Source organism: Candoia aspera, chromosome 1 (assembly GCF_035149785.1).
Source record: "Candoia aspera isolate rCanAsp1 chromosome 1, rCanAsp1.hap2, whole genome shotgun sequence".
NCBI classification, from domain to species: domain Eukaryota; kingdom Metazoa; phylum Chordata; class Lepidosauria; order Squamata; family Boidae; genus Candoia; species Candoia aspera.
The window spans coordinates 320272286-320333822 of NC_086153.1; the positions used below are offsets into that span (position 1 = coordinate 320272286).

At 37.9% G+C, this 61537-nt stretch overlaps 1 protein-coding gene across 2 annotated transcripts; it reads right to left on the reverse strand.

Moving 5' to 3' along the window:
• Positions 1 to 23286: 23286 nt before the first annotated feature.
• PPM1A (protein phosphatase, Mg2+/Mn2+ dependent 1A) lies at positions 23287 to 60245 on the reverse strand. 2 transcript variants are annotated; one of them, XM_063290457.1, is made up of 6 exons: positions 59886 to 60243; positions 40034 to 40887; positions 38596 to 38713; positions 32064 to 32172; positions 30868 to 30925; positions 23287 to 26240 (listed from the first exon to the last, which is right to left on the reverse strand). In XM_063290457.1, the coding sequence occupies exons 2-6, from the start codon at positions 40865 to 40867 to the stop codon at positions 26211 to 26213; spliced, it is 1149 nt and encodes a 382-aa protein (XP_063146527.1). In that variant the 5' UTR covers positions 40868 to 40887; positions 59886 to 60243; the 3' UTR covers positions 23287 to 26210. The 2 variants fall into 2 exon arrangements, with proteins under 2 accessions (XP_063146527.1, XP_063146526.1); XM_063290456.1 differs by having other exon boundaries at positions 26222 to 26312; positions 59886 to 60245.
• Between the last annotated feature and the right edge of the window lie 1292 nt (positions 60246 to 61537).

Sequence of the window (61537 nt, forward strand, 5' to 3'; positions counted from 1 at the left end):
ACACCACTCACGATGCCACCCGTGGGTCTGGTCCACAACACAGTGGCTAGAAATAGGGGCTCTTACTGACAGTGCCCCAATTACAGAAATTCCTGGGAACTGTTTGGCTGTCCCCACCCCGTCTTCTTCCAGAAAACAATTGAAGCCATGTATGTTCACCCAGGCACTGAAGGGGCAACAACTAACTCAAGATCAGAGTGCCTTTAAGCTTCGCTCTTATTTATCTTGCTTTTCTGTTTTTTCTGTTTTTGTGTTCATTTTCTTTCATCACTATTGGTTTTATTAAGAGCCCCCACCCACCTTCAGTAATAAACTGCTCTGGGCTGTCCTGGAGAAAGAATGATATAAAAATAAAACACATAGTAAAAAAGCTGGTGCTTCCGAATTTTCTTTGTTGCTATTTCTATTGTTCATACATTTCATTTTACATTGTTTTATTGCAATTGGTTTAACAATGATGGTTAGATACTCTGGGACAGAAGTCACATTTCTGGGACAGAAGGACAAATTCAGTTTTGCTTATTTAGGATTAAGGGACAAGATAATACACAATAAAACCACTGCAGAGGTACATGTATAAACACAAGACTTCTAGCTACAATTCATTCAGTGTAGCTACACTGATTCCCAGTTTAAGAGATTGCTGGCTTCCTAGATCTCTTTAAAAAGTAAAAAAAAATTAATCAGATAAAAACTATTACTTCTTTCTTGATCCCCAACTAGTTCCTCTGCCAGGGAGGTTTAGCTGACATTCATTTTTCGCCAGTTTCGCTAAAAAGGTTAATAGATCAGGGAGTGAAGTTACAGCAAACAGAATTTCCCATTGCTAATCCTCTGTCTTGAAAAGCGAGGGCTTTTGTGTTGACAACTGAGTGGGATGTAATGAGACTCTAGTACATTCTTAAAGCTTGTTTCATTCACTCCCCTGTGAATGCAGCCAAGTAAAATTATAACCTTTAGCAGTTTTCCATGGCTCTCTCATAAGTAGGCTTCCTGACACCAATTAGAAAGATTATGTCATCAGCTGAAAAGAAAAGCCGTAACTTTTGTGTGATAGTTGTGATTAATCAAGACACAGTCACAGAACCCAACACAATACTGGGTGACTTTGGCAAAATTAAGCTCAGAGCTCAATTCCTAATTAACTGTTTTCAGTGAAAGGTATGAGTAATTTCAGGCAATGGGTCACAACATTAATGTTTTCCAAGAAGCTGGATAAAAGTGAGTAAGCAAAATGTTAGTCTTTCATATAATGCTTAAAAAGGTGGATTCCAGATTAGTGTTTGCAATCAAAGCCCAGTGCAAAGATGGTAGGGAAACAAGGGGAGGGAAGTCACAGCAAATGCAACTGAATTGTGGAAGTCTCTACTGCCACTTGATCTGGTTCCAAAATGAATTAAACTATTTCCCTGAGATCAGAGTTCACTGTCCAAACATACAACTTTGCACATGTAAGGTCCCAGATTCATTCCCAAAGGCATTCCATAAGAGTGATGGGGAAACATCAAGGAGAGCTACCACCAGTTTCTGTGAAAAACATTGGGCTGCATAAATCAATGGTCTGATACCGTACCATACAAAGCCACTTCACTTGTTTAACGGGACTGAAAACCAAGAAAAGTTTAGAAAACTAAAACTTTAGGGAAAGTAAAATGTTATGGTGAATCCAGTGAATTGATCATGGGGAATTCTATACCTCTTCCACCCTTTTATGCAGGATGGTCCATCAAACCTTGCATGAAGAATTCTGTAATTTTGTGTAGTTGTTTAGCCCCTGTTTGCTTGTCAGGATCCACTTAAACCTGCCCTTTCACACCAAATCATTGGAAGGGGTTGATTCCAGGAAATTTCTGTTCATTAATATAGAGCACTCCTTCAACTGAAGTTGGTGGGAAAAGCTTTACTGTTGGTGGAGATCTTTTCAGGGCCATATTATACAGTGGAATTATGAAAAAAAGATGTCAGTTTTTAAATTTGTATGGGAAGGAAGGCAGGCAGGCCAGACATTGTATATTCAGAAGCAGAGTTTCATCAATGTCAAAATTTTTATCGTAAAGAACACCAGAGATGAACTTTTCAAGAATTTTTCATTGCAAAACTCAGCAATTATATTTTCATATGATGCTTTTTGCAGAAGCTCATTCTCCACAGAGAGTATGGGTAAGGCACTAAATGTTTTTATAATTTAACTTAAAACAGCAATCAAGGAATCTTAGTCCTTGCCATCTCAGTTATACTTTTCTTTTGTATGCAATGATTATTGCAAAAACATACATATGTAACTGTATTAAATTGTCTTCATTTTTATTTCTAGAAACAAAAGAGAAGAACATTACAGTCAACACAGTGATCAAATCATCTCTTAAATCCTGTTACATACTGTAATATTTGGTCATTACACATCTGAACTGGATGAAAAATTGTCTTTATTCCATGTGCTCCTAAAACATCTAAATTAATTATTCTGATGTAACATGGATTATCCATTCTGGAAATGACAGCTGGTGATATCTGCAGTGGGGTGGGTTAAAAAGTCAAGATGGCAGTCATGCCACTGTGATTGCAGACCTGCTCCTCTTGGACATACATTGATATCACATGCATACACAACAAAGGAGTGGGCTTTGCACTGCTCGGATCACCATCGTGACTTTTTTCACACAGACATCTCCCATGGACACTGCTGATGGCTGCACATGCTAGTGACCAATAGATCAGAACATACTTTGACAAATGTATCATAGCATCTCATATAATGTTTTAGTATCCAAAAATTATTCAAGATCAATTTGATCATCCATCTATCCATAGACATGGATATAACTATAAAGCTGCATCCACCAAAAGCCCTAGAGATGAGAAGCGTTTAGGCCCTCCAAGGACTTTAATCTGGCCCTGGGTTCTTTCAAGTCCATTGGTAATGCTGGATGGTGGTATATGCTGAGGAAACAGTTCTACCAATGAATCCTGCAACTCCTTAAAATTACAGCCAAATCAAGGCTTAGAGGATCTGAAACAGGGAGAAAGAGCTGGAGGTAGCAGGCTGTTGGAGCAGATAACAAAAATTCTTTCTTGGCTGAGAAGCAAGGGCAGACATCTTACTGCCCAAGAGTTTCCACAGGCTCTCACCTGATCTTAAAAACTGTTGCTCATTTAGGCACTCATTAACTAATTCTGCATCATTCCCCCAAATAAGGATAAAATATTATACTGGTTTGCACAAGATTTGCACATGCTGATTTGTATGGAGGGAAGCACCCTTAGAAAGCATTACTTTTCTTTTCTAAAGATGAGCTAATTGTTTAAAATTTTTATTGCTTTAATATACAGAAAGAAATGAGGGAGATATAAAACCAAAGGAAAAGGACAAAAGGGACAACCAAATCAAAATACATGTAAAAACATCTCATTTTTTATACACAGAATTAAGCCTTGAGCACACAGAATCAGTCTTCCCATTGCATTAGCAAAGAGACAGACAATAAGCAAAGAGCAAACATATATAATCAATCCAAGATTGTAAATCTGAAGCTGGCAGTGCTTTCTCTTTGGCAAAGAATAATCTTTTTTTGCTGTATCCCATGCCTGAAATTCCATAGTTCTTTATATATTGAAAAATTCAAAGTTCAGGGTATGTAATTCAAAGTCACATGTATATCTTAAACCCACATTTTTCTGAAAACCATATTAAGAAGCATATGGATATTAAAGCAAAATAGGATAGTAATAGAGGAACTCATATCATATCTACTGTATGTGTCCCTCTCCTTCATTTTATACTTCCAGCATACTGGAGTTGACAACCAACTCTTTTTAAACATCCTCTGGAGTGTCTGATAAATATGAACAAAAACCCTTTGTTGAATTAGTCTCATTTTAAGATCACAAGAAACAAACTTAAGACCCTTAACCACTGATTTGTTGATGTGGGTTAAGGGGCAATCTGCAGCCTATGGAGTTCCTGTGACATCATTGCTGAAGACCAATGGCCCAGCTTCTCTCCATCTTGAGATGGGAACAGTGATGTCCATGCAGGTGGGTCAAAAAAGTCAAGATGGTGGCTGTGACAGCCATCAAAGCCTCACCCCTTTCTTACATGTGTCTCATAACAGCTGTAAAAAGTCTGGCTGGGGGAATTCTGGGAGTTGAAGTCTACACATCTAAAAGTTGCTGAGATTGAGAAACGCTACCATATACAAAAAATGGTCAACCTTTAGCTGTTATGAATTCAATTGCCATCTGCCCCAGCCCTGACAGGCAACAGTCAGGGATGATAGGAGCTGGAGTCCAGGCTGAAAGTTTGTTACTCTTTGCCAGAGCATTTGAGATTTCTGTTTATAAAGGAAATGACTTGGAACATAAGGATTTGATACAAACCACAATAATAAAAAATGATGAAATAAATGTGGCATCACAATGTCCAATGTCAATGCAAGTATCTAAATCATGGGTGTTGCTTTGCAAGGTCACAATATGTATTTTATCATCTGCCTCCCTTGCCCTGCTGTTGTTGTTGTTCAGTTGTTCAGTCGTGTCCAACCCTTCGTAACCCCATGGACCATAGCACACCAGGCCTTCCTGTCCTCCACTGTCTCCCGGAGTTTACTCAAGTTCATGCTAATTGCATTGGTGATGCTATCTAACCATCTCATCCTCTGCCGTCCCCTTCTCCTTCTGCCTTCAGTCTTTCCTAGCATCAGGGTCTTTTCCAGTAAGTCCTCTCTTCACCTTAGGTGGCCAAAGTATTTGAGCTTCAGCTTCAGTATGTGTCCTTCCAATGAGCAGTCAGGGTTGATTTCCTGTAGGATTGACTGATTTGACCTCCCTGCAGTCCAAGGGACTCTCAAGAGTCTTCTCTAGCACCACACTTTGAAAGCATCAATTCTTCGGCTCTCAGCCTTCCTTATGGTCCAACTCTCACAGCCATACATCACTACTGGGAAAACCATAGCTTTGATTAGACGGACCTTTGTTGGCAAGGTGATGTCTCTGCTTTTTCATATCCTGTCTAGGTTTGCCATAGCTTTCCTCCCAAGGAGCAGGCGCCTTTTAATTTCATGGCTGCAGTCACTGTCTGCAGTGACCTTGGAGCCCAAGAAAATAAAATCTGTCACTGCTTCCATTTCTTCCCCTTCTATTTGCCAGGAAGTGATGAGGCCAAATGCCATGATCTTAGTTTTTTTAATGTTGAGTTTCAAGCCAGCTTTTGCACTCTGCTCTTTCACCCTCATCAAGAGGCTCTTTAGTTCCTCTTCACTTTCTGCCATTAGGGTGGTATTGTCTGCATATCTGAGGTTGTTGACATTTCTTCCGGCAATCTTAATTCCGGCTTGTGATTCATCCAGCCCAGCATTTCTCATGATGTACTCTGCATATAAGTTAAATAAGCAGGGTGACAATATACAGCCTTGTTGTACTCCTTTCCCAATTTTGAAGATGTCTATAAATCAGAAAGGAGAAGGGATAGGTGGGCAAATAACAAAGTTTTTAAAAACTTTAAAATAACCAACCTCTAAATGAACAGTTTGGAAAAAGTGGAAAAGGGATTTCTTTTTTCTTCATATAACACTGGAATTGACTGTTACCCAGTAAAACTGTGGGTAAAGCCAACACTTATTTACATAAAGTGTTTTGGGATCATTATCACATGTGCTTGTTTAGATGATTTTAAAAAATAGAATTAAAAAGTATTTTTCAAAATGCTTATAATAGGATCATTTATTGGCTGATTCTGCAGTTAAACTAGTTGATCCTAAGAAAATGAACTACATCAAGAGCAATCTATTCTGAAATTTGGGAGATTCTCTAGTTATAAGCAATGTAGAAAAACAAATGCAGTGTCTGTGAACAAATAAAACCTGCTACTTGCATTGTTTGCTTTTTAAAACAAGGAAATGGGTGAGGGAGAAGGATGGAGAGGAGTGACTGATAAGTATATATTTAATCCAACCTTCCCTAATTTGCTGCGTTCCCAATGCCTTTACATTACAATGCTCCTAGAATTCCCACCTATCAAGACCACATTGTGTAACTGTATTGTGTACTAAGGGAAGCTTTCACTTTACCATCAAGGTCGGCCCCACATATAGGGTATTGCACTCCTTCTCCTTCTCCTGTTTTGTATTTAGGGGGGTTGGGGCAATTTAAGGAGGGTGCCTTATGCTTGCAGAGGCTTAAGGCAGCTGTTCCAGTCCTTGACACTCAGATGCCACCAAGAAAAGAGCCAGATGTCACTAGTATTTGGTAACACATTGTTCCAAGTTCTGATTTTCAGAGGTTGGTTATGGATGTGTAAGTAGCACCTCTATATACAAGGGCAATATTTTTCTTCTTAAAAACAATTTTAGAAATGAGAGAGAGAGAGAGAATCCTAACATTAAGTACATCAAATTTTCCAACCTGGTGCTCTCCAGGGGGGTACATTTCAACTTGCCATAATGGACACACTGATTGAGGCATACAAAAATTGAAATTCAATACAGATGGAGAGTGCTGGATTGGAGCAGGCTGCTATATATCTTTGTAGCTAATCAAAAAGTCCCAGGAATTTTGCTGGATTGACATCTCAGACTTGCCCTAGACTTGTCCGTATCTCTGGTTGCAAGGTTTGTCTATTTGTTTCTGTAAGGGAAATATTTTCAACCTGCAGCTTCATTTGACCCTCAGACGAGGTACTGGAGCCTCCTAGTGTTCAGTTGCAAATCTGTTTGTCAGTATAACCAGTTGTAGGAGATCATTGTATTTGTCTGCAGAATAGGGAAATCCACCACTCTGACCCTACAGAAAAATGCATCCCTCAAGAGGGTACAAATGAGGGCAATCTCAGTACATATATAGAATACAGCATATACTGGGAGAACATTATATGTAGGAGAAGGGAGGAAGATCACATCTGTTATTCCAAGCATGGAAAAAAACAGCAAAAGTTATTGCAAGTTGAACCGGTCTGATTGTCTGATCTTCAGCCACAGTAACTTTCCCAACCTCATTTCTTCAGATCTTCAGATGACCTGACTTTCAACTGAGATAATTCCTGGTGGCTGAGAATCAAGGAGATGAAGTAAGGGGAGAGTCAATCAGAGGCATTTCAAGATTGCACCACATAAAAAGACAGTGGTGGCTGCAATATAGTAAAAAAAAAAAAAATCAAGTTGGTGGCCATGATGGTGTGATCAAAGCTCCACCCATTTTTACAAGACACCACTGTAGAAAGGAGAGCCTAGCAGATCTTTTGCAGTAGATGAAGCATTCCCAAAGGTTCCCATGTTTCTTGAGGCTTGCAAAGTTGGGAACCTCTGCAGTTCCAAAGGAGGTTTTCAGGATTGAACTATGTGGAAAAACAATGCTTCGAAGCATGGAGTGAAAGTGTCAAGAGGCTCTATAAAAGAGTATTCTACCTAAACTGACATGTATAAAATAATCTATGATTACTTTCAATTTCCATGCATATTTACACCTCCCAATGTTCAATTTTTTAAGAAAAACGCTCAAGATTAAAAAAAAAGTTTTTCTATTCAGTGACTAACTTCCTGAACAGTGCCAATAAATGCTCTCTTCGTTCCTTAGATCAGACTCATCACAAGTTTTGTAACTGCATTAGAGATAGAAGCCACATCTTTCTTGTTGGAACAAACATGTAAGCAAACAAGATCTTCTCCTTGGACCTCTCACCATCCAGCTTGGACAGATGTCAAACAGCATTTTACTATCTTCAGCCCAAGGACATCTATGGGGTGTGGGAGGGTAGGAATAAAAAAAAAAGTCCAGAGAGCTACTTCACATATTAAAAACAGATCAGGGCTTCTATTATGTAGTCATGGCTGCCATCTTGACTTTTTTGACACCCCCTCGAAGGATCCTGCTTCAGCTCATAAATCCATGGGGTTACTTCCCCTGAGTGACTTTCACAAGGGTTGAAAGTGGGAAAATCTTGCCCAGTGCTGCATCATCTAATTAAAAATACTAAGCACCTTCTGTTACTAGGAGTTCCTTCTCATCATAAAGTGTTCCAGAGTACAAAACAGTCTAGAGGTATAAAATGATCAGAATTACAGCTTTGCTTCCATCTTCTTCCTGCACTGAATTATGAGGTGGTAAGGACAAAAGAAGCTGCCTATATCTTGTCTGCCTCGCCCACTCCTGTTTGGATTGGCAGCAACACTCTTGGACTTGAGCTTTTCAAATTATCAATGGATGGGATTTTGTCTACCTAAAGCAGTGTTTTTCAGCCTTGGCAACTTTAAGATGCGTGGACTTCAACTCCCAGAATTCCCCAGCCAGTATGCTGGCTGGGGAATTCTGGAAGTTGAAGTCCACGCATCTTAAAGTTATCAAGGCTGAACAACGCTGGCTCAGGGTTTCCTCTCCTCCTTCATGCTTACACCATGGCCTTCAAGCAGGCATCTTAAAGTTGCCAAGTTTGAAAACCTCTGATCTAAACCTTATTTATTTATTTATTTATTTATTTATATTTTGAATTTCTGTCACCGCCCATCTCCCCGAAAGGGGGACTCTGGGCAGTTTACAACAAAATAAACAAAACCATAAAACATAAATTACAATACAAACCATCATTATAAATAGATAAATATAAGATCCTTGTGGCGAAAAGCTCTCATTCAATGGGGAGGGCACTATGGCACCAGCCACCCCCAGGAAGAACTGTTGCCCTTCCCATCTCAAGTAAGGCGGCAGAACCAGGTTTTCAAATTCTTCTGGAAGGCTGGGAACGAGGGGGCTTGCCTCCTAGACCCCGCTAGATGGAATTCCCTCGCTGACAGGGCCCATAGCATGCCCTCTCTGCATTACCGGGTGAGACGGGACAATGTAATGGGGATGAGATGGTCCCTCAGGTACCCTGGCCCCATGCCACGTAGGGCTTTAAAGGTTAAAGGACACCTTGAATCGGACCCAGAAGCAAACCGGCACCCAAGGCAACTTGCGGAGTGGTGTCACGCCAATCTTGAGGCACCAATAACTACCTGCGCGGCCGCATTCTGGACCAGTTGAAGCTTCTGGATACTTTTCAAGGGTAGCCGTATGCTTCATTTCTACAACTATATTGCTGCATAGTCAACTACGCAAATAGAAGATGTAACTTTTACTGCCTCAGCTGCCAAAACTCCTCAGATGACAGGCAACAAAATGTGTCAGGCTCAACCTCTACAATGGAACAGCTGAGATGGAAATAATCACTGTTGATGGTGCCTCCCTGTGAGTCAGAATCCCTGATTACACAAGAAACAGCCACTGTTTGCATGAATGATGCCAAAGTCAAAGCTATGGAAAGGGGAGAGCAGAAACATCATAATGACTGAATATTCCAGCGGTTATTTCTTGTTCTGAATAAAAAGGTGCCTTATATATAATTGTTGAATTACCTTCATGGTTGCTGTTCTATTTACCAAGGTGCAATGGCTTTTATTTGCACATGGTGTCATTTTTGAGAAGCTTACACTTTACAGTACATTTCCATTGACCTTAGAAAATAATCCTGAATCATGTGTTAACAATATGTATCTATTAGATGCAGCCTTTGAACAAAAATATTTCCAGTTGAGCTCCTGCCTTAAATAAAACACAGCAATTGTTAACAAGAGAGCCTATTCAGGGTGGAAGGTTATTGGGTAACTAACTACTAATGCACAAGGGGCAGAGATATACCCCCCAAAATATAGAATGGCCTCTTTCTAGATGTAATATTCACTGCTGCTTGAAGGACTATCATGAATTATAGCAAAAGCTTAATTAAACTGTGTTGGAAAACCTTTCCCCAAATTATTCCAAAAAAAGGAAAAGGAGACAACTGAACACATAAAATACCCAAGTCATCATATCAAAACACTAGTTAGGCCAGCATCCATCACTCACTTTTTGCATTGACATCAACATCAGTTGCTATACTTCTTCGTTTGCCCAGAGAAGCTTCTGCCTCTGAGGGCAGAAAACTATTCAGAAAACAACCCACAATATAGGATTAATTGGAACTTTAGCTAGAGTTTTACTTATTTCGATTTTAACCATTAGTGCTCTGAGTGCACCATGAATAGAAATTTGGTGCATTAAGTGGAGATAGATGTAGAACTGAGTCATACTCGCTCCAGGTGCAAAAAGTCATAGGACTATTTTGATGTTTTTCTAAGAGTCATGGGTTTGCAAGTATAGTGAAATTGCTCAACTTCCTTTCTGGTGGTGATCTATTCATTTAAAAACTGTATCACTTCCCATTAAAAAAAATCTCAAGGACACCATGTTATTAACCCTTTTAATTGGCTCTGCCTTTATTTCTGGAAAAGGAAAGCTTATTGCTCTACCAGATGACTTAAACATTATTGCTATTGTGAGTAGGAATCCAGTCCTGTCCCAAACCGAGGTAATATATTATTCCTGAACTGAAATCATTGCATGGTTCCTTCCTTGCTTTGTCTAGAATCTAGAATCCTCTCTATGAGGCATAGGTCTGAATGTAAAGGCTGGTCTCCAGATCTATACTTTGCATATATGGATTTCCCAGGATTTGCTAAAATCTTAAATATAGGTAGAGTAATCTGGAGAATATCCTTGGATCACGCAAGTTGTTGTTGTTGTTTATTCGTTTAGTCGCTTCCGACTCTTCGTGACTTCATGGACCAGCCCACGCCAGAGCTTCCTGTCGGTCGTCAACACCCCCAGCTCCCCCAGGGACGAGTCCGTCACCTCTAGAATATCATCCATCCATCTTGCCCTTGGTCGGCCCCTCTTCCTTTTGCCTTCCACTCTCCCTAGCATCAGCATCTTCTCCAGGGTGTCCTGTCTTCTCATGATGTGGCCAAAGTATTTCAGTTTTGCCTTTAATATCATTCCCTCAAGTGAGCAGTCTGGCTTGATTTCCTGGAGGATGGACTGGTTGGATCTTCTTGCAGTCCAAGGCACTCTCAGAATTTTCCTCCAACACCACAGTTCAAAAGCATTGATCTTCCTTCGCTCAGCCTTCCTTATGGTCCAGCTCTCGCAGCCATATGTTACTACGGGGAACACCATTGCTTTAACTATGCGGGCCTTTGTTGTCAGTGTGATGTCTCTGCTCTTAACTATTTTATCGAGATTTGTCATTGCTCTTCTTCCAAGGATTAAGCGTCTTCTGATTTCCTGACTGCAGTCAGCATCTGCAGTAATCTTTGCACCTAGGAATACAAAGTCTTTCACTGCTTCTACATTTTCTCCCTCTATTTGCCAGTTATCAATCAAGCTGGTTGCCATAATCTTGGTTTTTTTTGAGGTTTAGCTGCAAACCAGCTTTTGCACTTTCTTCTTTCACCTTCATCATAAGGCTCCTCAGTTCCTCTTCACTTTCAGCCATCAAAGTGGTATCATCTGCATATCTGAGATTGTTAATGTTTCTTCCAGAGATTTTAACTCCAGCCTTGGATTCCTCAAGGCCAGCTTGTCGCATGATGTGTTCTGCATACAAGTTGAATAGGTAGGGTGAGAGTATACAGCCCTGCCGTACTCCTTTCCCAATCTTAAACCAGTCTGTTGTTCCGTGGTCTGTTCTTACTGTTGCTACTTGGTCGTTATACAGATTCTTCAGGAGGCATACAAGATGACTTGGTATCCCCATACCACTAAGAACTTGCCACAATTTGTTATGGTCCACACAGTCAAAGGCTTTAGAATAGTCAATAAAACAGAAATAGATGTTTTTCTGAAACTCCCTGGCTTTTTCCATTATCCAGCGGATATTGGCAATTTGGTCTCTAGTTCCTCTGCCTTTTCTAAACCCAGCTTGTACATCTGGCAATTCTCGCTCCATGAACTGCTGAAGTCTACCTTGCAGGATCTTGAGCATTACCTTACTGGCATGTGAAATGAGTGCCACTGTTCGATAGTTTGAACATTCTTTCGTGTTTCCCTTTTTTGGTATGGGGATATAAGTTGATTTTTTCCAGTCTGATGGCCATTCTTGTGTTTTCCAAATTTGCTGGCATATAGCATGCATTACCTTGACAGCATCATCTTGCAAGATTTTGAACAGTTCAGCTGGGATGCCGTCGTCTCCTGTTGCCTTGTTATTAGCAATGCTTCTTAAGGCCCACTCAACCTCACTCTTCAGGATGTCTGGCTCTAGCTCACCGACCACACTGTCAAAGCTATCCCCGATATTGTTATCCTTCCTATACAGGTTTTCTGTATATTCTTGCCACCTTTTCTTGATCTCTTCTTCTTCTGTTAGGTCCTTGCCATCTTTGTTTTTGATCATACCCATTTTGGCCTGGAATTTACCTCCAATGTTTCTAATTTTCTGGAAGAGGTCTCTTGTCCTTCCTATTCTATTGTCTTCTTCCACTTCCGCGCATTGCTTGTTTAAAAATAATTCCTTATCTCTTCTGGCTAACCTCTGGAATTTTGCATTTAATTGGGCATATCTCCCCCTATCACTGTTGCCTTTTGCTTTCCTTCTTTCTTGGGCTACTTCTAGTGTCTCAGCAGACAGCCATTTTGCCTTCTTGGTTTTCTCTTTCTTTGGGATGTATTTTGTTGCCGCCTCCTGAACAATGCTGCCAACTTCTGTCCAGAGTTCTTCCGGGACCCTATCTACTAAGTCCAGTCCCTTAAATCGATTCTTCACCTCCACTGCATATTCCTTAGGAATATTAGTGAGCTCATATCTAGCTGATCTGTGGGTCTTCCCTAATCTCTTTAGTCTGATCCTAAATTGTGCAAGAAGAAGTTCGTGATCTGAACTACAGTCAGCTCCAGGCCTTGTTTTTACCGACTGTACAGATGTCCGCCACCTTTGGCTGCAAAGGATGTAATCAATCTGATTTCGGTGTTGTCCATCTGGTGAAGTCCATGTATAAAGCCGTCTCTTAGGTTGTTGGAAGAGAGTGTTTGTTATGCAGAGTGAATTGTCTTGGCAAAATTCTATCAGCCTGTGTCCTGCTTCGTTTTGTTCTCCCAGGCCATACTTACCTGTAATTCGAGGTGTCATTTGACTGCCCACCTTAGCATTCCAGTCTCCTGTGATGAAAATAACATCTCTTTTAGGCGTGTTGTCCAGTAGGTGCTGCAGATCCTCATAGAACTGCTCTACTTCAGCTTCTTCAGCATTTGTGGTTGGGGCGTATATTTGGATCACTGTGATGTTAGATGGCTTGCCCTGAATTCACGCAAGACTTTTTACATATTCCAAAGGACAAAGTATAGCATGATACACTGAAGACAGTGAAATGCAACTTGTAATATGCAGCCCAAGGACATAATCTGAAGCTACTGATGGATCCCAGCTGAACCAACTCCAGGAAGTCAACATCATCAGACACCTGCATAGCCAACAATTCAGGGAAGGGACATCTGCTGAACCCCTGAGGGCCCTGCTCCTCCTCAGAGGTATAAATTGGCTCTCTCCAAGTATAGAATCAGTGGCAAGTAAGGAAAGTAGTCAGACCTCTGTTTGCTCCCATCTTTCCTTTTGATCTTCTTAGGCCAATGTAAAAAACACCTGCTTTAAATTCAACAGTCTTAGGATAGGCTTGGAAAACATCTTTCTATGAAACCCTGAAACACTGTGGCTAATCAGTGCAGACAGTCTTGAATTAGCTGTATCAGTGGTCTGATTGAGTAGACTAGACTAAACCAGGGAGAGGGTGAAAGTGCATGGGCAGCAGAGGACACCTTGTCCAAAAGTAACCGAGCTGGATGATGCATTCTATTATACATTCCAGTTAGGACCAAATTTGGTGAATGTCATGTTAGTAGTACAACTCTTTTCCTGTCTCCCTACTAATATGAATTGCATAGATATCAATTCCTCTTCCCCCTCAGGTCTAACAAGAAGTCATCATACAATGATCTTTCAGTTTGGTTTATTGTTAAGGCTTTAAGACACAGGTGAAGCTACATTGAGTTTAACAGGAATGTCTGAAGGCAGAAACCACTCACTTCTGCATTACGTTGCTTTTAGGATGGCCATGCTGCGTAACAGAGTTGTCTTTCCTTTTCAGTAGCTCTGCATGTGCACTGGCATTTAGTCACATTGGCATTATTTGAGGGGATATATGGAGCAGAGGACCTCCCAGGCACATTAGGAAAACAAGCACGTATTAGTAATACAATATAACGAACACAGGCAATCCTATTCCATTATTTTTAAATGGATACTGAAAATATGAGGTTCTTTAATTTGTTTTCCTGATGGCTGTTTAAAAAATCAGCAGTTCCTGACCTCGACAAGGATGCCTTGGAGGGTTAGCAACAATCCATTCCATATCAATGCACGTACTAAAAACTTCATAGGGACTGAGCAACACTCAGTGCTTCTGATAGCAGGCAGCTTGGCTTTTGTTGACAACCCTCCAAGTAAAAATATTTAATGCATCCCTCTGAATGTGAATAGGATTGTGCCCTACTGACATTAGATCCCTTTGCCTCCAGGAGAACAAAGCTGGATGCTGTGTGTTTGTGTTAGTGTCACCTTAATGACTACACAGAGTAATTGAGCATGACAAGAACTAAATAATAATATGGAGGGAGAGGGGAGGGGAGGGAATAGAAGGTCGGCAAAACATGCTGGCATCTCTTTTTGCCCATGTTAAATATTGAAAAACAGCAAAACTGAAAAGCTTTTTGTGAGCTTTCTTTCTTTTTATTATTAGAAAGTTCTATGCTTTCAAAGATTCAGAGATGGACAGAAGAGGAGATAGAAGTAGGAAATAGCTGAAGAAATTTGCTGAGCCAGAGATCTTCAGCACAGGATTTATCTGGCAAAATCTGGCAAATTCCAATCAACATGTTGAGTTGTGCTTTTTAATTAGGTTGACCATATGTCCTGTTTTGAACGGGACAGTCCTGTTTTTCTACATTTCCAGACCATCCTGTTTTCTTAAAAACCTTACTTAAAAATTTGAAAGTTCCCGTGAACCTGTCAGAATGCAGTCTGTCTTTGAGTGGAAGGATGGGGAGCTCAGCAGAAATGGCGCGAAAAAAGCCGCAGAGCTCAACCCGGCGGGAAACCTAAAAAGAAAAAAACAGGATCAGCTGATAGGCGGTGATCAAAGTGCGAGCCGATTGGCTCCTGCCTTGAAACAGTGGGAAGAAAAGAACGTAAAAGCACAGCCAAAGGAGGAATGGCTTGTCGGGGACAACCATTCACTAGACTCTCCAGCCCAGCCTTGCCTCTCGCAAATGAAAGAATCTGAAGATTCCCAGCCCGAGAAAACTGGAGAAGTTCCTGCCTGCCAATTCAGCCCATCACCCAGCCCTGCCCTGTTTTGCCATCCCAATGTCCTGTTTTTAACCCCATCCGGTTTTGCCATCCCAATGTCCCATTTTTGTCTCAAGGAAATATGGTCAGCCTCTTTTTAATTCCTCTTCAGTTGGCTGGCTTCCACCTCCTGGAGTACTCCCCCTGATCCTGGTGCCCTTCAGATGTGCTGGAATACAACTCCAGAATTCCAGGCTGCAATGATGGCTGAGAACTCTGGAAGCTGCATTGCAACATGCCTGGAGGGTCCCAAGCTGGAAGGGTTTGCCATTGTCCCAATTCATTTTGTTTGAAAGGCAAATTCTTGAGTTGCTGACTTACTTCTTCCAAGCAGGAAAGCAAATGTGAGATTTGTCTCTGAACCATTTCCTTCTTGTTCCCATCTTCCCCTGAGCACTTTAACTTGTCTTTTCCTTGGACACTTGTTCCACCCAATGAACTAGACTTGACTGTTCACAGATACGTAGCAGAGCCTTTTATGCATCATAGTCTGTCTAATACAAGGTGGCTGCAGTAATAAAGACATTTTGGATTTCCAAAACAACTGCCTAAGCTACTTCACAAGATGTTTTTCAGATAGGGCACTGTAGATTTTTCGCTGAACATCCTACTATGAACAGAGCACATGTAGGGATTGTGTTATTTTGATATAAATAACTTTTTGCACTCATTTATAGTTCCCCAAAATAGTTATACTTACTGATTTCCCAATTACTATTTTTACTCATCTCATTAACAGATTATAAATTACATGAAGCAATTAACTTGCAGGTTGGTGATAGAAAACCATGCAGTTGAGAACTTTTTCTCAAGGCTGGGAAACTTTTCTCATCTGCTGTCAATGACATCACTGTGGATAATAACTATTATGTCACCCATCCTCAGATCCAGTCCTGGATCCTTCTAATAAGAGAGTTATTTTTAATATTTAAGATCTGTATTTCCTGTTCTACAATTTAGTTATTAAGTTTTCAAATCCAGACCTGCATTTTAGCTTGAACATTTACTTCCATTTGAAATTTGAGTATTTTAGACACGGGAGCCTCCAAATTGAACTGTCAGCAATCAAAACTTGTCCAGTAGTATTAAATTTATCAGATGCCAAAACCTGCAAATGGCATTTATACACAATCAACTTTGCAAGTTTATTTAGGCCAACCTATAATATTAAACACTGCATGTATTAGAAATTGAATACATGAACACTTGGCAGATTCTGTCAATCGCTGCATGTCATAGGATGCTTAAATATCAATCCTTGACAACTATTCAAGAATTCAGTCCACATATTGAAAATGTTCGACATGAATGTTTAAAAAAGAATCTGAAAAAGAAAATACTAAATTCAGTTCAGTTCTCAGTTGTAGAATATAGATAAAAATAGCTGTCTAGAAAAAAATGAACACTTTAGTTACCAAAAGAAAGCAAAATCTCTAAGGCAGTGCTTCTCAACCTTGGCAGGTTTCAGATGTGTGGACTTCCAACTCCCAGAATTCTCCAGCCAGCATGGCTGGCTGGGGAATTCTGGGAGTTGAAGTCCACACATCTGAAGCCTGCCGAGGTTGAGAAACACAGTGCTCTAAGGTGTTGTGTTTTTAAAATCTTTAACTATATTTTTAAAAAAAGTCTGTAAAAATCAAGAAAAGAGATTTTGCAGGAAAGAATGAGAAGGAAAAGCAAAGGTGGCAAGTTGTGGGGAATTCCGGCTCCTAGGATAGCATCTTTGTTCTGGCTACATCAGATGTCACCACACTGCATTCCCACATAATCACCTGGCCTTTTGTCTATTTTTTTTAAAACTGATTTTCCCCTCCTTCCTACCAACTCTTTCAAACATGCAATTAACAACACCAGGTGCAACAGTCCCATTCAACTTGTGCCAGATCTATGTAACCAGGACTCATCCTTACCAGTTCTTTGTGGAAATCTCCAGATGCTCGCTGTCACATTACCTCTGCCAGAAATCAGGCACAAAGGGAAGGCAAATGGAATGTGGCCAGCCCACAACGGATTCACTCTCCCCTGCCTCAATCCCATCCCCCTTACTTCCCCAGGTGACTCTAACTAATCAATGACTGACTAGATAGATAGATAGATAGCAAATGGTGACAACAGTTGCAATGGAGAGAAACCTTACAGAAAGCCAGGTCCAATTCAAGTGGTTTGCCCGAGCATGCACTTAACTGCTGAAATTCACTCTGCCTAACCTGATACAAAAAGATCAGATGGTGATAGGTACCAGCACATGATTTAGCTTCTGCCTACTCTTTGGACTTTCTCCTATGGATAAGGGTATAGATTAGCTCATCTTTTCATGCCAAACCCTCACTGAACATGAATAGAACCTGACTTCCGGCAGAAATAGCTTCTTTACTGTTAGGAGGGAGAGCTCTGGGTGTGCTGCACAAGTACATGCTGTGCTTACGAGATACAGGGCGCCCAGTGTTGGTCCCTGTGAGCTAGAAGGCAAGGGCATTCAGTTAGGGTGGCCATGGGTGTCTTTATAAGGTAGGAAGTGAGTGAGGGCAAATACAACTGAAGAGTCTGAAAGTATGTGTGGTATGGAAGAAAGGGATGGGGCACCATTTCTTGTCTCTCACCTAAATTCTGGACTTCAGAGTCATTCAGTGAAACTGCCTGGTACAAAAATGTTGCCTTTTCCTAAGTAATATCCCAAAACAACTCTTTTGTTAGCCTGATCCTAGATTTCTATTTCTGGCCAAGGAGGAACCTGAAGGGAAGAGACAGAGTTCATCTGTGTCGCCTTTCCCTGAGCTGGAAGTTCAAGGAGTTGCAGTCCCAAAGCCTCTGGATGGGCCAGATTGGGGAAGGCTGATCTGTGCAATAAGGACAACTATCCATGTATAAAAAGATGAGTAATAGCCCACATTCCTCCTCCTTCCTTTGCTGAAGATTGCTCATAAACCTGTCAGTAATGGCTATTTGTTTATTTAGCATATTTATGTAGCTGTCCATCTCACAAACACATGATACTGGGTGGTGTACAACACAACAACAGTTAAAAACCCGTAACAATCTAAAAACAATCAAAAATAAATAAGATAAAATAGATAAAATCCAAGAAAGCGGGAGAAACACCATCACTTCATCTCCTGCAGCCACCTTGCGGGCTCTCCCTGGGGTCCCCAAGCCTGGTAAAAAAAGATTTTAAGGGCCTTCTGGAGGGCTGAGTCCCTGGGGCACTTTAGCCTCAGCTCTTCCCACCTACACTTTCTGTCTTGCATGTGCACACAGCTAGAACATGGGATTTTCCAGCCTTTAAAATAAAGAATGGTCTGTCTAAACTGACAAACTATTACAATTTTTTCTTCACCCTCCAACTATCTACTGTTTCCTTCATCTCTCTTTGATAATTTCCAAAATGGCATGAATTGGGTCTAGAAATAACATGCTCAGTAGCTGCTCTGTGGGCAGATGCACAGAAATGTGATCCCACTTCTTCCTACCGCCTGCTCTGTTCCCTAGTTTTTAAGTTGTGATCCATATTGTTTCTCTTAATGTTAATTATTAAGAATATACATCCCTTTCTATCTGTGACTTGACATGTGACTATAGTTCTCTACTGTATACTCAGTTCTTACTCAACCAGGAAGTGGACCATTTTACCAAAGGGCTACTTAATTTAATTAATCAGTATATTCAGGACAATTATTGTTTCTTTAGTACTCTAGATCTTATTCCAGCAGAATATACAAAATTAATTAACAACAGGGCAGTGGAATGTAAAGGTCTAAGTACAATAGACCAGAGTTTCTTATATTTCTCAAGATCATGGAACATCAATTTAATGAGGAACATCTATGATTAAATTCTTTCAACTAGAATCAAATTAAGGGACAAAAGTAAATATAATATTGAAATAAAACATATTTCAATAATTTTATTTCCACTTACACCTAATATATTGATTATACTACATTTTCATGGGATGGTGAGCTTGCATATGACAGCATATTTCATCAGTGTCTGGAGCAGCCTTTCTCAACCTTCTGACCCTGGAGGAACCCTTGAAATATTTTTTGGGCCTCAGGGAACCGCTGCATATTCAGGCTCAAATATAGGCCAGAAGTTATAAAATTATGATGTTCGTTTCCTGTGTAGGCCTATCTATATGCATTAACAGTGTTCTTAAACTAAAAAGAAAAAAACTTACCTCTTTAATGTGAAGTTGCCCAAATTTGAAATAATTTTTTAAATAAACCTTGATCTCAAAGGGAATCTCTAGTGACCTCTCATGGAACCCTAGGGTTCCATGGAACCCTGGTTGAAAAACCTTGGTCTGGAGTGAGATTTGTTGAAGAAAGTCTTTGAATTAGCATAGGATTCAGCCTATTTCATTACTTCATCTTAGTTGCAGGGAATGCTGAAAATCCACATTTGAAAGATACACTAATGTTCAAACACTTGGGAGGTGCTTATGGAACACATTCAAGTCATCCAAGAATAGTTTAACAACCAGTGCAACAGACAAAACAGTTATATTTATTTTGCTAATATGTGAGATTGAGTAGTATGCTTTGTTGAATATAATCTCAGTTCTGAGTAGAAAATCTTCAGAAAGCAAATCCTACTTTTGCTTCATTGAAATATCAAGCCAAATTGGTGTCTTGAGCCTATTTGTGAGTGTTGGAAGTTTTATTTGGCACAAAACCATTTTACAGAGAGGTCTTTTACATGGCTTAAAAGACCTAACCCTCAAGACAGGCCACTGATTGAGCTGCAGGAAGCCAGCTAAGTCTCATACAGTCCATTACACAAAGATGAGAGATCCAGGTACAAATTTCCATTGAATCCCACACTTCCTTTGATCCTCCAGTTATAGCAATGCCTTCATTAAGTGCCCTGTCTAATAGAGAATCAGTTTTGAGTCTAGACTTGGCATGCGGAACCAGAGGCAAAATTGGGATTCTCTTGGTGTAGCCCATGTGTTTCCTAGCAGTCATTCTGCATCAGCTAAAAGAAATGGCTTCAAGCATTTTGAGGACCTCAAAGTTGGTAGTTTAAGATTTAACATAGGAAACTGCCTGGAGCAGCTTAGGGTTTCATGGCAATCATAGGCCTTTTTTATATAGTATTCAGCCCATTATATATGACAAGACACTTTAGATCAAATTTTGTGTACTGGATTGAAAAAAATGATTTGGGAGTAGAACTAGCAATAATTCTGTTAACACAAACTACCTGAACACGTTTGATCTTTAGGCTGCTTGTAACCTAATAAATAAATTGAGTTTGCCATGACAATTAAATAGGTACACAGCTCGCTCAAAAATCATAGTGTTTTTCCATGGTCTCTCATCGAACTGAAGTATTGAGCGGGGTACTGCTCAATATTTAATTAATCCCTAATTCCATTTCCTGTACATCTTTTTAATTCTCAGTGAGCTTGCTATTCTTCCAGAGCATTTTAGATTTTATACTATAACATCTTAATATTTATATTTACTTACAGGTGTTTTCATGTTTTATTATCATACTTATCTTCTGGAGTTACTGTTTTAACATTATCATTTTATGGCATTGTATTTTATACTCTAAGCTGCTTGGAAGGGCATTTTGCCGTAATACTCACGACAGAAATATTTCAAATAAATAAGGAAATTAATTAGAACATTATGTTTCTCCTGCTTGTCAGCTATGCCAACCGTTTTATACTTATTGGCTAGAATAATAAAAAAATATAAAGATTACTACTTGCTCAGCAATTGAGTAAACTAATGCCTTAGTATTCACTTGTACATCCTCTTATAAATGGTGGGTATGTTTTTAAATTAAGGTTGAAAATTAAGAATAGTAACAACAGGGTCATTGGTCCCCCTAGCATTATTGCACAAGGGTAGGAAGGTTCTGTCTACCAGAACACCCCTCCACAAATTTTCTTAGAAGCACTTTGGGCGAAAGCTTCATGGAATTATGCCTTGCAAGGATTATTCTTCCCCCATTCCTTAACTATTTGCCCATCATTCAGGGGTCACCTATCTTCCATATAATGCACCATTTCATACCATGGCTGAAACTGGCTAATAAAGAAATGAACCCATTTGATTTTAAAACTCTAAGGCTCTTCATGGCAGAAGTGGTGCTTCTTTGTGGGACCGCCTCTAATTATCTCTGCCCTCCCTCTAAGATTAGAGAGGTTGGGTATGTTCCAGGTCCTTTCAATTAAGCAATGTCATCTGATGGAATCCAGGAAGCATGCCTTCTCTGTTGCACTGCCTGCCCTATGGAAGCCTGTACCACCCAAGATTAGGATGGTCCTAATGCTGTTTTTCACAGAACAGCAAAGACCTGGCTCTTCCCATGGGTCAGGATATTTGGTGAGACCATCTCATGTATCTTCCATTAAATTGTTATTGCCTGGGTGTATGTTTCTTCTTTTTAATCTATTTTTTTACATGATTGTGAGTCATACATGAGTGGGTGCCAAATTAATTTAATGAATGAATAAACTACCAGATAAACTACTGTAAGTGTCCCACTGACTACAGCACACTGCAAGCCAGCTTCTATATGCAACATACATGTGTCTTCCATGACAGATCAGCACACAGAAAACAATACTATACCAAATTGCAAAACTTTTTTTTAAATGGCTTAAGGTAATTTTTCTTGTTGCCCCAACTTTATTATAAACTCCACAAAGATCCTCACATTTAAGATTTTTTTTCTTTTTACTGTTTGAGGATATTGGCCGCTTAAGTACCCTTTAAAGTTAATACTATGTAGTCCTAGTACTTTGGTTGCTGCCAGAGGTTCTGTGACTTGTATGCACATTGATCCTAGAATCCACTGGATTCTGGAACAACCATAATACATCAATCTGCATTTCCACTAGCCTACCTATATACCACAGAAGTTTAGGCCTAATATAAACCAAGAGAAATCAAAGTAACAAGACAATGTGATGTAGAAGAATAGGAAAAGAAAGATTCAAATCCCTATTTATCTTTGGACTAGTCACTATCTTTTAGCCTAGGCTACCACATACAGGGCTATTTGTGAAAATTAATCAAGAACATATGAATATGCTGCTTAAAGCTCTTCAAGGAAGTACAAGATAAAAATATTAAAGCAAATATTCATACAGTAGAGATTGAATGAAATGTTACAAAAACATCTGGACAATCACCATAGTTCCACCTCAAGTTCCAATATATGAATATTATATTTGAACCTAATACACAAATACTATATAACACATTATCATCACTTTGAAGGACAAATTATTCATGGAAAAAACCCTCTGGATCTAGGAGATTCTTTGTTTAACATAAATTGATCGCAGAACCACATGGCTGTTTTCAAATCACCATATGATGTCATTCCAAGTCAGAGAGATGATGCCAGATTTATGGAGATAGTAGTTTATTGTGTTTCTTGTCCTTATGGCTTCTGTATCCCTTGACATGACAAGGCATATGATCTGCTTTCCTTGCATGCTTTTTGCCAGGAATATGCACCAGGCTGATAACAAACCACAAGTTTTCTTTTTTCCATACCTCTGCTTGAAAAAGAAACCACTCAATTTATTACACTTTCCCCCCCATTTACGGATAGTGGGCCACCTCAGTAGAGTGCTGGCACCTGTTGAAATAACCAGAAATACTGAGTTAAGCAAAAGACTGCACCCCCAATCCTTATTTCATTTGAGGGCAGTCATGGAAAACTAGGGAACTTTGCAATTGACCCATGGCCTCCATGGTGGCTGTTTCCCTGGAATATGCTGAGAGAAAGAGAAACTTGGGGATATATATATATATGAATAGCCACCAAAGTTTTCATAAACCACAAAATGTGGAACCAAATCATACTTAGTTTAATAACGATGATTTATGTAAAACACACACACACACCCCAACATAAGGAATGAGGGAGTATCAATGTTTAAGGCTACTTAATACAGGATTACCTTAAATGTAGTAGTTCTCAAGTCTCCATTCAATTTAAACTATAATAGAAATTTAATGCAATCAAAAATTAAGAAAAATATAGAGAACAACATGCATATAAAGAAAAGGCAAAAGTTGGGACCATCATTTTATTTTATTTCATCAGCAGACAGGCATCCACTCCTTCACCTCTGGCTAGGGAAATAAATAGCACACAATTCTTTAAACTAGGCAGGACTGCCCCTGAAGTGTTCAGACATTTCCAGCATTTAAAAAAGTTGCAAAAATGAAAAAAATGTTTTATTTTTTGCAGATTGATAAACAAGAATAAGCATCCTTACTATAATTTGTAATTCATTATTTGAATTTAATCACATTTTGATTAATGCATAAAATTGCCATGTATTAAGAAAGCCTAGTAACACAGTGCCTTGAGCACATTAAGGGGCCAAACATAGGTAGACCAATCTGCAACCACTGTGCCTCTTTATTCCCCAACTCTTACTTTTCAGAGCAACAGCAAGCAACAGCAGAACTGTCCTCATGTTTAAGATGGTACACCTGTACCAAATTTTAAACATCTGCTATGTCATTACATTTGATATTTTATTCTATTCTATTTAATTAATTAATTAATTTTTATCCACCTTTATTACTTTTATAAATAACTCAGGGTGGCAAACATACCTAATACTCCTTCCTCCTCCTCCTTTCCCCAGAACAACTACCTTGTGAGGTGAGCTGGGCTGAGAGAGAGGGACTGGCCCAAGGTCACCCAGCGGGCTTTCATGCCTAAGGCGGGACTAGAACTCTCAGTCTCCCGGTTTCTAGCCTATTGCCTTAACCACTAGACCAAACTGGCTCTCCAAGACCAGTCAAGGTTAGCAGTGGGGTGGAACCTAGAAGGGTTAGTGAAACTAACAGTAATAATTTCTGGTAACCCACTACTTTCGGCTTTCCATTTGAGAATTTGAATTTCCATTTGAGAATTTTAAAAACTTGTTTCTGGTCTGAGATTTTGCCACCTTTATATATGTGTATATTTCAATATACACCAAAAATAATGATCTGAGTTCTGTTTCTAAAACCAATCCAATCTTTTTAATTGAGTAGTACTTCAAATATAGTCTCTTAATTAGGTGTATACAAAGTTATACCTGACATTTTTATTGTCTGAACTCAACAAAATTGTATTTTAAGCATTTAATTTTAGGTAGGGTGAGGGACTGCTTCTTTACCTAAAGCTGCTCTAAATTTATAAATACAAATAGTGCTTATGTTTTCTTCATTCATGCTTCAGAAGGGTAGAAACTGAATACAGTGATATTAAACAACCAAACAAGAGAAATAAAATATTTGTGGTTACAATAATAATAATAATAATCCTTAGACATTACTTTTTCAACATTTCCTAACTCTGCAATAGTTTTAAGGCTCTATATACAAACAAATGCATATCTGAAAATTAGGGAAAGAGAGATATAGAAATGTGAGTTGTACATTGCTTCCTATAAAAAGGCATGTTTTACACCTTTTAAAAAATGCTAGCTACATTGCTACTATCTATTTATATATTTAGTTGATTTTCCTTTGAAGGGGCATCAGTTGACTGAAAGATTAAAGAAATATACATAATGATCATACAATACCCTCAACTGAAAAAAACAAAAAGAAAATACAAGGTGCATAAAACAGTAGTTCTGCAAACACATAATCAATTTATCGTGTTTTCAGTAGGAGAAAATTCAAGTCAAATTAGTTTTATTACTTTCATCTTTTTAAAAAAAAAAAAGCAAATTAAATTCAACAATTAAATATTCTGAATCTATGTACTTCAAATCACACCTACTGTTAAGTCAATGGGTGATAAAAAACACACACCATAAAAGTAAGATTGTCAGGCTCTGACAAATTAATTTTCATTAACAAGAAGCAGGTATATCCTCATATAATGCTATCACATTAAAATCTTGAAATAAAACTCATGTAACAAGATCATTCTGTTTCTCAAAGCATATTATGCCCACTAACTAAAAAATAACTCCATTTGTGCCTTGGGCACAATCAAGAGTTCTTCCCATTTCATAAATGGGGAATTGTTTAATAAAAATATTTATCAACATGACATCTTATTTATGAACATTTCAGAAGACAAAAGGAAAGAGAAAGAGTTACACATTTATTGTTAAATTTCTTGTTAAATCAAGCTTTATTGATAAAATGGAATTAAAAGTATTTTTTACTTGGAACAGCAGCCAATCCAGCCAACCAGGCTAATAACATGGTGCATGCTCCTACTAAATATAGAAAGATACCATCTCTTACATAACTGATAGTTAATTGAATGTAAAGATTTTCTCTAAAAAAGGTGCAATTTATCGAAGTATTTTAGCTCCCATGATCTATTTTAATAGCCATCTTGTAAAGTTGATGAACTTTTCTTCTTTTGCTGAAATCTTCCACATATTTCAGTGGGACTTTTAGATCCACCATGATTTTAAGCTCAAGAAACAATTAAAGTCTGAAGGAAAATGAACTGTATTTCAGTTATTTTCCATGTTACAGTTACAATAATCTGCCTTTATATCAAATTTCCTTTACAAAATTTTCATGCACCTCCTGAGTATTCTTGCTGGCTAGGTTGCTACTCCCAGCGATCCAGAACCACAAATACAAATAGAAAGAGCTAGATTACTGCTGCATTAAACAGCAAACCATGCCTTTCATTTATGCTTAAGTGATGTAAAACAGCTCATTATGAAATAAGCATTCTGGACAACCACAACTGCACTTTACAAAACAAAATCATACAACATAAAATTGCTTGGAGTCCAATTTACAGCATTATAGTTTCAGTATCACTTTGCAGAAGTTTGCTTCACAAAAAAAAAAGGGAGGCCATTCCTGGGCTAAGGGTTGAACTGCTGCTTTCTGACGTATTCACTATCACCAACATCACTTCCCTTCAAGCAAGTCTGAAGCTGATGCTAAGAAGGATCATTGTTGGTTGAGTTTTCCATTAGGAGAATAGGTGCTAATTCCACAGCTTAGACAGCATTTTACCACATATCATCAGTTGATGCAGAGTCCTTAAAGAAAAGAGAAGGAACCCTTTAAAGTCTGGAGCGCCCAAAATTACAGCAATTTCTGGATAATCCAGACTGAAAAGGGTAGATATGTCCATAATTTTAGGATTTTGATTTCTTTTCTGTACTCTGGGACAAATTATATATTTAGCAAGACATATGAGAGAAAGTTGTTGAGAACAAATGTCACCCTTAAATTATTAACTTCAAAGCAAATAATTTTTTGTTGTCAGTGAATTATAGCTGGTCATTTAACCCAAAAGTGATTGGGTCCTAAAAGATGTTTCAGTTTAGAACTTTATTAAGCATAGGCACAGTGAAAAGAATGTTTTGGTAAAATTAATGGAATATATATTCACATTTAAGATCCAACTATGATCTATGCTCACATCATTTTCCTTATTTTCTAACCTACTTAAAAAAGAACAGATATTTTCCTATTGTCACTCAAGTACTGCAAGATTACATAAGAACATGAAGAGGTATTCTGCATCTAAGAGGTTCAAAGGGAGAAGGAAGAGGACTGGAGGGCAAATCTGTAAAAATTGCATTTCCTCCCCTAAGGAGCATTACTGGTGGGAAAAATAAGTTCTGTGTTGGTTTCCTGAAATAGGCCAAATTTAAATCATGCATTGCTTGAACAAATCATGATTAAGCATAGCTTAAATCATAAGCCATTTAATTACATTGGGGGGGGCATGCTAGATTAGCAGTGAGGGAGCACACAAACCCAAACCTTGATGCAGTAGCCTTTGTAACAGTTAACCAACCAAAGCCATGGCATAGTGCAATTTCTATGGGCCCAGTCCATGACAACAGTGGCATATGAAAGGTCGCAACTTGGTTTGTAAAAGGAGTAAATGGCAAAGTGCATGAATTAACAATGAAATAAAAAAGAAAACTAGGTATGTTCCATGTTAGAAGCTAAGAGAAAGGGAAACAATGTAACAGATCTGAATGAAGGCCACCTCATTTTGTGGACAGTGTGAAATTGACGAATGGAAATAAATGTGTAGGTTTAATTATGAATTAAAGGGCTAAGAAGTGTATCAGAGAGTATGAACTAGAGTAAACTAGATTGTGGGGGGGATGCACATGAAAATAGGAATACATAGGATAATAACCACTGCAGGTTATGTTCCAGTGAAAGGTAGTAATGTAAGAAACAAGTATGAGTTTTTGGAAAAATTGTAACATCCTTAATGAATGCCATCTGAGGAAAAATTTATTCTGTTAGCAGACATGAAGGAATGGATGAGAATGAGACAACAGAGTACATAAAAAGTAAATTAGCCATTTATTGACCAAGGAATAAATGAGAATGGCAATAGGTGATTATCTGTTTAAAAAAGATGTTTGTTTCAAATATGTGGTTTATGCATGTGTTTATGTGTATACATGGAAAAGGAAAGAAACTAAGTTTGAGAGGGAAGAAGAAGTCCTGAATCTGGGACAAATTATTTTTTGACAATGAGAAGAGTAGTTCTTAGGAGCAGAGGCATTCACAGAATTACATATTTGCACATGACATCATAACGCACGTACAAAAGGGACAGAGTTCATATTGTCACGTTTCATCATTTCGCTTCTTCGCCGTCTCTCCTGCAGATGCCTATGCCTCGATTCATTGACAAAAAGAAACAAAGACGTGAAAGTGGAAGGTAAGCCAAGAAGAGAAAGTAAAAGTGCTGGATGACAAAATATTAGAACCTTAATTAATTTCCCAACAGAATGAATGGAAAGTAGACACATAAGAAAGATAATGTGGAAGCTGCTTGTGACAAAGTAAAAAGATGTTACAAAGTGCCACAGAAGTATGTGGAGTTATGAAAAAGGATATGTGGTGAAATACTGAAGTAAAAGAGGCTGCAGATGAGAAAAAAATGTGTATAAGAAATGATTACTGCAAAAATTAAGGGGAGCTAGATATTGTACAATATATACAAAAACAAAAAGATAAGAATGTAGCTGAAGACAGCAAGGAACAGTTAAAATTAAAAGAGAAACTATAGATATTTTGATGGAAATTAAAAAAAAAGTTTAGAACTGGCTGGAAAGGGCTTAAACTATAGGTTTGGGCTGCTTATAGAATGATTATGCAACTTGTTTAATGTGTGTAGGAAGATTGCATCTGTGCCTGATGATAAGGCTGCCATTATTGTTCCTTTAAAAAAGGGAAAGATAACAAAAGTGAATGCAAAAACTTTAAGTAAATTTGCTTAAGTACGGCTAGGAAAACATTTGCAGAATTCTAACTCAAAGGGGAGAAGACGTGACAATTGGCAACATTCAGGTAGCACAGTACAGCTTTTCACTGGGCAGGGGATGTGCAAGAAATGTTTGAATTTGAGAAAGGAAGTTTATTGCTTGCTTGTTGGTTTAGAAAAAGTATATAATTAAATTAATAGGGTTGAATTATGTAATGTTTTGCCCAACTTGACATTGTAGGTTGGTTGTAGCATGTGTTAAGAACAGAATGTAATGGAAATAAATGGAATGCTTAGCTAATAATTCAACATTGGACAGGACATAAAAGACAAGGATTATTTATCTATTTATTTATATTCAGAGACCAAAATCATTCAAAGTAGCAATGAATGTAAAGAACAGCAATTAAAAGATACAATAAGTAAGGTTAATTAAGGATGTGTGCTGTTTCTTGATTATTTAATGTATTTATGGCTAAATGTACAAGGAAAGCATAAAGTAACTTTACAAATGTGTTGGGTGGGACTTCAATGTTCTTTTTTATATGCAGACAATGCCAACTTCTTGGATAGAAACCCATGTCATTTGCAACAAATGTTAGATAGGTTACCAGATGCAGTATGGATCTGAAAGTTATATGGTAAACACTGAAGACAGTTGTCTTTGACAGTAAAGATGGAGTAAATGATTGCATGTTAAACGAAATGGGGAAAAACAATTAGATGAATTTGTTAAACCTTATGTTTGATAAAAATGGGGAGAGGGAGAAATGTTAATATATGCAAAGACAAGCAGAAAGGTGGTGGCTGGTACACAGCCATTTACGTTGTTTGTCAAATGAGAACTCGCTATATCAGGAAAACTGTAAAATTTTAATGCAGGTAAAGCAAAAGCAAGTAAAGAATAATGAAAGAACATGGACTGAATTTAAAACTGAGTGACCAATGCAAAAGAAATATATTGAGGCGATTTGATCATGCAGAGAGAGCAGAAGAGGATCAAATTGTGAAATAAACATATGAAGGAAATGAGCAAGTCAAGGGCAAAGTCAAGAAATTTGCAGTTGGCTGTAGTTAGATTCTTAAAAAGAGCAATGTGAGAGACTTAAAAACAAAAGGTAATATATGAAGAGACATATGGAAGAAAGGATGATTTGCAAAGATAGAAATGTACGGAGAAATATAGGGAATGTGTTGTGGTAGACTAATTTCTCCTATCTGTAATTTCTTTTGCTCACTGCTTCTCACCCTGTTTCATTTTGTATAATGCTCCTTGCCCAAAAGGGAATAACTCGATGAGTATGTGGGTACATATGTATATATGTATAGTTCACCACTGCAAGCTAACTCCCTATGAAAATGAATACTTTCAGCCTAACAATTCCTAGTATTATATAGCAATTTTGATGTTGAGTTCAACTTCATAATACTGAATTACAATAATTATACAGACAACGGTTTGAACTTTGTAACAATTACAATAACAGTAATGTTGGATAAAATTACCCACATGAAACATAACTCGTTATTTATGATAAACAAAATGACCTTAAAGTTCATTTTTTAAATTCACATTCTTTACCATTTATTCCTCCTATTTTTCAAGTCACAATCTTCCATGTGCCACAGTGATCACCAGGTGGACCCACAGATAATTCTGATTATGGTTTTGGTCAATTAAGGCTTTCAGATAATACTTTTCCATAAAGAAGGTATAGGGTAGGTTACCAGTTTTAACTGTACTCATGCTTCATGCAACATTCTTTGCTTTATTTTCACTCTCTGTGGTTATTTTTTTGTTCTGATACTTAGTTATTTATTATCAGTTTTTGCTTGATGTTATATGCTATCAGAATCCTCTGGATTTGGGGCAGGCTATAAGCACTGCAAAGTAAGCAAGTAAATAAGTAAATAAAAATTTTGCCAGTATACTACAAGGTAACCAAAGATGATTTTTACTTACACATGCTCATGATATACTATGTAGATTCTCTAATCTAGAGACTACTTTGCATGCCAAAATACTATTACCTGGATCTTATTTTTATTTTTAAGCTTGTAGGGCACCTGACTCCCAACAACTCTGGGCAGTCAGGAGGTACATATATGCAGTATAAATACACATATACTGTACATACTTAGGAGTAATGCTGTAACAAGATATTACAGATTCTAATTCCACAACCAGCACCTAAAGATATGGTGATCGCATACACTAAAGTGTTGCTTTCTATTAATATATTTATAGCTGTGAATTCAAATTAAAAACTATTTATATTCATAACAAATACTCACATCAAGAATAAAATCTGGATATTATTTATACTAATGAATTAAAATTAAAGACTGACAAGTAATCTTTCAACCAGATTTGGTAAAATGGATTAATAAGGAAAAGCTGGCTAGATAGTGCCAATACTCACAGTTTCATCATTCTGGTAAGGATTCAGTCTGTTATAAATAGCTTCAATCACACTCCGTCTAAACCAGGTAAAGAAAAAAAAGCACACATACAATTTTAAAGAGCAGCAATTCTTAGAAGTCAACCATGATTTTAAAAACAGTTTTTAAATAGAAATACTGTAAAAGATGCAGTTGATCATTATTACTAATAATGTCTACAAGTTTATTACCAAAATTATACATATTTGAGCCAAAGGAATTCAAGGTGGCATCCAAAATTTGATAATACTAGCATAAAAGAACATGCCCTTAAGAAACAAACAAAAAACAAACAAACAAACTGTGGAGCTATTTGCTAACCTAAAACAGTAATAGGACCAAGTAAACTAGCTTAAGCTAGAAGAAATAAATTGTCTTCATGCCACACACTAAATGAGCTCAGAAATAAACTGGTAAACAAGTCAGATAATATAACGCCAAAGGTTCTACTAATTGCCTTGTAGGAAAAATTTTAACTTCATACCACGTTTTGATGTAAACGTCACAAGAAGCAGAAAGTATTTTATCTTTTAAAATAATGTTCCCTAGACAATATAATCTTGAAAGCCATTAATCCATTTTATTTTGAATAAGACCATTTATAAATTAAAATTTAACAATCTTAAACATTAATATTTAATTTACGTTAGGATGCCTCCCTAAAAATCAATCTTTCTTCAGCTGGCACAGGTACCTTTTATTTTTAGCACTTAGTATGCAACAGAGCAGGAAAGTATACAATGTTTTGAATTCAATCCATTTTAAGTCAACACAACCTATTTCAGGTTCAAATCCACATTTCAAGTAAAAAGACCAGATCATTTTGAGCTTTGGGAAGATGCTTCAACCTTGAAAGAGTTCTGCCTCAAGTTAGAAATACATTGTTTCAAGCTGGAAACACACCCCAAATACCTGAAACTCTCTGGCTCATACTCAAAACAGTTGTTCCATACTCATTTCAAACTCAAAAGGGAGCATTTTGAATATGAAACATTTTGCACACCTTTATATTAGTTTTGCATTTGTTCCCATTTCATCATTTTTAATAAAATTTGAGAGAGATAAGACAGTGTGACGACTGATTGTTTTTGAAAATACTTTATCGCCCTTAAGACAGGTTTTATGAAAGGTATACCTTATTTAAATTCAAAAGCATATTTATATGGTGCAAACTCACTTGCTTGCCAGTTCACCCCCTGGTGGAAGATTTGGGATGCTCTCTGTTTGCAATGTACGCACGACGTGGACTAAGTCTGGTACTACTTCGCCCTGCTCCTTTATGATCTCTGGGAATCAGAAGTATCTTCTTTGTAAATTCAGTTCAATTACAATTGGAAAACATTGCAACATTTAGTTTAATCAAAGAAAGTTTAAGATTTCAAAAGTATTGCCTTTTCATGACTTTTTTATCCTAGCAAATTGGAGCAGAAATGAAACTGTTAGATGTTCTATCTTTTCAGAACATCCCTGCTTTGACTTATCTTTCATACAGAAGCAGATGGAAGCTTATATTTATTAGATCATTATCTAAAAATATCAGTACTCTAGTGCCCCTGAATACCAAGGAGATGATGTTCAGAATTACCAGAGGAAAAGGAAGAACGTTACCTATACTCAATTAGTATCTTTAGTCAATGAAATTCAAATTCCAGCAGTGATTGGAAACTGTTTTATGAACTAAAGACTTTTTTTTAATAAACTAAAATATAAAAAGACCATTTAATACAGTTCAATGCATACCAACTTGAAAAAAAAGAATTATGAAATAATGAAATTTATGTAGATAAAAATCTCAAATGCATACAAATGCTTAGTTTCATTGCATAAAATGTACAAACAAGCAAGAAACTGATTTTAACTACAACACTTTCAATACAGTTTGAACAGTATTTGAACATGTATCTAAGACCCATAACACTTTCAACCTATTTTTCATCAGTAACCGAGAAACTGCGTATTTCTTGTCCTCTACGATTTTAGCTCATGGTGTTTCCCAGATTACCCATTAGAGATTCTTTAACTGGATACACCCACACACACCTCTCCAGTTAAGGAAAATATACAATAGAATTCATTTTCACCTCTCACACACCAAATCTGTTCTAGAGGTTTCCTTGAATCTTGAGAGCGGATTTGGGGAACCTTAAACCTGCAGTTCTGTTGGCAGCTCTATTTATTCTGGCTGAAGGACAATAATTGATACAAACCATCAAAAGGATTGCAATTTTCAGTTGCAAAGATTTTACTTTGCTGTGTGATATAAGTGCATTTAAGTTTCTGCAGATATGAATGTGTATGTACTATTCATGTCCAATTATTCACAAAGTAAGAAAAAAGTAAGTGGCAAGTGCAGAAGTTTGGACACCCTTTCCATCAGTACTTCGTTGCACCACCTTTGGCAGAAATAACCACTTCTAAACATTTTCTGTAGCCAGCACTCAACAAAATTCCCAGGTCTCCTTGCACATACTGCATGTTTGAGATCTCCCCCAAATTTTCAATAATATTCAAGTCTGGGGACAGTGAAGGCCATGCCAAAGCCTTTAGTATTCTTTCCTGAAGTACTTTCATGGTGGATTTGGAGGTATATTTTGGATTGTTTTGCTGACATATCCAACCTCTTTTCAGCATCAATTTGTTTACTAACCGTAGGACATTTTTTTCTAGCACGTTGCTTTTTTCTTGAACCCATTGTTCCTTCCACTTGCATAGTATTTCCTGTGCCACTTGTATATCCGCACGATGTAAAAGCATAATAAAGCCATTCCCATGCTCAGTGGCTGGCAAGGTGTTCTCCCCCCCCCAAAATGCTTTTTTCTCCAAATGCATCACTGTGGTTGTGGCAGAACAATTGTGTTTTTGTTTCATCAGTCCAAAGAACTTTGCTGAAAAACATTTCATGCTGATCTTTTGCATACTTTGGACTATAACTTTTGTGATGTGGTCAGAGAAAATGTTTTCACCTGACAACTCTCCCCTGCAGATCAATTAGCAACACTGTTCAGTGGACCTGTGGACAACTACTCCAATGACAGTTTCACTTTTCAGCAGTTGTTTGCAGGGTCTGTGGATTCTGTTTTGTAGATCTTACCAGTTTTGAAGATTTGGTTTGGTTTTTCAGATCTTGCCTTCACTTCAACAGTTCCATGCAACTTGTTTCTTAACAATGTTTCTGACAGTTGAAACGGCTAGCTAGAAGCATTTAGAGCAGTGTTTCTTAAACTTGGCAACTTTAAGATGTGTGGACTTCAACTCTCAGAATTAACCAGCCATTTTAACAAAAACAAGTTTGAGAAACACTGATTTAGAGGGGTTTTTTTATAACCTTCCTCTATTTTTTAAGAGTAAATTATCTTCATTTTCAAATGCTCAAATACTGAAAGTAGAAAGAACAATCACGTCCTGAGAGGTTATAAGGTCAAATGGAATTATCTTCACCTGGCTAACTGTCCTAATGAGTCAAGCACCTTTATGGGCCTTATTAACAATTTTACAATAAAGAAATCTAGAAGTGAATCAATTGTGTGTCCAAATCTCTGCACTTGCCATAATCACTTTTCTTATTACTTATTTTGAATCTGTAAACATCTGTACATAAGTAGTACCTATACACTCAAATTTGTAAAAAAAAAAGTTATTTTTAACACAGGAAGTCACAGAAACATACAATCAGAGGAGGGGTGCTTATGCCTTTGTGTGTAACTATAGATAATCAATAATATCAAATTGAATTTTATTAGTAATAATGGAATGGCTTTAAATCAACATACTTTAGCCAAGAAATAGTATATTAAGATTTTATGGAAATTTCTGTGGTTACCAAACATATCAACATTTCACTCAAAATAAAACAAGAAATATGTTATTTACAACTTTGATCTATATAAAAACAATTTGAAACAAGAACACAACTGGTGAAATAATTCCAGAGTGTATGACAGTAACTTTTTAAAAACAGTCTAGCCCCATCTGTAGGCTAATATATATCAGCAAATAGAAAACACACTAGGAAGTTTAAGTAGTTGTTTAACTCTACAACAATCCTCCCCAGTCCAAAATTGTATTTCATAATGGCCAAGACCTGGGTGGCCATTATGGGTTGGGTGGCCACCTGAGTAGGGTGGGGGAATCTAATTAAATTTCTTGTCCTGGACAGTATCCTGATGCAAATGCTGGACTTCTTTGAGACTGAATATATTTTAAAGGTGAAATATTAGGGCCAGAATTTGTATTTCATCAACTATTTAAAGCAAAGATTTCTACTACTGAACACCAAATAAAGAACAAAGATCCCAAAATTGTTTTATAAAACATTTTTATTGTGAATTGTGAACATCTGGTATTGGCTACACCATTCTAATGCTATGTTATCTTTTGTACAAAAATAAAGGGATTTCAATTTACCTAAACTACACAATTCTATAGCCTAAAGCTGTAGTACATTTGAAATACATTCTCCATTAAAATACATTTGTACTAAATAGAGATATATGCAAAATCACAAATAATTTATGGCATAAACGTAACCAATTTATTGGCCTTCATGTTATAGTAACCTGTAGCTGCTTTTAATTAACTTAAAATACTTTCTCAAATATGGCACAGGAAGATCACTGAAGGACAGATGAAGCTTGGAAGCGTAGTTCACACTACCATAACTAAAAGGGCATTGCTGTTTTAAAAGGTTTGGGAAATACTTTTATAAATGTGAGAGAACAAGAACTTTCTGATATCAAGAAATCTTGCTTATTCTTTTTCCTTGGTAAGAGGAAATCTATATATCTAAATATTTGTTTTTTACTGAAGATGGGTACTACAGCATACTTAAGTCAATAAACTTCAGTGAAATACATATGTTTGAATAGTAAAATTACTTAATGTTATATGCATTGCCAAATGTATTTCAAAACATGGCTTTCTGGTGTAACCCCTGACGTACTGCATCTGAGAATCCTACTAAACTGAATGAAATTTGCACTGGGAAAAGAAGCTGGAGGACTGCAATCTCAGTTATGTTTGAGAGACTTCATTCTGCTAGGCTAGTCCTACTAACTGTAATATCAGAAGAATGTTTCTGAAATATAATTTCAAGGATCCACACTTCGTACTGAAGTGTGAGTGGCATAAATTTTCTTTGTTACATAACTACAGTTAAATGTATTCAATGTAAATATAAAATTGACCAGAACACAGGATAAAGGCATAATATTCTGTATATTATAGCAGTCTAACCCAACCAACAAAGCAGCCTTTTCACAAAAAATAAACAAATATAAATCCTAAAATTAACTTTTTTTTAAAGTTTGGTCATCCTGAAAAAAATACATCTAATCTTATTGCTCATTTTCCTGTTATTAAACATCTATTTTGAATTACTTTAAAAGCTTCAATTTTATTTCAATCTGAGCACTATAGTATTGCATATATATTTGTGTTAAACATGGTAATTTTAAATCTTAATGTCCACCTTTTAAAGTTGTACTCCTGGCATCTTAATAGAAATAGTATATTAAGCACATAACTGGATGATTCAGCAGCTACATCATTTCTTGTACCAAACAGTTTTTTTTCCCCAAGAATTGTGCAAAAGAGAACATAGCTATTAACCAGAATAATTATTTCTTTAATAGACCATGAGGGGCAGATACACCAGTTCAGTGCATATTTGAAATTTTAACAGTTTCCAGTTCCAATATAATCTAAATTGCCCTTCAATGACTCCTGAAGTTAAAAAGCAGGAAATACTGCCTGTAATTCACAAACAGTTTTCTTTGGCACGGTTACCCCTTTCCAAATCCACCAAACTACTTTTGACTCAGAACAATTTCAAAGAGTAATTGGATGTTTTGTGGAAGACTAAACCGGAAGCTTCAAAACACTGTGAAATGCTCATGTTGCCCTTTGGATCACAGTGTGTGTGTGAGAGAGAAAGAGAGAGAGAGTCTGTGTGTGTGTGTGTGTGTGTGTGTGTGTGTGTGTGTGAGTGAGAGGGAGGGAGGGAGGGAGGGAGGGAGAGAGAGAGATCTAACTCAGGGTTTTTCAACTATGTTCCATGGAAGTCAAGGGTTCCACAAGAACTTGATGGGATTCTGTGAGAGACGAAGGGCAAAGCAAACAAACAAAAAACGTTCATCCAAACATACCCAAACGCAGTTCTCTAGCTGAGTCATAAGTAAGTCCTATTGTTTTAAGTACGTGCGTACTTAACACTCTAAACTTTAGAAGCAACCTTTTAGAAAGAATTAGGTCTTCACTGGAAGGATGTTTAGACAATGTATAACTCTTAGATCCCAGACACTGAATGTATTTTTATCTCAAGGTAAAGAAAACTGCCCAGTGTCTGCTTATCTCCCATTATCCAGATAAGATATAAAGAAGCTTCACCAGGTTGCCACCATATAATGCTTTTTAATTACTGTTATCAATTACATTAACTTAGTATGTTTGTAATATATCTTATAAGCACTCTATCAACAGAAAAAATGAAGCTTTAGCACCCACTATCTGAATTTCCTCCAGTGTAAAGCAGATGTGCTTTAAATATTACATTTATTTATTTATCAAATTTATTGCCACCCATCTCTCCCACAAGGAGGGACTCTGGGCGGTTAATACTAGCATACAGTGTTTTCAAGAGTTGATGTAATTGTTATGTCAGGTATGTCAGTATTATGTTCCCCTCTTGACAACAGGAGGGAGAAATTCAAGAAAGTGTGTTTTGCCTGAGCCATCTAGTGAGGTAATGATAAGGATGAGACTAGAACCAGAGGCTTCCTGATTTCTATCTTAGTCTCCTAGCCATCGCAGCACACTGACTTGTTGGTCCTTCACTGAAGGAGAATTTTAGGATGACAAACGTTAATGGATAGGCTTATGACTGACACGAGTTAGCTTTTGTAACATAAAAAGGTGCATGAGATGTTTAACTCAAATGTTAATACAGCAGACAAAATCTCCTCTTAGTCATATTCATAACTCCATGGCCTCAAGGTATAATTAAATCACCTTCAATTTACATTCATAATACAATTTCGTCATTACATCTATTTTAAAGGTCTGATGAATTCTGACTAATCGTTTTCATTTTTTGAGAAATGCACATTTGTCCATGTTAGTGTTGCTTACAACTTGTAGTCTGAATAAAAGCTTATGAACATATTTAACATCCATGTATATAAGCACAGGATTGCACTGCACATATTCAAAGGCACTATATAAAAGAGACTGGCATGCACCTTTTAATGCATGATTTAAACCAAAATAGGTTTTGGTCTCTATTGTACAAAATTATATAAATATCAAGTTACAAGACTATGACTATACTGTCTTGAAATTATTACACAGCTGTAACAGATATTGACACATATATTTAATGGATATTCTGTTAAACGTAATTCTACTAAGATGGCTAAATCTTCTTCAGCAACATCAACTAGAAATTATTTGGAATTTAAATTTATTGCTGATAATGGTTCTGACATAAATGTTGTATCTGTGTTTTCTATATAATAAGCAGAACAGTCAAGGACATATATTTTGATAGGATATACTTACACACGTACCAAAAGGCAACAAAGGTACCTTTAAGTGATACGTGTCATAAATATCCCATGGCACTTAAAGATTTAATTAAAAAACCAAACATTTAGAACTTGGCTGTTCAGGTTTTGTTTAAAATTAAATTACTTATTTTTTTCTTAAAGAGCCACCTTCTACTCTGCTTTCCAGGAACTTGTCCAGCTCTGTCTCTCTCTTCACTGCATCTGGTAATACCTTTGGTGCATTTGGAAAACAGATCAGTATCACACTCATGTTGTCTCGGCTACCCTGAAAAGGGAAGGAAGAAGAAATTTCAGATATTTTTGAACATTTTTGAGCACGCTATTTGTAAGTCAGTCAATTTTATCTTCATACTTTTAACTTTATATGTAAGTTGGGGGAGGGGGAAGCAATCTGCTTATATCACACTTCTAGAGTTCTGATTCCACATACATTAGTTTAAAACATAAACTAATTTGTTAAAAAATAAAACTTAAGGGACTCAGCTTGGAAGAAATGGGTGGTTTGATTAAGCTATTAAAGAGAACACTGTTCTACAGTATTTGATTGCACATAAAAACTCATTTAGACTTAACTTACAGTTAGGAGAAGTTATATATATCTTTCTCTTTGATTTGTAGTCCCTGGTGGTTATTAAGATAATTTACTGATTTGTTTCTAATTGGCTTAATAATTAGAAGAAGCCTAGTTTAAGCCTAGATCAATCCTTTTCCCTGAATTGATCTTAAAGCAGGCTTCTTCTAATTATAAAGCTAATATTTCCACTCAAACTCTCCGTCTTACATCATGTAGATGAGGGTTTTTTTAAGTCCTAGAAATTATAACTATTTTACTTTTTGTGAAATAATAAAGCAAATGGTGAAAGATCTATAACATTTGGTAGAAATTCAGTAAAACATAGAGGTTAAATATCTTTGCAACTACCAGCAATCCTCCACCTAAATCTGTAGCTTCCCAAGGCTGTTAGATTTAAAAAAACAACAGTAAATTGACTGAACTGGTTCAGAATCCTAATGATCTATCAAAGGCAAGACCTTTGCATCCCTATCCTTTAAAAAAAAAGTGCTGTAAAATATTACAAAATAAAATGAAAGGTAATCTTTATTTTTACCTCTATTTATATTATTTTTTACTGTATTTTACTCTTTGTATTTATGGTGATGGTTTTAATCGATGGTTGTAAACCACCCAGAGTCCTCTGACGGGAGGAAATGGGCAGGGATAAATTAGATAGATAAATAGATAGATAGATAAATACATAAATGTTCAAATTGGCTCTATAAATCAGCTATCCATATTTTTTTACATTGTAAAAAGTATACAAAATACAATGCAAATTCAGCAATATAGCAGCAAAATAAGTGCATTTTATATATACGCATTATCAACATTGTATAGTCTTAATCAGTAACATAGAATAAAAGCAATCAGACCAATTATTAGCAGGCAAAATGTTCTTTTCTACATTCTACATGAGTTACAAAGGAACTCTTTCCAAGACTAATTTATAAAGCATATATATATCTCTACCCCCATGTAAAACTCCTAATGTAACAAAAGTGTATTTCTTTCGGAATTTCTGGCTACCTTGTACAAGCAGGTGTCAACTATCTCATTACAAACTCTTTCAAGATCATCAGTGACTTCAAGCCTTGATCTGACAAATTCACACAGCTCTTCATTTCCCATAACATCCCAGATGCCATCACAAGCCAATATGATGAACTGATCCTCTTCTTCTGATCTCTCAATTTCATACACTTCAGGTTCTGGAGAGACAAGTTGCTCTGTGGGGCCTTTACCATGAACACATTTGTAATCAAAGTCCCCAAGTGCTCTAGATACAGCCAGAGATCCATTCACACGCTGAATCATTACTGAACCACCTGCATTCTGTATACGTTCCTTCTCCAGTGGATTATTTGGTTTATGATCCTGTGTAAAGAAATAAACCTTTGTGTTCCTACAAAGTAAACCTCTAGAGTCTCCACAGTTGATAAAATAAGTGTGCTGGGGAGAAATCAAGACTCCCACAGCTGTTGACCCGCTTCTGTCTGCACCATGTTTCTTTTCTGAGAGTAGCCTCATTTGTTCATCAATTTGCAGAAAACCTGTTCTGATTCCAGTCTTTACACTTTCCACAGATGGCGAAGCACCACATCCTTTAAAATCATGATTGCTTGTGATGTGATCTAATAAATGCTCACAGCAGTATTTGGCAACTTGGGATCCAGCATGTCCATCATACACAGCAAAAAAAGACCACCCATCAAGTCCATTTGGCAGGCCAATCACAGCTGTATGTGCATCTTCCATCTCAACTCGCCAACCTTGCATGCTACTTAACCCATAACGTAGTCCATTGCCCTGCCCTTGGGCATTGTGCTTCTCCATCTTTGGCTTGTCTAAAAAAGCTCCCATGATGTATTGTTCTTTCAAATCTATGGAGACAAAAATATCTGCTGTTAAACTGTCATTAAGAGAGAATTAATAATTTAGCCATAGGTTGGATATATTGATCAAAGAAAAGGATCCTCAAAATGAAACTGTAGTTTTATACAAGTATGTTGATTCATACAATGTCAGCTTTAACCTAGAGCTCAACTATTTAGCTTTATAGACTTCTGTCTTAGGCACACTTTGTATATTTTTACAAATATTTAAACGGTTACTAGGTAAGGGTTTATATTTTATTTATGTGTCTCTTAACACAATATCTGCAGTTAATATAAATAAAGCAAACAACTGTTCAAACTATTCAGATATAAACAATGGTCCTTGAATCCTTTGTTGCATTGTACAATAATATTTTCAGATATTTATTCGTATACTAAAAAACAAATCCAGATTTAACTAGATCAAATATGGTATCCACATAGCAAGTAGACCTTATGGATCTTTAATATGCCTGAATATTCACAGCTGGAAAGAAAAATCAACTTAACTGATTTATATTAGGATTAGCACAGACTTGAAAGAGCCTCAGTGATCTAATTCAGTCTTCCTTGGTATTCTGTGTCAGACTCCACAGTCAAATGATTTCTGAATCATCTGATCGTGTTCATCTGCACAGATGAGCCAAGGCATGTCAAGGAGGAAGATGGGAGGGGGGAATTGCAAGGAGTGTGAATCACTGTTTGGGCTGCCAAGGGGAGTCAAGGTCATATTGCCAGAGACATCTGCAGCTGGTATGGCTGACCGTTAGAGGTTGGATAAGAAAGGAGCAGGAGGGGGTACTGGAAAGTTTTAGTGAGTGAGTTTAGGCGGGAATCTTTTAATAGCAGCTTTATGTAAGTACTGACACTATCAGTCCCAATATTGACCCAACTCATGCACAATTGAAATACACGGGGTGCATACAGTTTAAGGGTGGACTATACTTGGGATCTGGGGGGAACGGAGGAACCTCAGAAGTGGGACTTTTAGCTGCTGTGTCTGCAGAACACAGGCCACCTGAGGCCCCCAAGGAGGAATTGGTCCAGGAACCCTACGGTGAGTTGAGGGAGGTGTTTGGGGAAGCTGAATGTGATCAATTACCGCCTCACTGTAAAACTGACTGTACTATTGAAATTGAACCGGGAGTGAAGCTTCCTAAACCTAAATTGTATTCTATGTCATTGAAGGAGCAGGAAGTGCTGAGAGAGTTCATAGACAAAAATTTGGCGCAAGGCTTCATTCAACCCAATTCTCCAGTGGCTGCCCCAGTGCTGTTTAAAACCAAAAAGGATGGTTCATTACAGTTGTGCACGGACTATAGGGGTTTGAATGCAATTTGTACTACCAATCAGTATCCCTTGCCATTAATGAAGGACATGTTAGCCCACCCTTCGAAGGGGAACATTTTCACAAAATTGGACTTGAGAGAAGCTTATTTCAGAGTATGCATCTGTGAGGGGGATGAATGGAAAACTGCTTTTAACTGTCCTCTTAGATGTTATGAATACCTTGTTTTACCTTTTGGATTGAAGGGTGGAGCGTTTAGGCAATTAATGAAGTTTACATGAACATCTGTACCAAGGAGTGTTAGTCTATCTCGATACCTTAATTTACTCCAAAAATGAAAGAGAGCATGTACAGCTGGTTCGCAAGGTGTTAACCAAACTCAGAGTCGCCAAACTGTATGCCAAACTGTCTAAGTGTGAATTTCACAAGGAAAAGTTAGATTACTTAGGTTGCTGGATGTCAAGCCGTGGCATTGAGATATATTCGGGAAAGGTGCAAGATGTTGTGGCGTGGGAGCCTCCTAGGACCAGGAGGCAGTTACAGAGTTTCCTGGGGTTTGCAAATTTCTATAGGCAGTTCATCCTGAATTTTGCCCAAATAGCCCTCCCTCTAATGGACTTGTTAAAAACAAAGGGGGAATCAAAGAAAGCCAAGAGCCCCAGGGCAGCACTAAATTGGACTGCTGATTCCCAGATGGCTTTTGATAATTTAAAGTGGCTTTTCATGGCAGAGCCCATTTTAAAGTATCCTGACCACGCAGAGCAGGTCAGTATTGGGACTGATGGTGTCAGTTCTTACATTCTGGTCTATAATTCCAAGCAGCCCCTACCAGCACAGACAATGAGAAGAGATATAGTACAAAACACTGGGAGAATGCTAGACTGGGGAAGACAATCTATTCTAATACCATGCCAATAGTAATAAACTATGATTTTTACAGCCCTTCTCTGTAACACTTTTTGCTGAAAGGTCCCTAATAAAAAACAATGTGATTATCTTTCATAGCAATCTCTTTAAAGAGCTTGTACCATTAGAAATTTCCTCCTAAAATTTAGTCAAACTCTTTTTTCCTTATAATTCTGAAAACAATTATGGTCCCAGCCTTTTTAGATGACAAATCTTCAAATAGTTGAATGTTATTTCTTAATTACGGTTTACCTAGTTTTCTCAATCTTTCCTTATAGGTTTTGATCTGCAAGCCTCTCATTGCCTTATGTTATCTCTTCTGAACACATTCCAGGTATCTACATTCTAAACTGTCGATACACAGACAGTGCTACAGGTGAGATCTTAGTAAAGCAGAATAGGAGTTCTCTTATTTCTTGTAAGCAGAACTTACCTTCCCTCATTTTATCTCCTTAACACCCATTCTTTGAGATAGCCTGGCCTGAGAAATACTGACTGATTCCAGGATGGAATGAATGGAACCCAGGTCTCCCTGGTCCTATTCCAATACATTATTTATTACATCTTTATGAGACTGAAGAAAATGTTCCAGACCAGTGAATGTCTGTTCCTATAGAATTTCAGAGAAAAACTCCTGAAAGAGATGCAAATGTGAGTTCCTATAGAAAGGTTTTTTGAACCAGAAATTCATATTAATGTCACAGAAACAGATTAAAGCAAAACACTTCCCTTCCCAAAGCCTAGCAATTGGCATTATCCAGCTTAGCAGGCTATGTAGGGGTTTTAATCTGGCCCACAGACCAGATTCACTTCTACACTTCTACTCTAGTCTAGATATTCTGGTAGATGGCACTGGAGGCTGGGGAGCCAATGTGACACAGCAGTGATGGTTCAGCAGCTAAGACGCTGGGGTCAAGGATCTGAGAAGGTCCCTCAGTGACTCTGGGATGTCACTCATTGATAGCTCAAGCTACCTCATAGGCTGGTTGTTCTAGAAAAAAGCTTGAGTATGTAACATTGCCTATTTGCTGTAGTGACTCTAGGTGACTAACATCAGGGGAAAAAAAAGATTTCCAAGGACTGAAATGTTATCTGCTCCAAAATCATAAGTTATCGCTAAAAATATTAATTAGAAGGAAAATAATCCTATACTGAGTCATATAATCATTAACCAACCACAAGAGATGGTTTGGAAGCTTAGCAAGTGTTCCTGCTATGTGTAGCAGGGCATTCATCACTTAACTATTTTATGATTAACATACTCTGGCAAATACATCCAACAATACATACTGCATGTTATGATTTCATTAACAATTAAAAACTCTGTCAATTAAAAACTGTTCAAAAGGACTTGTAGTCAAATGAACGCTTTTGATTCTCTCTCTCAAAGGCTATTATTCATCTTCATCTTTGCTGTATCATGGGTAAAACACATTAACAAAAGAAGCCCTGGTTATAAATTTAGTTATGGCACATTTCCTTAACCACCACCTCATAAATGGCTTGAGTTCCGAAAACACTATAAGCAAAATGAAAATATGATTTAGTATGTTGTGAAAACATAGTTGCTGTTTACTTTCAAAGGTCTGTAACAACTTTATCATCAAAGTCACCTTAGAAGTCATAAGTTTAAGAGGAGAGGTCCTCTTACAGGCAGCATCCAATTAAACAAAAAGTAGGGAATAAAAATAAATGGGCAGCCCTCATAATGGCAGAATATAAACAGTGAGACTTTTGGAAAAACATGCACTTTTTAATCTATACATAAATGATCTGGAGTTAGGAATGATCAAGTCTTATGCAACATGGTACTCATGTCGACAACATTATTTGGAATGAGAAGAATCCTGACAGAATTTGGCAAATACTCTAAGAAAGAATGCTTACAGATAAATTATTCCAAAACCAAGTTAGTATTTGCTAAAAGACCAAAGAGGCATAGATGGACACTAGATGATAAGAAGATAGAACAAGTGAGGACATTTAAGTATTTGGGTATCTGGTTTACTGAAACATAGAGCATCAACAAGGACATGAGATCAATGAGAGCCATTTGCTCCTTCTTCTGTTCAAAAGGAGGATAGTTAGTACAGCCTGTGCTTAAGATCTTCCAGGGGAAAACAATCTCACAGTTGATATATAAGGCCCCAATTTGGGGTTTCAGTAAACTAGAAGAATTAGAAGTAGTACAGAATAAATTCGTAAGATCAATGTAAGCCTTGTCCCCATGTATATCAGCAGCAATGTTGAGATTAGAAGTGCGCCTTCCATCAATCAATATAAGGGTAAAGAAAGCAATAATCTTATATTATAGGAAACTAGTCCTCATGTCCAATATTTACTTGGCAAAACAATGCCTTCATGAATTTAACGGTAATAGATGGATGAATTTTTGTCTAAAACTATTCTCACAATTATCGTGAGATCAGGAACTGTTGAATGACATAAATTACCATACACTATTGAGGGACTTCCTTTTTTAGAAGATTTTAGACAAGACAGAGAGCAGGTATGTAAGCTTAAGTTGGCCAAATGGAATTGATTTTTTAAAGATGGACAAGGAATGTCATATTATTTACAGTCTCTTACATGACATTCCCTGAGACAAGCTTTTACAGAACTTTGTTTTCAAACACTGCCAACAGCCTATTTGGATGGAAGATATAAAGGATTACCAACTACACACTGATTATGCATTTGTAATACCTCACAGGTAGAGGATTTGAGCCACTACTTACTATTTTGCAAATTGTATCAGGAACCTTGAGCTAGGTTCATGATACCAATGTTAATCCAACTGAATCATTCTTGTTTAGAAGAAAAAATCTACTTTCTGTTGACTGATGTTGATGAACATGTAACTAAACAAGTTGCATGGTTTGCAATGGCCTCAAGGAAGATACGAAAGCTGACAAATAGTGCTAATATTAGAGGGGATGTATTTAACTGATACGGATTGTTGTAATCTTATACAAATTTTGCTAAAACCCATGGTTGCAAATAAATATACACACATACCAATTAATTAAAAGGTGTTGTAACAAAAAGGGACAGTGAAGAGTTACTGTAACATCTCTCCAAATAAGGTAGATCAATGTAAGTAAACGAAAAACCATGTACATGGTATTTACAAACCAACCAACCAACCCCCTCATGTAGTTTAATGAGGCCTGAGGTGGCAGTAGCTTTGTGAAAAACATTTGTAGGGAAGAAAGTTGTGGAAAAAGATGAGAGAAGTGCTGGAAAGAATTAAGCAATGTAATTATAACATATGTTTGAACTCAACTGAGAATATAGATTTATTTCAGTAAAGTTAAAAAGATTTAGACAGGTTTTGTAAATTGACATGAACCACCAGTGGAAAATTAAATAGCCCCTAAAAGGTAAAGGTAAAGGTTTCCCTTGACGTAAAGTCCAGTCGAGTCCGACTCTAGGGGGCGGTGCTCATCTCCGTTTCTAAGCCTTGGAGCTGGCATTGTCCATAGGACACTTCCGGGTCACGGAACGCCGTTACCTTCCCGCCGAAGCGGTACCTATTGATCTACTCACATTTGCATGTTTTCGAACTGCTAGGTGAGCAGGAGCTGGGACGAGCAACGGGAGCTCACCCCACCGCGCGGTTTTGAACCGCCGACCTTCCGATCGACAGCTCAGCGGTTTAACCCGCAGCGCCACCGCGTCCCAAATAGCCCCTAGGAAACTAGATATACAGCACATACATAAGCAAGTGTGTCAATTATTTGCAGACTAGTTGCAAGGCTTAACACAAATCAGATATACTTTAATTCAAATTAGCTCAAGAATTAAATGCTTTATTTCTAATCAGTATTCTCGTGTATGGTGCCTCAGATGCCAATGCAGGGTTAGTGCCTCAAATCAAGCCAACCTCTGTTTTGTCTGGAGCTTGAAACAGAGTGACTGGGGTTTTGGTTATCTCTCTGTGTGTGTCATTCTCCCTCAAATCAATTTTCAGTAGGATATTTTTGGTTCAGAGGGTGTCCAATGGCAGTTTATGGAGTACATTATTCCACATATTTTCATGTAAGTCCCTTTCCCTGCCAAAGTCAACAGGAGGGGTTAGAACTCCACCCCTATGAAAGGCCCCACTCCCCAGGAGTCTTTGAAAGGAAGTGCATCTCATCCTCTTGCCAGCCAATTTTAAGCAAAGAAAGGTACTCAAATCAATGTAATTATTTTCTCCTCTCATCTGAACTGGGGTGGGCTGGGGAATGTTGCCTTCCTTCCCTCTTCCCTACTTTCTCCTTGCATGAGTATGTTTGTTCACCTCCCTGCCACAGCTTCTGAACCCCTCTGTCTTCCTTTCTGTGCATTCTGCCTTTCACAAATCATTATGACTTGTGCAATAGTTCAGCTAACCACAGTACAGAACTGGAAAGTATCTGAGGAATACCTCGAATTTTTCTTGCTGCATTGAACCTGAAAGTTGCATTGATTGTTGCTTGTAGATCTGAAAATTGGATAAATTTCTAATCTAAATGGGCCCCTCTGCTCCCAAAGGAGCTGTTGCACAGCCTTGGATTACCTGTTTCACTCAGGTTTCAAGTGGCACTGACACACACGGAAGATAGACAGCTATGCCTGATCCAACAGTTTCTTGATCAAGTATGGCTTAGTCACAGGAGTCAGTCATCCAGTCCGACCCAACATCATTTGCCACTGGGATTACCACGGTCCACTCTATTTGGGTCTGCTCTTGAAGATGTTTTAGAAGTTGTAGTTAACACAGAATGTGGCAGCAGGGATGTTATCCGTAACACCTTCAGTGATCTAGTAAGTGGTTATAAAGAACTATTCTATGTAAAACATATATTGTTCAGAAGGAAATAAAAGAAAAATTGACTCCAGTAAACAGACCACAATAATATACAATGTAATTTTCATGATTCATAATGTTTAATCTCAGAAACCTTTCTTCGTGATTTTTACATGAAAAAGCAATATTCAAAATTTGACAGATGAACAATTCCATTTTAATAAGAAACTACAGGCCTAAGTTGCATTATTTAATGCAAAGATTTAAATTTCTTTTATTAATTTATTTAGAAGTTAAACTTGACACCGCTTAAAGTTTAAGGATGTTTTGAAAAAAAAATCAAATAGAATTAAAAGGTGCTTTTAGAGAGAAAAATTAGCTGTCAAGGCTCAATGATGAATCTTACTTCACATCTACTTTAGCATCCAGAGATTTGGCCAATCTTCTGGGAATTATGGGTAAACTGCAGGGAATTCACCAAAAATGCATCTACTTGCTACTATTCTCTTAACAGTGAAACAAACAAACAAAAAACTCTCCTTGCTGTTAATTTTATGTACACTTCCAGAAAGTCAAAATCATATGTTTTATTTTTACCCTTTCCTGTTTAACAGTTTCCTGTTAAATATAAAATCTTACATGTATAAATGCCTTTAAAATGTAGAAATTAAGTCACTGTTCTCCCCTTCAATAACTATTTGTGGGGTAGTGGGGAAAAAGAACAGAATGCCATCTCATATATCATTAGCTCAACATTAACAGTGTTAAGTGGTCAATCCTTCTTTTGAAAAAGAGTGTATTTGCCAATAAGATTACATCATCAAGATGGATTTGTGGCATATTTGGAGGGGGTGGAAATGGGTTCAATTGCAAATACTTAACACACCCATTTTCATGCTTACTTTAGCAACATAAACCTTAATAATTTTGCTGCAAAAGATGGCCATTTTGCCACTGCATTTGGCAGCATGATACAGAGTGTGATTGGGGGGTTACAACTTAGGGCACATATGTGGTTCATAGGTTGCCTGCCTATTATAGAAGAAATGTAGAAATAAGACAGGAATCTGTTATTGGTGGCAACCATATTTTTTAAAATATTTCTATCTTTATCCTGTCTTTGCTTCAAGGAACTCAGGGTAGTGTGGATAATCATTTTATTATCTGACAAGATTTCCCTGAATTAGCTCTGGATTGAATGGTGATCTGAATCCAATTCCTCAGGCCTTAATCTAGAGTAGCCTTTCTCAACCTTTTAACCCTGGAGGAACCCTTGAAATATTTTCCAGGCCTTGGGGAACCTCTGCACATTTAGGCTGAAATATAGGCCAGAGCATATATAGTAGACAATCATTTTAAATATGCCTTTACTAGGAACAAATGAGCAAGGAAGGCCATTACTGATTCTAATATTCTATAATAAACCTGTTATATACTTATATTCCACCGATAAACAATATTTTCTAATACGCTTACTTGCAGTCCTTAAATTATTTGAAAACCACTACAATGATTTCATTTCATGCTGAAAATGGTTTGGAACAAAAGGTACCTTGTATGAACGGAGATGCACTTCCCTACCCTGAAAGAGAAGAGTGAATTCAATCAACTTATGTTGCCAGTGGCAGTGGAATTCATCTCCCAAGGAATGCTATTCTGAAAATAAATTAAATTAAAAAATTCTGGAAGAATCTGTAAAGCCCCAATCTGCAAGCAGAGCTGTTAATTACTTTCTAGATGTAACAGGTTGCTTTTAAAAATCTTCATAATAATCCAACCTAATAAGAGCCTTTTAAATTGTCACCCTGAAAACTGTAGCAGTTATTCCACAAGACAATGAATTCTACTCCTGGGAATTCTACATTCATTTCAACTAAGTTAATGAAAACAAATGTAACTATCTAATTTTGAAGTACAAACAACAAAACTGCTATTGGGCTAACATGAAATTTTCTGCATCTATAAGTCATTATATTAAAAAAAATTAAATTTAAAAGAAGGCATGAAGGCTTACCCAACTACTCCATTCATCCATAATTTGAAGCAGAAATAAAATTAACTTTGGCTGATCTAAAAAGTTAAACAGAGTTGGCCTTTGTAAGTACTTGAATGGAAGACCCTCAGGAAGCCCAGGATCACTGGCTACACAGTAAAGTAAAACACCATTCCAGAAGAAGGCAATGGCAAATCATTTCTGCACCATGCCAAGAAAACTGATGGATATTCCACAAAAGCCACTCAAGCTCATATGGAAGGTGATCTTATTGTAAATGTTGGAAAGCAAAATGTCCTTTCATGGAGATTTCTTTTTCTGAATATGAACTGTATTGAAACCAAATTATGGTTTCCATCTCCAATATGTCTCTAATAACAACTACTTAGCTTAGAAAGTTTCACAGTTCTGAAAGCTACCAGAATTAGAATTAGAATCAGAATCTAGGAGCCAATTATTATTACTGTGCAAACAGGAATTGCCATACTATAAATGTGGGACTGTTTGTCTAAACTTTTGGGTTGATACCAAACAAAAAACCAAAGTCTGATATTTGACTGAAACAGTGAGTAATCCAATTCATTATAGCTTATATTAACTTTTTTATTTACCCAAACATCCACTCAAATTGAATTTGCAAGCATGGAGAAGGAAATTTATTCCGTTGAAAGTAACTGGTCATTGATCAAAATTATATAGGGTTAGATTTCAATACTCAGTAACGTCTTTATCTGATAAACTGATTTCATTTCTAGATTATAACTGTAGCAATTTGTATTAATCAGACTCTGGACTCATACAAGATGCTGAAAAAAAAAAGGAAAGAAGATGTAGGGAGGAAAGAAGATCAACACTGGGAAAAGGAACAAATATGCCTGTAGAGCATGTAGCCTTCTAACTCAATATCAGGTCGACTGCTTTAAGTAGTTAGGTTCAAGGGCAAGCAAATCAATTTTGAGGTAATGGAGTTGCAAATAACAAGGCAAAAGGCTTCATTCCCAAGCCATCTTGAATATTCTACATATTGCTGTGCAAAAACAACTCTTAATTATTTACATGTTTACATATCCTTTTGAAATAGCCGTATGTTAGCAGCCACTTTTATATGAGGTGATCCTATACATCTGAAATATGTACCAAAATGTATTTGCTATCTGTCCAGCATCCACTGAGCACTGGAAAAAGCCTCAGGACAATTTAAAACCATGACAAAATATCAAACAATAAATGAATTATTAAAAAAAAAAAACAAATAGATGGTATAACCATGCAAGGGGAGATTTCAGTACAGCCAAGTCCCCTGGTTAAGAACAAGTTCTGTTCCTAAGTCTGTCCTTAAGCTGAATTTGTATGTAAACCAGAACACGTTATTTAGTCAAATGTTTGTCTTACTATGTAGTATTTATTTTACCTCTCTATACCTACAAAACACTTTAGAAACACTTAAGAAACACTTCCAAAACCAGTAAATCTTAAACATAACACGGCACATAATAATAGTTATAATAATATAGTAATAATAAAAGAAACAGTTCTCAAAATAGTTTAGATAAATCATGATGAAAGGTTACCATACATGGCTACTGTTCAAGATGATGGACCTGGTGCTGGAGAGTCTGGATTTGATTCTGGTGCTGGAGAGGGGTGGGGTTTACTACTGGAGGTTTGTACACAGCTTTTCTTTTTCTCATCAAAATGGCTCTGTAGCAGCTGAGGCCCTTGGTGACTGTGCGGTAAACTTTGGTGACCCTCTCTTTATTAGGATCTTACTCCTCTAACTTTGCCATCCCTGCTTCAATGAGACAAAAGGCTTCAGCTAAGTCTCTCGTTACAAACTTTTTCGGTTCTGAAGTTTGTAGGTCCCAGTCTTCTTCCTCAAATGCTTTCATCTAGTTCTGTAAGGTCTTCATCGGTCAGTTCTTCACCACGGCAGTCGAATAATTGTGTGACATTTTTTTCACCAATCCCTAACTGCAGTTGATTACCAAGATCAACCGCAGCTTTCCTGGCTTCAGCAATGTTATCAGCCATATACTCCTGAGAAGTGTGAGCAAATTGGGAGCACAAATTTTTTCACACTCCTTTCATATGCTTCACTTCATCCCAAGAATCAGCAATATTTCTGATGGCATCAGAGACGTTAATAATTCTTCCAGAAGTCCCTTAAGCTCATCACATCATCTTGGGTAGCCCTGACTGCTTGTGAAAAGGTGCGCCATAAATAATAGGCCTTAAAGAAGGCTATGACTCCCCAATCCATTGGCTGAAGCAGCAATGTGGTGTTGGGGGGAGTAAAAATACCACCTTTACATTGGGGTGAAGGTCATCTAAATTGCCTGGATGTCCAGGTGCACTGTCAAGTACAAGGAGAATGTGGAACAGAATTTGCTTCGATGTGATGGAATGTGTCTCTGAGGAGGGAAGTGGTGCAACAGAGATGGCAGGAGAGGAAGGAGGGGGTGCATTCCAGGGGGAGAAAAGATCTTACAGTTTGGAGGACCTTGGGCAGCTGGCTAAGAAGATGACAGGGCCTGCCTAAGATTGCCTGAAGTATTTTTCTCTAGCACCTTTTGGCTTTACTCAGTTTGGCAAGATTCTGTGTATGGTAGAACCAATAAAGAACTAGAGCTTAATTCCTGGCTCAGCGTTGTTTCTTCGCCTCAACCCTGACATTCGCCAAGCAATAACGTTCAACAGCAGGGACAAAATGGTTCAAGAACCAATCTCGAAAAATGGCACTTATAACCCAAGCCTTTGCATTTGCCATCGAAACAAAAGGAATAGATACTTTAATGACATTGCAAAGTGCCCTTGGATTTAGGGAGCAATAAACAAGCAAAGGCTTGTGCTTGAAATCCCCTGATGCATTTCCCCCAACCATTAGCCTATCTTTCACTGGCTTATGCCCTGGTGCACTTTTTTCCTCTCTTGAAATGTACGTCCTTTCAGGCATTTTTTTTCCAAAATAAGCCAGTCTCGTTTACATTAAATATTTGGCCTGGCAAATAACCTCCCTCCTGACTAATTGCCTTAAACATGTGAGAAAAATCACAGCCAGCAATTACATCAGCACTCACTGCCCCACCTTGCACTTCAATGCTATGTAAATCTGCCCTCGCTTTGGAACAATTGAACCAACCCCTACTCACTACAAATTCTTCATCAAAATCACCTTCAGTTACTTCATGTACAGCTTTCATGTACAGCTTCGTGTACAGCTTTTAAGTCACTGAAAAGACTTCAAGTCTTTTCTTGCAAATAAAGCAAGGCTAACAGTTATATGACGCTGATTTTAATTTTCTAACCAAATTATCAATAGCCTATCCATTTCAATGATTAAACCACTCTGTTGCTTAGTAATAACTGTGGCTGTCATCAGGGTAGGGCCTTTTACATGCTCCATTATTCTTACTTTGTCCTTTAAAATTGTTCCAATTGTTGACCGACTGTAGCCTAATGCTTTTGCAATCTCGAATGGCGTTTGACCTCTTTCTGAACGCTTTATTATTTCCACTTTATTTTCTATGGAGATAGTCTTCTTTTTCTTTACTGCATTGCCAGCACTTGCATCACACTTCCACTTGGGAGGCACGGTAAATAGTCTGAGAAAAATGGGAGTGCAACACGACTCAAAATGGCAGACGGTGTTCTCCTTCCTTGAGCGAAGGAACCACTGAAGCCAGGCAATGCTTTCAGGAATCTCTTAAAACAGGCTGAGCAGTACAGGTATTCCTTGCTTAATCACCACAATTGGGACTGGAATTCAGATAGCTAAGCGATGTGGTTGTTTCTGGCCACGATTTTATGACCATTTCTGCAGCGGTTGTTAAGCAAAATCACGTGGTTGCTAAGCAAGCCATGAGGTTCCCTATTGATTTTGCTTATCAGAAGCTGGCTGGAAAGGTTGAAAATGCTAATCACGTGATCAGGGGATGCTGCAACCATCATAAATGTGTGACCGTTGCCAAGCACCCAAACTGAAATCTTTTAGGGGGAAAAAATAAAAAACTAGAATAACGTGGTCGCGTAAGTGTGCACACCTTAAACTAATACTTTGTTGAAGCACCTTTTGATTTTATGACAGCATTCAGTCTTCTGGAGTAGGAGACTATCAGCATGGCACATCTTGCCTTGGGAATCTTTGCCCACTCTTCCTTGCAGAAGCCCTCCAAATCTGTCAGATTGTGAGGGCATCTCCTGGGCACAGCCTTCTTCAGGTCACCCCACAGATTTTCAATTGGATTCAGGTCTGGGCTCTGGCTGGGCCATTCCAAAACTTTGGCCATCTTCTGTTGAAGCCATTCTTTTGTTGGAGGTATGCTTTGGGTCATTCTCGTGTTGAAAGGTGACATTCCTCTTCATCTTCAGCATTTTAGCAGAGGCCTGAAGGTTTTGTGCCAAAATTGACTGATATTTGGAACTGTTCATAATTCCCCCCACCTTGACTAAAGCCCCAGCTCCAACTGAAGAAAAGTAGCCCCAAAGCATAATGCTGCCACCACCATGCTTCACTGTGGGTATGGTGTACTTTTGGTGATGCACAGTGTTGTTTTTGTGCCAAACATACTTCTTGGAATTATGGCCAAAAAGTTCAACCTTGGTCTCATCAGACCATAACACATTTTCCCACATGCTTTTGTCAGACTTGATGTAGGTTTTTGCAAAATGTAGCCAGGCTTGGATGTTTTTCTTTGTAAGAAAAGGCTTCCGTCTTGTCACCCTATCACACAGCCCAGCCATATGAAGAATATGGGAGATGGTTGTCACATGTAGTACACAACCAGTATTTGCCAGAAATTCCTGCAGCTCCTTTAATGTTGCTGTAGGCCTCTTGGCAGCCTCTCTGACCAGTTTTCTTCTTGTTTTTTCATCAATTTTGGAGGGACATCCAGTTCTTGGTAATGTCACTGTTGTGCCATATTTTCTCCACTTGTTGATGACTGTCTTCATGGTGTTCCATGGTATGTCCAATGCCTTGGAAATTTTTTTGTACCCTTCTCCTCACTGATACTTTCCAACAATGAGATCCCTTTGATGCTTTGTAAGTTCTTTGCAGAACATGGCTTTTGCTGTAAGAGGCAACTGAGTATATGTCAGAAAAATCCTACTAGAACAGCCAAACTTTATATGGGCTTGATCAGAGTCACTTTAATTGATGGTAGGTGTGTACTTGACTACTATTTAACATCAGTTTGAATGTAGTTAATTCTGAACATAGTCACATCCCTACTTATAAGAGGGTGTATATATTTATACCACGTTATTCTAGTTCTTTATTTTTTTGCCCTAAGAGATTTCAGTTTGTTTTTCAATTGAATTGTACAGCTTATATGTTATATTAAAGGTGGAAAACATTCTGAAGTGATTTATCTTGGTCTGATTTTTTTTTACATCTCAAAAACCTGGCATCTTAACAGGGGTGTGTAGACTTTTTATATCCACTGTATAAATGCATAAAACCCCATTCTAATTTTACATATGCATAAAATCCCATGCTGGTTTAACAGACATTCTGCTTTACCCCCTCCCCACATTAATATGTTACATTGAGGGTTTACTATATGCTGCTGTCAAGGAAGTCACTATTCTCAGCCTCAGGTCCTCATCTGTAAAATGGGAACCTTTTCCTCTTTGAGGATATTGAGAAATTAAAGAAAGCAAACCATTCCTCACATACCAACTGACTATCACTTAGGATCCTTTATACTAAATCTATTTCATGAAGCAAAAATCAGTAGATCTTGATTGCCAAATGATTGTTTCATAATAGGATATGAAACACATGTAAGATTTTAAAGGCTGAAGTGGAATTTGCCAAAGGTATCTTGCACTAAAGACAATCCTGCTCCAATGGGTAGAAAGTACTATTCTGCCATGCTCATAATTAGCCTCTAGTTATCATCTGCGTGCGCGCATACACGTGCATACACACACACACATATATTATTCCCATCTGGCTTTTGAAAAAAAAAAAAAACCAGCCCCAGAGAATAATAACCAAGCTATATTACATTGTCATATAATCCTTTTTCTCCAGATTATGCCTTCAAAACATTATTCGTACTATTTACAGTTTTGTTAAGGAGAATGGAAAGAAAATTAACTATTCTTCCTAATAGGTCTGTTTTTTTCCAGGCTCTGGATAGTCAAGACTCAAGAGGTTTGAAATCTTCATTCTTAGAACTTAACAACGCTTTTATCTGCACAGGCACTGCAGTGCTGCCTGAAGATTCTGGAAAAAAAATGCTAGGTTGCAATTCTGGTACTATTATAATAAATAATCCCTTTGGGAAAGAAGTTGTTTAAATAAATAAATCTGATTGCTTGTTAACTCAGATCACAAATATGTTAAGGAAATGTTTCTCTACAGAAAATTAAAGCATGATATAAACCAACTGCTTTCTAAAATAGATGCTTGCTTTTTCAAACATAAATATTAACATTTATAGTCATTCCTCAATAAGCCACATACCCGTATTATTCTTTCACAGACCTCTAAAATTAATCTACATCACAAGTAAAACAATAATTATTTCAACCTACTTGCAGAAAACATGCCAATGTCATATTTGTTATATTACTGTAAGCTGCTTTTATGGGAACTGCACTTGGTGCAAAAGGCAGCTGCCTGTACAGTATGTTGACCAGCACTAATTGGTATAACTTTTATTTTGTGAGAGCTGTACTAGCTGCTAATAAGCTTCCAGGCCCAATTCAAAGCGTTTATGAGGGAAAGCTGAATATAGCTTGGCCCCTTGCTATTATTAGTACTAGTATTCCACCTTTGAAAGGGACGCAGTGGCACTGCGAGTTAACCGCTGAGCTTGCCAATTGGAAGGTCGGGGCTTCGAATCCGCGTGATGGGGTGAGCTCCCATTGCTAGTCCCAGCTCCTGCCAACCTAGCAGTTCGAAAACATGCAAATGTGAGTAGATTGATAGGTACCGCTTCGGCGGGCAGGTAACAGCGTTCCGTTTAGTCATGCCGGCCACATGACCACCGAAGTGTCTAAGGACAAACGCCGGCTCTTCGGCTTTGAAATGGAGATGAGCACCGCCCCCTAGAGTCGGACACGACTGGACTTAATGTCAAGGGAAACCTTTACCTTTACTATTCCACCTTTATTTTGTACAGTTCAAAGTAAAATGCATAACGCTCCTGTTTCCTTTTTTCCCCACGCAACAGTCTTGTGAGGTGGGTTGGGCTGAAAGAGTGTGACTGGCCCAAAGTCACCCAGGCAGTTTTCATGCCTAAGGAAGGACTAGAACTCCCAGTCTCCTGGGTTCTAGTCTGGCACCTTTAACCACTACACCAAATTGGCTCTCTTGCCATCTTCACAACTATCTTTTCCAAGTAGACTACACCCAACCTACCAGTTCTGAGACAAAGGATGCTTCAGGTACCCACTTTCTGAGGAATCATGGGGGGAGTTGGGATCTGAAAAACTGCATTCTCAGCTGTTGCCCACCACCTGCCAACAATATGCCCATGAGATCAGGTCAATCCCCACCCTTTTGTTTTTTAGGAAAATGATGAAGACAGTTCTCATTCAGAAAACATTTGGATAAGTACGCCTTAATTAGAAATAAGATTTTATTTTTTATCTGATATATTGTGATATATGTTTTAATATATCTCTTAATTATATCTCTTAATATATCTTTTAAATTCTCCCTACAGAGATCAGAATGGCCCTGACCCTGCTGGCCTTTTGTAAAGCCCTAACTACCTGGTTCTGGGCTTGGGCCCCCAAGTGTGCACAGGGACCTGCTTCTTAGCTGCCTTAGCAATTTGGGTTGTTGTTTCTCTGCTGCCTGTATTTTAACTTTTATAATGTTTGCTATTGTTTTTATTTTAATTCTGTTCATCACCCAGAGACACTCATTGAGATGGGTGGCCATATAAATTGGATAAATAAATAAAATAAATATATTGTAAGCCACCTAGAGTTTCTTCAGTAGGCAGCACATACATTTTGATAATATTTTCTATCTCAAGCCTAAACCTTGATACTAACACTCATTAAGATGTTTACCCTATTATGAAGAAAATATATGTCTCTTTATTTTAAGTTATCAGCACCAGAATTGTGTAGATCCTATAATCAAGGTGTTGAAGTGCAAAACTGCATAATTCAGCATTCTGGCTATTTCAACTTTTTAAAAATCTTCCAGTTTTTAAAGCTAAGACAATATTTAAAGTATAGGAACTATATATAATTAGATCCCAGGATGAGAAGATGAAGCTGTACCTCCATAGGTCAGGGTGCCAATATGACTTTTTCTTTCTGCTCAATGCTAAAAGCTACATGAACACAATATAAATTAAATGCATGCAAATGTGCTTGGGTTGCATTATTATAAAAGTTGCAAAATTTAAATAAAATATAGACTACCTTAGCAGAGACTAGACAAAGCCACAGTAACATGTATCTTAAATTACAGAATTACTGCTAAAACAAGAGCACCTTGCAGGCTTTTAAAGAGTATAGTAAATTACTATCTATATCTCATTGGGGATGTTCAGCCCCTTGAAAAAATGATGCCTACAGCCTCTATTGACTATGCCAAATACAATTAAGAGGAAATTCATTAACATATTTTTTTGTTTTGTACATTTCTCCTTCCCATCATTTTTTAAAAAGAGGCAGTAATAGCTATACAATTAGGAAACATAAGGTAATAATTAAGGCAGACTGCTTTGTAAATATTGTACATTTGAAAGAATTTACCCATTAAAGTGGATCAAGCAGAAAATTATGGAATTTTATAAATAGTCATATCTCTCTGATTGACAGAACACTTGCAGCAGGAGGGGAATGTACAATTTTAATCATTCTTAATAAAGCTTGTCAGACAATGAGTTCTTCACCCACTACTGTCTCTCCAGAGAAAGACTACTGTGTCTCTAGAGACAGAAACAACATCATGCTACGTCATCACTGGACTGAGTTGACAAGAACAATGAACACAGAGAAATCAGATCCAAAACAAAGGGGGTCTAAACTCATTTAAGAACATTCTAAAACACATGTAGGGAAAGCATCATAAATAATAAACATACAAAACACACCTGGAAATATATTACACTAAAATGGAACAGGCTTTTCTTCTAAACAACCTGCCTTGAATACATTATAACTTCTGTAAGATATGCCATATATGTTACTAAAACACGCTTTAGACACATACATATATTTCTAAAGTGTATACACCTGTAACACACATTTTAAAAACCTATGCAAATATGGTATCTGCAAAGCTGCCCTCCATGTAGTATACCTCTATACATTTTAAAATATATTCTGGATGTATGAATTTTAATATACATAAAGTCATCATATATATCACAATACACACAGTGGCAGTTTGTGCATATTTGTCTGGTCTTAACTAAGATAATGCCTGACTGGGTTTTAGAATTTTTCTTTTAGATCACTACAGCATGCCTTAACAACCATATACTTTTCTCTTTCAAATACAAGCAGGAAGGGGTGGGACCGAGGAGAAAGAAACCCACCCCAAACTGAAGGCAGGCATGTTTTACCTCTGTCACTCTATTCCCTAACTTCCTCATCTTTTTCTGCTGTCTCCCCTTATGTGGGCATCCAAGGAACTGTCTTTTAGTCTGTTACTTTATTAAAGTCTGCCTAGAGCAATAAATCATCAATGACAAAGCAATGCACGTACCACAGCAACATCAATCCAGTGATTAATGAACAGCAACAGCGCAATCAAGGTGAATAATACAGTTCTATGGGGCAGAAAAGAAGCCACCCACCTCAACAAAACAGAAGGATAAACTGACCAACATCTCAAATTCCCTTAGTTAGTTTACATCAATCCCTTCTCTCCCAAACGCCAGCTGGTAGCAGGGTGGGGACGATCTTTCTGGGATTACAATGTTTTCCCCCCACCCCACCCACATGTACAAGCAGGTCGTCGCCCTCGCTTCTCCAGCTTCTAGGCCCCGAGTTCCCGGGCGGCGGCGGCCTCTACCTCCTCCCAGGCCCTCGCACGACCTCTGCCACCGTAAGCGGCTTACCTTTCACTCCAGGCGAGCCAGAAGGAGAGAAGGCTACCAGAACGGGGTCGGAAGGATAGGACTGGGTGGGCCGAGCCGGTGAAGGCGACTTTTCCTCAGTTCATTCGCACGGCAGAGACGGCGACGACAACCACGGCCGCAGAGGCTGGGGCTGCTCCTGCTGCTCCTCCTCGTTGCTCCTAAGGAACCGAGCGCTCATCTCTCCTGCCTGCCTGCTCCCTTCACTCTTCCTCCAGCTTCTCTCCCCTGCTCCCCCTCCCCGCAGTCTTTCCTTCTCAAGGCGGCGTCGGCGTCGTCCTCGCGGCCGCCTGCACGCTCAGCCTCCCGCGACACCCCGCTTCTTTTCCTCCCCGTTTCTCCTGCTTCTCCCCCCGCCCCGCGCTGCTCAGTTCCTCCCGGCGGGCGGACTAACAAGAGAGCGAAGATGGCGCACGCGCAGCTGAGCCACCCTCGGCGCGCGAGACTGGGGGACTTCGAGGAGCCCGAGGGCTAGCTCAGGTTCGGCTTAGTGCGCGTGCGTGGCGCCGAACGGCCGCCGAAGGAAGGTGGTGCGCGCTGGAGCTGTAACTTTTCTTTATGCTCGTCTGAGTGAGAGGCAGTGTCCCCCGCCTCGCCGCCGAGTCTCTCCCGGGCAGCAAAGAGTCAACTATTGGTTGCTTCTATTATTCTTACGCCTACTTTGGTGTAGCGCGTTGAGAACCCGGATGCTGAGGCCGACAGAGGGAGGAAGGAGAGCTAATGAGGGGCGGATTTAGACGAGATCTTTGGCTGGTTGTCATTACGTCATCCTGATTTCCTCCTGGGACTGCAGCTTTTCAGGACTGAGGGAAAAATTAGGTCGGAAGGAGAATGAATGAGATCTTATACTATCAGCCTCCTCATTTCCATTATTAAAGCTCTTGTGTCGGCTTCGCACAAGGAAAGCAACACCTGGGAGTTTGCTGTTGTTTACCGCCTGTTAAATTAGATGTAGTGGTAGGAATGGAGGAACATTTTCAGGCAGTTTTCGACACTTGATCTTAGCCAAAAGTCCAAGAAGCTATGTGAAAAGACAGCCTAAGAATCAGATGCAGTCAGCAGGGGGAGCTTTCTAATTACATCAAGACATCCAGAGGTGGTGTGAAACAGGAATGTATATTAGCCCCATTGCTGTTCAATATTTATATAAATTCCTTAATTGAAACACTCCATTCAACGAATATTCATGCCCCTAAACTAGCTGATAGAAGAATCCCAATGTTGATGTATGTAGATGATACATTAATACTCTTCCAAACATAACTTGGCATGAAGCGTGTACTGAGAACTCTGGCAAGCTGTTGTAAAGATGTGTATTTAACTTAATTATGATAAAACCAAAATTTTAGTTTCCTTAAATAGCAAACAGATTACAAATGGTCGATTATAAATAACACAATTGAACAAGTTAACCAATATAAATATCTTGGTGTTATCTTTCAAAATAATAGAAAAATTACAGCCCAAACTAGCTATGTTGTTTCAAAAGGCCGTCTTAAGATTCTACAGGGCACAGGGAGGTAAATTTGCCTGGCTGCAGTTAAGCTCTTTCAGGCCAAAACAACTGTACAATGAGATGGTTAGATAGCATCACCGATGCAATGAACATGAATCTGGGTAAATTCCGGGAGACA

Coding starts and splice junctions, on each gene's coding strand:
- PPM1A (XM_063290456.1), bottom strand. CDS start 40,867: ATGGGAGCTTTTTTAGACAAGCCAAAGATGGAGAAGCACAATGCCCAA. Junction 38,714..40,033: donor TTGACACCTGCTTGTACAAG/GTAGCCAGAAAT, acceptor TTCCCTTTTCAG/GGTAGCCGAGACAACATGAG. Junction 26,313..30,867: donor CTTACCAGAATGATGAAACT/GTGAGTATTGGC, acceptor TACCCTTTTCAG/TCTGGATTATCCAGAAATTG.